General features: G+C 33.9%; 4 protein-coding genes across 4 annotated transcripts; all 4 read right to left on the reverse strand.

The window, feature by feature from the left end:
• Positions 1-4074: 4074 nt before the first annotated feature.
• Positions 4075-6846, reverse strand: LOC133778646 (bidirectional sugar transporter SWEET4-like). Its single transcript, XM_062218636.1, has 5 exons — positions 6669-6846; positions 6370-6406; positions 5720-6098; positions 5384-5503; positions 4075-4388 (listed from the first exon to the last, which is right to left on the reverse strand). Exons 1-5 carry the CDS (start codon positions 6709-6711, stop codon positions 4170-4172), a joined length of 798 nt encoding a protein of 265 aa, XP_062074620.1. The 5' UTR covers positions 6712-6846; the 3' UTR covers positions 4075-4169.
• Positions 6847-10164: 3318 nt separating this feature from the next.
• Positions 10165-13964, reverse strand: LOC133778648 (protein KINESIN LIGHT CHAIN-RELATED 1-like). Its single transcript, XM_062218637.1, has 3 exons — positions 13021-13964; positions 11115-12023; positions 10165-10688 (listed from the first exon to the last, which is right to left on the reverse strand). The coding sequence occupies exons 1-3, from the start codon at positions 13689-13691 to the stop codon at positions 10454-10456; spliced, it is 1815 nt and encodes a 604-aa protein (XP_062074621.1). The 5' UTR covers positions 13692-13964; the 3' UTR covers positions 10165-10453.
• A 5091-nt stretch (positions 13965-19055) lies between these two features.
• Positions 19056-19939, reverse strand: LOC133834120 (uncharacterized). Its single transcript, XM_062263623.1, has 3 exons — positions 19769-19939; positions 19569-19654; positions 19056-19441 (listed from the first exon to the last, which is right to left on the reverse strand). Exons 1-3 carry the CDS (start codon positions 19929-19931, stop codon positions 19340-19342), a joined length of 351 nt encoding a protein of 116 aa, XP_062119607.1. The 5' UTR covers positions 19932-19939; the 3' UTR covers positions 19056-19339.
• Positions 19940-35226: 15287 nt separating this feature from the next.
• On the reverse strand, positions 35227-39125 carry LOC133778649 (beta-amylase 3, chloroplastic-like). The gene is made up of 4 exons (XM_062218638.1): positions 38428-39125; positions 36703-36913; positions 36497-36613; positions 35227-36384 (listed from the first exon to the last, which is right to left on the reverse strand). Exons 1-4 carry the CDS (start codon positions 38973-38975, stop codon positions 35587-35589), a joined length of 1674 nt encoding a protein of 557 aa, XP_062074622.1. The 5' UTR covers positions 38976-39125; the 3' UTR covers positions 35227-35586.
• Between the last annotated feature and the right edge of the window lie 28726 nt (positions 39126-67851).

Raw genomic sequence — 67851 nt, forward strand, 5'->3', positions numbered from 1 at the left:
AATACTTGACTACTCAAATTTCTATCTCTTTAATCTCGTTAATAACATAAAATAATATTTTAAACACTATTTTTCCATTACTATTTCTTAAATTTGTAAACTTCTACATTTTATGTATTAAAACTCTGATTTATAATAAAAAATGTATTATAAAAATGTTGGATATTACAACCTGTGCCTAGGGCCCCCAAACAATAAGCTCCAAAATTTTGAAAAATATCATTTTTTATATATATAAAAATCTCTAAAATTTTGAAAAACATTATTTATATAGTTTTTTTAAAATAACATATTTTGTATAACGTCCTCAGAACTTAGCGTCGACCCTTAAATCCAACTTAGTATTTTTTTTTTCTTTCCTTTAACAATAACAACTTAACATGATTGATGGCCTTATCCATCTTAAAAAAAAAAAAAAAAAAACTTAACTTGATGTTTGAGTTAATATTTATATTTTTATATCTATGTTAATACAGAACAAAAGGTACCCAGATTATGGTATGCATGTATGTATTAAGAAAAAGACTGATATGTACAGATTTTTCGAAAAAATAATAATCTTATTAATAATTTATTGCAGCCGGGCCTAGCTACTTTTTTTTTTTCTTATTATGAAGTGTACATTTTATTTTCAGAAACATAATCCAAAATGTCACATTGAGAGTACCTTCTCATTTTATTTTTAGCAATGCTATCATCATAAAGTACATATACACTACTTTTTTTATTTATTTATATGTATCATTTTCATTCTTTGGTGATTGACTGGTGAATCAAATTATTCTTCAAATTTCTTTATATATAGTTCACACAACCCCATGACAATACCTCACAGTTGTCATGCAGTAAATATATTACGGCCATAAAATACTATTGAGAATTTATTCTGTGGGTCCGGCGGCTCACTTATACGTAACATATATAAATATTGTACACTTTAAGTTTTACCTATGAGATTTTTCAGTGTTATCGATCCGTGAGCAGTTTTCAGTGTGATTTTTTTATGACTGCATATATTGTAGTTGTTTAGAGCACCTTGTAAATTTTTAGAAACTTCTGAATAGTTTACAATACCGAAAACTAGGTTCAAACATGTTGCATTCCACGCGCATTAAAAAAATTAGTCACGTGTGCAACATGTTTGAACTTAGTTTTCGGTATTGTAAACTATTCAGAATTTTCTAAAAATCGCGCTAATACTCTAAACAACTACAATATACACAGTCATAAAAAAAAATCGCACCGAAAACTGTTTACGAGTCGAGAACACTGAGAGCTCTACTGGTAGGGCTTAAAGTGAAGCCCCTATATGAGAATTGTCGTATATATATTTTGAGGATTTTATAGTAGTTGCTAGAGCTGTAAATACGGGCCGGACTTTTGAGCACGGCACGAAACCTGCACGAGCCCGGGAGGCACGAGCACGACACGACATGAAAAAATATGGGCTTGGGCCGGCACGGCACGAAAAAATATGGGCTTGGCCAGGCACGACACGAAAAAATATGGGCTTGGGCCAGGCACGGCACGACACGGGCTTAGCACGGCACGACACGACAAGCCCGAAGGCACGACACGAAAGCACGAACAAACTAGCCCGAAAGCACGACACGATAAAAAACTCGATATTTTGACATTAATAATCATAATAAATTTTTATTTGTCAATAATTAATAAATTAAAATGATAATATGTCTTATTTTTCTCAATGTTTATATTTTTATAATTATATTAATTTATTTTAAGATTTGTTAGTTAAATTTTTAGCATTTATTAGTAGGTATTAAAATTCTAATAATTATCTTTGATATAATTTTGTGTAAAATATTGTTAAAAAGTATATAAAAATATCTAAAATTATAATTTAAACAAAAAAATGTATTTGGTTTGGTGGTAAGTCCATTGATGGTTAAAGATGAGGTGGAGGGTTCAATTCTCCATCCTCACATTTTTTAGCAAAAAAAAAGTGGGCCCAAATTTGGGCCCGAACAAGGAAAGTGGGCCGGCCCGACACCGCACGACATGGGCCGTGCTGGGCCTACTCTTTCAAAAATGGGCTGGCCCGGCCCGGCACGAATTTATTGGAGGCACGAAAATGTGGGCCGAGTCGGGCCGGCCCACATTTACAGCTCTAGTAGTTGCTTCAAAAGAGTTCAAAAAGAGTCTCACTGGTGGGATTTTTTTGTATTTCTTATTGTGAATAGTTTTCGGTGCGATTTTTTTATGAGAGTGTATATTGTAGTTATTTAGGGCATCCTACAAATTTTCAAAAAATTTCGAATAATTTATAGTGTCGAAAACTAGGTTCAAACATATTATTTTCCACGCGCATAAAAAAATTAGTCACGTGTGAAACAACCTGTTTTTAAACTAGTTTTTGGTACTGTAAATTATTTGGAATTTTATGAAAATTTGCAAGATGTTCTAAATAACTAAAATATACACGATCATAAAAAAAAAATCATACAAAAATCTGTTCACAAGTCAAAAACATAAAAGAAACCTACCGACAAGACTATTTTAGAAGTACCTACTGTAGAAATTTCCTAAATATATTAACATAATTTTTCCAACCAATTAATGATCATTAAATGACATTTAGATCAAAAATTTAAAGCCTTTAGTGCAATTTTTTTTTTGTTTTTTTTATATATTTGTGTCATGCAAATATGGGTAAAGTGCATTAAGACTTTTTATAAAGTATTATTGACTATAGCTTTGTAATTTGTTGCCACATAAGTTTAAAATTCAAAGAAAATCAACAACAACCAAAAACCTTTGCCAAAGAAATTAAATTTCCAATGATATTAAGCAATCGTGACAAATATAGGTGGTGAGATTTATAGGTATTTACCACGTAAGCATTAATATTTTGGTAAAAGTAATACTTGTGCACCATTTTTTTATTTTTTTATTTTGATTATCAATGAAAAAGGGTAGTTGAATTAAAGTCAGATTATAGATAGTTTGGGATTAAAGGCTAAACATTTTCATGAATAGAATGTATTTTTGTCCTCAAAATAAAATAAAAGAATTAGTACATAAGTTGCAACTTTTATCAAAATATTGATACTTATGGTGTAATTACTATATATATATATATAGGGTAATTCTATAGTGCATATCTTTTGTGACTTTTTGTGTTTTTTGGCTCGTAAACAGTTTTCGGTGCGATTTTTTTCTTATGTCTGTGTTTATTGTAATTATTTAGAGCATCTTGCAAATTTTAAGGAAATTCCGAATAATTTATAATGCTGAAAACTAGGTTCAAACATACTGTTTTCCACACGTATAAAAAAAATTAGTCAAGCGTACAACAGCTTGTTTGAACCTAGTTTTCGGCATTGTAAATTATTCAGAATTTCCTGAAAATTTGCAGGATGCTCTAAATAACTATAATAAACACAGACATAAAAAAAATCGCGCCAAAAACTCTTCACGAGCCGAAAAACACAAAAAGTCACAAAAGATATGCACCAGTGCATATTATTTTAGGTATGCACCATAGCAATACCCTTTATTTATATATATATATATATATATATGGGAGAATTTTATAGTAAGAGCACTACTTTTGCTCCAACCAGAAGGGGGTCTTTGTTTTCAGCACGTAGAGAAATTTAAATCAAATTTTTTATATGATAGTATATATTATAGTTATAATAGACATCCCAACATTTTTCGAGAAATTCTGAATAATTTACAGTGCCAAAAACATAGTTCAAACCATTAGTAGCACGCATGCTTGTTTTTTTTTTATCCGCGTGCAACGTACTATTTTGGACTCTATTTTTTCGACACTGTAAATTATTCGAAATTTTCAAAAAATTACTGTGATGTCTACTATAACTACAGAATACATCATCATATAAAAAAATTAGAGTTATAATTTACAGTATTTACGTATGAAACAAAGTAGTCACCATTACTGGTAGGGACAAAAATGGTGTCCCTATTGTAGACTTTATAAAAACAAAAATTAAATGATTATGATGAGCTTAAACAATTTTCTTTCATTAGTAGAAAATAGTGACACTTTTTATTGTATGGTGTACATTAATTCAGGTGAGATGCTTGTGTATTCAAACTATATCAACCCAACTCCAAATAGTGGGATCGATCTAGTTCATTATAATATAAGAATCAGACAGTGGAAAATTGATCATGTGTTATGGTTGATCCTTAGTAGAATCATCATGGCCATTCTGAGGAGCAATGACAGTTTTCTTGGGTTGAACTTCTTCAGCTACAACAGAAACTACAATTACATCAGACAAATTTACTTCTTTGCCCTTCCTCTCTGCCATAATTTTCTTTGTTGACTTGTAGTATACAGCATAAAGGATCAGCTGAGCCACTCCAAATAGTATGCCTAGTCCATTTGGTACCTGATATCATTATCATTATTAGATACAAAATTATCCCTAAGCTTATATTTGGTAGAGTGTATAGAAAATAGGATGGAGAGAAAAAGTACGAAGGAAAGAAAAGGTAAAGGAAAGAAAGTAAATGTATTTTCTCTCATGTATGTTTGGTAGAAAGAGTGGAAAGAAAATAGAAAAAAAATTATTTTATATATTTATTTATTATTGTAATTAAAATTGAGATAAGAGAATTATTTTTTACACTTTTACCCTTATATTGGTCAACTATATAATACCTTAAGTTTACTTAACTTTTCAATGTTATATTGGTCAATTAATTATTAATTATAAAGCATTTGTTTCCACTCGGTTTTCTCTTTGATTTGGAGAGAAAATATTTCAAATGGGTCTCACTAAATTTTTTCTTTCCAATTTTCTTTTCCTCTCCATCTTCTCTCTTACCAAACTACCCCACTTATTTACTTCTCCCCACTTTTCTCTCAAAAACTTTCTTTCCTTCTATTTTTCTACTTTAACAAACAAAGCATAAATGTTTGTGTTGTAGCTATATATATAGGAATTTTTTGAGACAAGAACATTACTTTTGCCCTACCCTACCACCGTAAGAGCATTTTCTATTTTAGATATTTAGAAAAATTATAACCTAATTTTTTTCATGATGGCGTACGAATAATATAGTTATAACAGACATCCTGCTAATTTTCGAGGAATTTGAATAATTTATTGTACTAAAATCGGAGTTCAGACAATCAATTATTTTTATACACGTGAAAAACAGACTATTTAAACTCTGATTTTGGCACTGTAAATTATTCAAAATTTTCTAAAACTTTGCAGAATTTCTACTATAACTATCATATATGAGGTCATATAAAAAAATTAGGTTATAGATCCAAGTACCGAAAATGAAAAACGTCCCTACTGTAAAAACAAAAGTAATTTCCATACCTAAAAAGTTACCTATATATGTGAGAGAGGTGATTAAGTTTGAGAATTACAAATACGAAAGGATCAAAGCGAATAAGAGCATAAGTGGACCAAACGAGGCAGTTCATGAATGAAGCAAGTGACAGTGAAAATGGCATAAACTCCACGCTTTTTGTTGAGATCACCAGCTTCTGTAAAAACCCATATAACAAAATCTTGTCATTATAATATTAATTACAATCATATCTCACTATAATAATTAATTGGAATTTGACTATAATGCTTGAAGAAAAAAACCCACTAAGTAGATATAATTGACCAACTTACTAATATAATTTTTTATGATGAATGTACTATATATATATTATATATATATATAGAAAAAATTAATGATTAAAGTTTAGTACCATGATAGACAAAGGCGAAGAGTACATGACGATGCTAACGAAAACACCGACGAGACCAACAACCAAGGACCTCTTCTTGTAGGAGTGAGCTAAGGTGAGAGACAAAGTAGCAAGAAGAGCTACGATTAAGAGCTCAAGAAAGAGCAATAGAACAAGTTTGAGCCTCTTTTTCTTGTCAGAAAAGATCAAGAAGACGATGACTAAGATCGCCTCGATCACAACCCCGGAGGCACTGATGGTGAACACCAAGGTGCTGCCGGGGTGCACTATAGGCAGCCCGTAGAGACTCCACACCATGCAGCTCATTAGGGTTGCTAGGTATGGCATTGCTGAGTAGTCCTCCACTGCCCCTTTTTTCCATATTCTTATAAATGTTGGCCTATATATACATGTATATATCTTTAAAATATATATATATATATTGTGGAAGTCTTTGGTAGAGTATACCAATCGAACACCGATAGGGTACAGATTCTGATCGATCAAAAATATCGATTAGCTAGCTAATCTTTGATGAATATGATCAGAATATGTACTCTATATCTCTATAAGTATATCGTACCTTAAACTTACTTAAAAATAACAAATTTGAGAAGAATTAATATTAATAATCAAAACTATTTAAATATTATTACATATAATAAGCTTACACTGGTGATAAAAAGAATAAAAGGCATATGATGTTTCCTGAAATAATTAAGCCAAATAATTGTAGGTAAGTTAGTTTTTTAATGCGGAGTATAATCGAGCAAATCGATATATTTGTAAAACTACTATTATTACTACAAAAATAGGATTTCTCATCACATTTTAAGGTGAATTTTTCTTGTTTTTCGAACAACGAGAAAAGTTTTATAAAAGTGACGAGAAAACCTAATTTTGTAGTACTAACTAGTATTATAAAAACATGACCATAATATATATATGACATGAAAAGAAATGGTCTTACCTATTATACCAACAACAGTTCGAAGAGCTTCATCAGAAATCATTGTGACTTGAGATATGAAGAGATCCTAGCAGTACTTAAAGACAATGAGAATAAAAGAGAGGTTAATATATGTATATATATATAGTAGTTTAGGTCTAGATGTCTCAAAATTTTGCTTTTACTTTTCGATATAATAATAATAATAATTATTATCATTATAATTATAATGTAAAAACTAGTCGTCAAGGGATGGATTGCTATACGTAGGTAATGATCGAGCAAAGAACAACATATATAAGGCAATGAGCTGGTGATGATGAATTGTGATGAAAGGCCTTTTCAAGAAAATGAAATATTAATTAGTGTGCTAATTCCTCTAATTTCATTGCTCCATTTCTACTCCAATAATATTTTAGCTAGAAGAAAAGTGGGCTTAATTGACTTGATTAATTAATTAAATCTCATGATGACGTCATCCAAGTTAATTTTTAGAGGCAAAATTCACAAAACTATGGTGATTTTCATACTAATATATAACAAGATTAGCATAATGCTATAATAAGTGTTATAATAAAGTAATGTAGGTTTTCCTTTTCCAAAATATATATTAAAATGAAGTAAACATGGGTTTTTTTTTTTTTTTGTACTTTTTTTTAAAATTTTTGTGAAAGAAAATTTTATTTTGGGGTATGTGTGTCCTTTCGGTTGATCTTGGTGTGTGTATCATCAAAAGGAATAAAAAATATTTAGGGGCAGATAGACAATAATAAATTTCATGTCCCTACTTAATGAATGAAGAATATATCATGATATAGCAAATTATATGATAAATAATATAAATATCTTAGTGTATATGAACATATTCCTCATGTTTTCCAACAAGAATAGTATGTACTAATTTAATGGTATTTGATTCTTAAGATTTTGAATCAAATTCTCATTTGGATTTTAACATATATGATTGAGAATATCTATAGTTCAAACAATAATAATCAAACTAGATATTCTGTTTTAATTAGATCTCCAATTTTCATTATTAAAAATAAAAAATATATAAACCTTTATTTTTGAGGGGCCATTTTTGTCTTCACCAACTCTATTATTATTTTTACTTGATATATGAAAGTGGAATGCCTAATCTTACAATCACTGACTTTTCATACAAAATGAGCTGATTAATTGGTTCATTATCTTGAACAAGCTTATTCTAGTTTCATTGATTATGGAACCATGAATGTGTGTGTTTATATATTTATTTTTATTTTTATAATGTTTGTAGTTGGTTTCCAGTCAACCCATTAGCCATGGTTGTTTAATATTTCATCTTATTCCTATTGTTTTCATTTAATTTAGAGTAAATGACGATTAAAATATTCAATGTTTTTTAAATATTGTACTTTTATACTTAATCTTTTTTTTGTGGTAAATATACTTAATGTCTTCAAAATGTTACGCTTTTATACTTAAATTATTATTATTTTTTTGCGATAAATATACTCAATATTTTTAAAATATTATACTTTTATATCTATTTTTTTACTATTTTGATAATAATAAGAAAGTGAAGGAAAAATATAAGATTTTAATCATTTTTTAAATTTTAAATTATTTTCTCTTTCTTATTCTTTCTCAAAATAACTATTTTAATTTAAACATTAATAAATGCTTATTAAAATTAATAAAAATTATTTAAAATAATTAAAAACTTATATATTTTCATCAATTTAAATTTAATTTTTTTTATAAAAAATAAGTAAAGGAAAAATATAAGTTTTAATTATTTTGATTAATTTCACTAATCTTTTTTTTTTATCATTTTGAAAGTGGAAATATTTTTAAAATTTTAAAAATAACTAAAATCCTATATTTTTCTTTCACTTTCTTATCATTTTTCAAAATAATTTTAAAAAATAAGTATAAAAATGTAACATTTTAAAAATATTAAGTATATTTATGGCAAAAAATTATTTAGGTATAAAAGTATAATATTTTGAAAAAATTAATTACATTTAGCGCAAAAATAAATTAAATATAAAAATATAATATTTAAAAAATATTAGTATTTTAGCCATTATTTACTCTTTTATTTATTTAGTTGGTGCACTCTATAGTAACTAATGATTATACTGAACTTTGAGCCAGCGGCTGGAAAATTATGGGGAATTAATTAGACTTATAGCATAATAGCATATTTAAGAGATGAGACAACTAACTATTTAATAGCATTATAAATATGCTACCAACATTGAAATAATAACTTCGAAATGTTTATGAATCATTATGATTATTTCTTCCTTATAAAAATTTCTGCTATTGTTATAAAAAAAAATAGAATATAATATATTCTGTCCTAAATTTGACACATAATATCTTCCTTTTTTTTAAAAGATATTAAGAATAAGATGATTATTATGTGTCATAAAATTAAATAAAAAAGTAAGTATTTATTCTATGCTAAATTTGACTCAACTTTTGTCACTCTACTAAAGTAACATATTTTGAAATGTGCTATATTAATATATTTTAACAATACATGAAAAAAAAAATTGGCATTCCATTGAAAATGGTCTAACATGACATAAATAATAATCATTTTTCCTACTTTGAATAGGATCAATATGGTAAATATTAGATGCAAAAGGGCCATCTGTGAGTGTAGATTTGAGAGAGACTAACCATCAGCAGTTGTAGACACCTGAAAAAAGATGTCTAAACCAATTGTAATAAATAAATAAATTTCAAAATCTTGGTACATTACTTATAATTCAAGCTATAAGATCCTACACAAAAGAAATTGAATTTTTTGTCACTATAGAGGACCACTGCTGCACTGTTAGTCATTCCAAATTTGGGATCACAGAGTCCAATCTCTACTTTAGAATAATTTCAACATCCAATTAAAAGTAGAACACAGTGAGATATATCAGACAATTATTCGCTTTCCTATATATAGGACAATTCTTCGCTTCCCTATTAAGCTTTACTAGTGGAACTCTCAGTTATTGCAAGCGTGATTAATTTTTTTTATACGTGTGGAAAACAACATGTTTGAACCTAAATTTTTTTTTATACTATAAACTATTTAAAATTTTCTAAAAATTTGCAAGATGCCCTAAACAACTACAATATACACAATCATAAAAAAAATCGGACCGAAAACTGTCCACGAGTCAAGAACAGTAAAAAACCCCACCGGTAAGCTTAAAGTAAAGCCCCACTAAAAAAATGGTCCAATATATAAATATATATAAAAACATATATATATATATATATGTATAGTTGTTGTAATGAAAGCTGGAAGTATATTCTCTTTGACCTACCACTTGGTCATGGATATGATGGAGAGGCTCAATGGTTAACATATACAGTCTGTCAATTGATTCTCTCAACTGTATAGAGAAAGGCATTTATGGAGAAAAAAATATAAACAGGAGCAAGTTCACTAAAGCTTCTCTACAAATAGTGATGAGGTGTTCAACTTCAAGCAATGTAACATATATGAATGACCGAAGAAGGCATACAAGAATTTTTTATTCACTCGGATTCATAACCTTTTTTTTTTTATCAGTGAACAACTTCAAGCTCACAACAGCAGACATTTCAATGAAATAATTAACCAGGAGAAAAATAAATGAGAGAGAATTCCAAAGCTCGAGAAACGGACGAAAAAACCTCGCGGAAATTTAAAAACTTCAACCCTATACATGATGATGATCTATGTTACAGAATGTGCATTTTGTAAGAAATCAGATGGATGTAGGAGGGTACTTAAGAATGTGGACCTTTCCTTTTTTTTTCTTGTTTTAAATTCTAAACCCCAGGCCAGGCCACCTCTTTGCCGCGTCTTTCTTCGTCTTCTTCGAGCTGGGATCAATGAGGTTTTCGAGTGATTTCGCTTTTCTGTCTCGAGTCTTGCCTGCTTCCTTCAGAAGCTCTTGTAGCCTTCTCTTCTCGTCTTCGAAATCAGGATTTGCAATTCCAAGCTTTTCTTCGCGCAATTTAAGAACATACTCCAGAATCTCAATTGCATCTTGAACTCTGAAATAATCCAATTTCAGTTCATCAAAATAAAGAAGGGAAGTAAATATCTAAATATTCAAGACAGACATATGCATAGAAAACAGAGCAAATTAGAGATGTGTTAGAAGAGCAGCCACAAAACCAAAAGTAAATAATAAACAGTGTTATATGCATAGAAAACAAGAGCAGCAAATTTTTTTACAGAAACAATAGTAAACAGAACTTTCTGTCTAAATCTTTCAAAATAATGAATATAGCGTGAAGAAGTATGACTTCAAAATCTTTTTAAAGATCGTAACAAGTATATAGAGAAAGTGGTGATGTAAAGTTTATATCTCAACAATGATTCTGTGAAATTCAGCAATATCAAGTCCTTTTAAGAGAATTAGTGAACCATAATTTTATTAATCAATATTAGTTGTAGAACGCATCATAGGTTTTTACCTCCCCATTGCATCATAGGTTGCTGCAAGATTGCTGTATACTCCAATGGTATCTTGATGACATGGGCCACATTCTTGTTCTAGTATCCCCCTTGCTTCTTCAAATAACTCAGCAGCTTCATCTATCTTAAACAGCTGCACACAAGCCAATCCCATCTGGTTCAACACAACCCCAAAGAAAGCCGACTTTCTTTCTCCACTAGCTCTAAGTTTTACTACAGCACTTTCGAAAGAGCTCCTTGCTTCTTCGTATCTCCCAAGCATATAAAACATCACTCCCATTCGTGCCTCTATTCCAGCAATTGTGCTTTGCTGTCCCGGCTTATCCTCCAACAACTTCATTGCCTTTTGCAAGAGCTTCAGTGCCTCCTCTGGTTCATCAACAGACTCATATATAGCAGAAATTTCAGTTAGCCCACCAGCAATCTCTTCTGCCGTAGTTCCAGGGACAGGTTTTGAATATATCCTCAGAGCATTTTCACAATATGACTTGGACTCACGAAGCTTTCCTGTTCGATGGTATAGGTCAGCAAGACGTACAAAGACAGAAGCAACCGATGGATGGCTGTCTCCCTTTGACGACTTGAAAACAGTAAGCGCTTTTTGGTAGGAGAAGATAGCCTCATCAAAGCGACAAAGAGACATGTAATTGTTGCCTATGCTTACATCAATAGCCGCAACTTCAGTATCTTGACCATTTGCAATCATTGCCATGCTGGCAAGGACAAGATGCTCAAGGGCTGATTCATAATCCCCCTTTGCTTCGCATACAAGGGCTATTAACCTACGGTCAGCTGCCTCTTCAAGAGATGCTGGTTCACTGTGAACACGATGAATTTCAAGAGTTTTCATGCACAATTCTTCTGCTCTATCAAACTGCATTGCTTGAACATGGGCCTCAGCTAAATACCTGCAATTTCATACTATTCCACTTTAATCTTCTTTTTAAGAAAGATATTATTTAAGATGCATTTTACAAAAGCACTAATCTCAAGTCTTAACAAATAATAATCCATTGTGCATAAATTTGTAAGGCAACAGTCTGATGGTAATCTTAAACAAAGGCACTGTCTATTGTGATCAGGAGGGATAAAAACTTTGCATTTAAACCATCTTTTGAAGGGCTCATTCACTTTATGTTCACTTGCACATGACCAGCTTAAAAAGGACAATAGTTATTTCCCTTTCCAAATTTGCTACATGTTCTAATGTTCTAAGTTTGCCTTATCTTCCTAAAGTAAATGCTCAAGTCATTCTCTTTCAGCAAAATAAAACATAAACTCTTTGACTTCGTTTTGTACTCTACCAATGATTATAAATAACGAGGCTATATAGCAACAAAAAAAAAATGTAGTCATGGGATGATCGCAATTTTTCTTTATTTAAGGTAAAAAGTGCATACTTTTTGAAGTTCTCCACAGAAATCTCACCTTAAACTAATAAAGAAAATGTCAACTCGGACTGCTTTTTATGGGGATGTATTAATGCAACTAACAAGTCATGAGAGGTATTTCGTTCTCATCTTAGAAACTGCCTATTCAGATCGCATTAGCATGAATGTAATGTAAATGATCATAATTCATTCCAGGAAATAAACCCAAGTACACTAATGATTATGAAAACAGAACCAAGTTCAATTATATTTAAATAAAGCAAAATCATTTCAAAATAATAATTACAAATTACTTAATAATAATCTACAGCTTAATATTATTGTGAAGAAACTTTTTTAAAGCCGTTGTCGTATAAGATTTCACCAATTGTCAACTATAATTACACTACACGTAAAAACAAATTTTGTAAAAAAAAACTCCAATTTTTACTCGAAAAATGAGAAACCCACATCAAGTATGTATCCAAAAATACTGAAAAACAAAAAATTTAAGTGAAAAAAACAAAATTCAGACCTGGAAGTTTCCCCAACTCTGGGATCAGTATCGCCCAATGCTTCGATCTGGATCTTCAATCCCTCCTCATAGCACAAAATGGAACGGTCTACCTGCCCCAGCATTGAGTACGTGTCTCCCAACTGCATATGCCCAGAGAAGGCAGCGAGCGCGTGATCCGCACCCCTCGGAACGTCAGGCACCTGAATCGCCCTCTCCAGAACCGGTACAGCCTCCTCAAACCTCCCCAAGCTACAGTATATAGCAGCGAGAACATGAAGACTCATAGCCAAGTCCAAACTAGGCTCTCCATCAACAGCGCATCGCTCAAACGACTTCGAAGCCCGAACAGCGAAGTCCAGAGCCTTAATTGGGCCTTCCCCGGAGGCGATCGTGTCTCTGGCCAATTTCAGTAAAAACGGCCCGAGATCCGGATTATCCAGTGAAGTCTCGGACAGGATCTGGTTCGGACTTTCCGGTTGCGGCTTCTTCGATCGTCGGTCCGGCGAGGGTTTAGACCGAGGAGCGGAGCCGGAGGCGGAAGGAGACGGCATCCTCTTGGGTAGTGGAGATGGGGTTTTGGGTATTCCGGGTTCGGATCTTTGGGCATGAGTGGGTGTTGGGGCTTCGGATACTGAGATCCGTAGCGGCGGCGCGTCCGGTGGGGTTTTGATTGATACTAATCCCGGCATCTTGGCCCAATTCAGACGAAGATAACAGTGAAGATCAAAACTTTGCGTGAACTGGTTCAAGCTTAAGATTGCTAAATAAGAAAGAAAGAAATGGAGAGAGAAAGAATGAGATATCAGAGGTTACAGAGTTAATTATGGATATGAACTCGCCACCATTCTCAACAAACACCTTAATTGTCTTTTCTAGAGAGAGAAGGTAGAGTTCTAGAGAGAGAAAGTAGAGGAGAGGTTCAATGGAGATGGAGTAGACTGGGCCGCCGATAGCAGATCAGATGTCTTTCTGTGCTGGCAAAAGTGTGAGGAAGGTCGAGGAGGAGGGGCAACATTGTCTTTTCACACCAACTGTTTGGGACACGTGTTGATTCTCCATTGGCTAGATTGCGGTGATCATTTTAACCGTCGGGAACGGCACACTGGTATACGCTATTACGATAGATAACGACGTTTGATCTCAATACGGCGCCGTTTTTGGTTTTTTTTCTTTATTTAATGTTTTCTGTAAAGGGAGCAGTGTTCGAACGGCGGTCCGTTAAATGCCGTTAGTTGTGGTAGTTAGTGGTTACTGTTACTCGCTTGCATAAATGAGGTAAGGGGCTATATGGTCTTTTTAACGTGATGAAATTAATTTCATTTGTGTTGATAATAAAACATTCGAACAACTGACCTAACTACAATTAATTGACTTAATTGAAGTTTGAAGACTTAATTTTGTCCTAATCAAATATCAAAAATTGAAATTAGTGTCCTTGAAAAAGAAACTGATTTGAAAATATTCTTTTTATCAAGGATTTCATCAATGTTTAGTTGTCGTTAAGAATATTTAGAATAGTTCTATGGTATCCTGTGTTTTTTGTATGTATAAAAAAATAAGTATTTATATAATAAAATGTTTGAATTATTTTTTTAATATTGTAAAATATTCAATTTTTTTTTAAAAATAGATAGAATATCTACTACAACTACAATATACACATTCATATAAAAAAAATTAAAATTATAACTATCCAAGTGCAAAAAAAATATGAAAAATATACTAGTATTCCTCTTTTCAAAAGGAATGCTAGAGAAACCCTAAATTTCATGGAAAAAAATTAAAGTATTGAATTAATGAAATTTTTAGCATGAATGTTACTATACTTTTTATTATTATTATTATTTGTCAATGTCTATCTTAGCTGTTTTTTTGCCTTCCCAATCAAGACTTCTGAGTTTTAAGAAACATCAACAAACACTTAATAATTTTTTTACTAAATGTTCTTTTTTTTTTTTTAATTTTTATATACATTCTAATATGTTTAAAGACTATATAGTTATAGAGAAAATCTCCGGTAGGGGCTCCAAAAAGAGCTCAATCGGTGGGCTTTTATGTACTCCTGACCTGTTAACATTTTTTGACGCGATTTTTTTTATGACCGTATATATTGTAGTTATTTAGATCATCTTACAAATTTTTCAGAAAATTCCAAATAATTTACAGTGCCGAAAATTAGATTCAAAACAGGTTGTTGCAGGTGTGTAACTAAATTTTTTTATGCATGTAGAATACAACATGCTTGAACCTAGTTTTCGGTACTGTAAATTATTCGAATTTTTTTGAAAAATTTGTAGAATGCTCTAAATAACTACAATATACACGGTTATAAAAAATCGCGTCGAAAACTATTTACAGATCGGAAATTCAAAAAAGTTACACCGATGGTGCTATTTTTAAAGTCTCTACAGTAAAATCCCCAATAGTTATATAAAACTATATATAGAGAGAGAGAAATACCAATCTTTTCTTTTATAGAGAAAAATACCTGTATTTTCTTTTATAAATTGAGTATTTTTCTACAAACAACAGCATAAATGATTTATTTATTAATATTTATTTCAAATTCAAGATTTAATTGTAAACAATTCTCATGAACTTATTTGCCACATCTAAAAAAATTTCAGGAAATAAATAATTTTCCCATTGTTTTTACTTGAAAATATAGAAACAAATAATTGTTCAAATTATTACACTACTAGAAAACAAATAAAAGAAAACTGTAAAAAAATCTACCTAAAATTTTGAACATCTGTTTTTATATACTAAAACTGACATAAATTGCTATACTTTAACGTTGGTATGGTACAAAAAAACAACGTTAAAGAGGATACATTTATTTTTAATTTTTAACCGAGCTAATTTTTTTTTTCACAAATTCTCAATTTCTTTTTGTATTATTGGTGATTATTATTCTAATAAATATGAAATAAATAGATGATAAAAGTAATAAATAAATAAAAATATAACTTAGATTATATGTAAATCATATGGCTTTTTAATAGTAGAACTCTCTAAGGTGAAAAAAATTGACAGACAACATCTTCCTAAAAATTACAGTGCTTTATTACAAAAATAGTAATTCGTGTTTATTTTTAAAAAATCATTAAAATAAAATGGTTATAAAATAAAGTCTTAAATAATATAAATTTTGTATCATTAGAATTTCATTAAACATTACTATATTTATATTATTAATTATACCGGTTATACTATTACAATTTTATTAAATAATATTATATTTATAATAAAATAAAATTAATTAATAATATGTAGTAAAAAAACTTCTACTAATTCTGATGCTTTACCCTACAACTAGGGGTGTACATTGGATTGTTTGGCCGAGTTATAGCATATTTATGTAACCCAATGTAAATATTGAGTTGCAAATATTCAACTGTAATCCGCCTAAATAAGAAAAAAATTTAACTCACCTAATAATTTTTGCGGTTTGGTTGGGTTAACCCGTTTAAACCGATCTTTAATATTTTTTTAGTTTTCAAACAATCAAATTCAATAATTTAAATGTATAGTATACATCTTTTAAGCTTAGAAATTTTATATTCTAAATTTATTATTAAAAATATAGAGTTTCATTCTTTTTATTTTTTAAAAAAGATAATTTATGTAATATAATATACTATATATGTATAAAAAAAAAACTTTTATTTTGGTTATTTGGGTGGGTTGGAATCCAATTATTAGATTGAGTGATTTGAATTTTCGTTGGGTTATCTTGGTAGCGTTTTTTTACTGATTTATTTGGTTTGGTTTGCGTGGGTTATTCGGTTTGGGCGTTTGCAAAAATTCTTGAACATCCTATCTACAACGCTTTGAAAAAATGGCTTAAATAAATCACCATGGAGATAGTATTGGCTCTACACTATTAATGGTATGCAACAAGTGACAACTATATATAGTGGCTTATTATGTGCCTATTTTAAGCTCATGTCACCTCACTCTATACCATCTCCATATGCTTAATTGGTACATTTTATGAAGACTATGGAATCTTCAGACCTAAAGTCTCAACCCAAAACATCCCATGCCTTAGTCCTCATCACAACCTCTTGAACCAACATCAACAAAGAAATCATTACAAGATTGAGCATATGGTTTAATTCCATGAAGGCAGTGTATGATGTTTTAATTAACACAAGACTTTAGATCTTGGTTGCGAGTGTGCTTTCGAGGAAGGTTGAGAGATGACGATGTGTTGGATAAACACAAATCTAGACTTGTAAACACGAGACACAGACTATATATATGTTGTTACTTTTAAGCCTCGATCTTTTGGATAGTTGGATTGGATTGGATAGGATTAGATAATTTTTATAATATAATTTTGTGGACCTTGTTGTGACTTGTAGTTGGGAAGTCAAGTACTTGGGTGTTAACAATGTTTTCCTAAATGGTACTTTTACATAAATTGTTGATATGCTTTGTAAGCTCAAAAAAGGTCTTTGTGGAGTAGTTAAGCAAAGCTCCAAGAGCTTGAAATGACAAACTTAGCAAATGATGGGATTTTACAACAGCTAGATTAGATAATTTATCTGATAAAAGTAGGCAAAAGTAATATGATGATAATATTTGAAAGAGAAAATTATATTTCTCTTTTCTTTTTTATTTTTCATTCAAAGTCTCTTCTTCTAAAATGTGTTTAATTAATGTGTAGATTAACTTGAATTGTTGTACACTCTTAAATGTGTTGAAAAGGGTAAAACTTTGTTCTTCTTCTTCTTCTTCTTCTTTTTTATCTTATTATTATTCAATTTCCAGGAGCAGATAATTTCTATTAGAAAAACTTTGATAAATATATATATATATATATATATTCACATGTGGATAAGAATGACATGTAATCTGACTCAGAAAATAATTTCATTCTATCCATCATGGCACTTTTGCAGATCTATATAAGTGATCGATCTCTCGAACTTCATATATATATATATATATATACATTTTTATATTTTTCTGTAAATAAAACTAAGTCTAAGTATATTAATCTACCTGATCAAAGATTCAAAAAAATTATTAGAAACATATATATTATGTATTTCTTTCATTCCTAACCCTAATTAATGATGGATCTCTTGATATTTTCATTCATTAATCAAATTAATATGTCAAGTAAAAGCTAATTAATTACTTAATTAGTACTAAGATCATGAGTGATCATAATATTGAGTACTAGTGAAAGAACTTAATTACTTAATAATGTGTCAAGACAGTAGGTTTAATTTTAAATGAAAGAACTTAATTATTATTAATTACAAAACTAAACTAGAGATCTCAAGGTCTCTTGATCTGTGTATACAAATTGGCTAATTAGCAAAAGATTAAAGTTGTGTAAATTTATATATATATATATACTTATAATTAGTCGCATGATTTTCAGTACAGTATAGTATATTTACAATAATATTATTGTCGAAACATTTCATATATAATAAGACACATACTGAAGAAAAAAAGGGCTAGAAAAAAAGAAACAGAAAGAAATAATAATAATAATAATAAATATGATAAATTCTCATATCCAAGCTATTAATTAAGTATATATATACATATACATATATATTGTTTGTATATCCATATTGATATTATATATGATGATCTTAACTAATTAATAACAAGCTTAGCATTATTATATATAGTAAGTTTGAAGTTTTTTTTCTTTCTGAATATAATTCTGGGATTGGTTAGGAGACGAAGAGAAACTGAGAAGACAGATCAAAATTGGATTAATTTCTTTTTTTTCTTTTTCTTTTTTGGTAACTAAAAGCTTTTGTTTTTCTCTTAATTTGGGAGTGCAATTTGCTCTGTTCAATAATCTTATTTAATTTTCTCCAAAAAAAAAAATCTTGTTTAAGAGAGTCTGTTCTGAAATGGATGTAGTACTACAAATCAATGAAACAAAATTCTATAAATAAACAAAAACAGATCGATCAATATTAATTCATTAATATAAACTATATATATAATTAAAGCAAAACATGATTATTATTATTATTATTATTATTAAGAGAGAAAATAATTTCACATCTCCATTTAATTAAACATGCATGTGATCTTATTAATAATCATATGTATACGTACAAGTGCAAAACATATATATACAGTACACAGATCCACACCAATCATATCATGAGGACTCACTCTCTTTCACACACACACTCACACTCACACTCTAATTACATAGAAAGCTAGTAATTGCACCAAAGTCATTATAAGTTCATATATAGACTTCATCAAAAGGAGAGCATTTTCTTGAACAAATAATTAAGATACTAATTAACACGTACATATATATAATTAAGATCACCATCGATGATTAGTGGCCTTTACGTGGATCATGACTAGGGTTTGGTCCTGGATCTTGATAATCTAACATTGCATCAACTTTGATCAGTAGTTTCCTTCCCTTCATCATCACCTGATCATCAACATATATATATATAAGATTAATACACTTAATCACCAGCTTAATCAATAATTAGTAGAGACTAAAACTAGTTTGAGATTAACCTAATATCTACATATATATATATATATAGTTTTACCTCTTGATTTGGTGTAGTGTTAGTGATCAGCTCCAAACCAGTAGTAATACTCTTGAAGTTGTGATGATCATGATCAGCTGATCCTTCTGAGGTCAATTAATTATATAATCAAATAATCAAAATCGAGAAAAGAAAAGGGTTTTGAAGACTTGTTAAGAACTATATAAACATGAGTTGTTTTTTCTTTGATCAAAACTTACCTGAAAAAGATGGGTTAATGAGTAGAAGCAGGTACATGAGAATGAAGATCTTGATGATGATCTGTTGAGAAACCATTATTGATGATCTTGAAGATATTTTTTCTTTCTTTCTTTTTTTCCCAACTTTTGTTTGGTGAATGAGATTATATTGAATGTAGTACATGGAGAGATGTGAGTTAGGTCTCTTTTTATTGTGAGTGGTAAGGGAATAGAGCCAAAACAGCTTATCATGATGACTCTCAAACCCCACACATGAAATTGCTTTTGTGGAATGATATTTTTCAAAATATATACATTGCTCATTATTCCTTCCTACTACTCTCCAAAGTCAACTATAAATATATATATATATATATATCAAATATTATTATTATTTATACTTTTTTTTTTCCAACATGTGTTTTTTCTTATTACCTGTTTGGACTATGTGTTTTGACAAATTATATTTTGGACCTTATGTTTTGTAAATGGTTCAAATAGAACCCTAAACCCGATTTTGGTCAATGTTTTCTCAACTAAAATTACAAATAATTTACCAAACTAACAATTCAGAATAAAAATAAAATCATTCTACTTAAAAATTGTGTTGTTATATTCAATTTTTTCTTTATCAAAATTGAGTTTAGGGTTCTATTTTAACCATTCTACAAAATATAGGGTCCAAAAAATAATTTGTCAAAATACAGGATAATGAGACAAAACACATAGTCCAAAAAAGTATAAACCCTAATAATAATAATAATAATAAAAATCTTTTAATTTCTTCTTTTTTCTGCCAAAGGCAATTAGTGTTTGTGTGGGACAATACAAAAAACTTGGTTTGTGGGTTTTGTTGCATCTTTTTGGAATTCTCTTCCCTTTTGATCAAACCCTATTCTAATATTACAACACCTAGCACACACTAATTAATTAACAAGGGCCATTTTCATACATGTTAGGTATCATTCCATTTATGGTTATGATCCCTACATATATATATATACCAATTAATTAACTAGAAGAGCTCTCAACTATATCTTTTGTAAAAAGGGGTTTCAACCCTAAATTAATTTCTATAAATAAAGTAATTAGTAAAAATAGATCATTTTACAACGTTATTAGATAGTTTTTTACAAAATAATCTTTATCTAGAATCCAGATAGAATATCAAAAATTCACCAGAAGATGGTATCGAAGAATGTCGAAGGGTCTAAAAAATTATCAAAACAAAACTATTTTACAAAGTGAATATATAAAAATATATATATTATTTTGTCAAACACTCTTTAAATTAATTAATAAAGCAAACACAAATTATTTAACTTAATTCCTTTAAAAATATATATATGATTCATTCAGGTGACCCTAATAACCTACTATATAGGACCTATAATTCTTAATTAATCACAGGGACATTCATATTCAGTAAATCTCCTTCATCTAATTGTGCTAATATATCCTGATAATCATCAATAATCATGATTAGTACTGTCCTAAAACTGTTTCAAATTATTAATTATCTAATCTAATTTCAAATTAATGACACGATTTTCGATGGCGCCATTGATTAATTCATAAACAAACACATGTATAGAAACTCACTAAAGGGGGTCATAGTTGAGTTGTTTATTGAATTAATCAGCTGTGATCATAAGGATTATTGGTTATTATTGATAATGGTGGCCCTAATAGCCCAATTAATTAAGTACTAAAAATGATTAAGATTCCAGTCGTCCTGTATTTTCTTGCACAACTTGAGGTTGTCGGTAGACATAATAACAAAACCCTACTCATCATAACAACAAGAAGCTTTGTCAGGTGAAAAACCATATTATATATTAATTTAGGCTCACATTAATTTTCTAGTTTTTTAATTAAGAAATATTTTCAGAACAATAACCCCTTTTGCTCTCTCACACCCATCTTTTATTTTTTTTTCTTCATCACATTATTATTATAATCTCATTATTTTGTGCATCTTTTCATAATTATTATTCTATTTATTTATTTTCTTAATTTTCATGCATCCAATAAGAAGTTGTCTTCTTCGTTTGCTTAATGCAACTAAGCCCTATATTTTTCTTATGCTTCATTATACAGAAGACACAATAAAAGATCACATTACACAAGACCAAAAATTTCATCTAATATATATGATTAACTTTTGTGTTTTTGCTTTGAAAAATATAAATATATAGGGTAGCACTTCGGTGCAGCCAACATTTTGGATGCACCGGTGCAGCCAAGGTACGGTTCGGGCATTTAGATAAAAAAAATTTCAATTTTTTTTTATGACAGTGTACATTATTGTCATTTAAAATATCCTACAAATTTTTAAAAAATTTCGAATAGTTTACAGTGCCGAAAACAAGGTTCAAACAGTTGAATTTTACACGAGCATACAAAAAACAAACACGAGTGCAACAACCTTGTTTTCGGCACCGTAAACTATTCAGAATTTTTTGAAAATTTGCAGGATGTCTTAAATGACAACAATATACACTGTCATAAAAAAAATTTGAAAAAAAATATTATCTAAATGCCCGAACCGTGCCTTGGCTGCACTGGTGCAGCCAAAATGTTGGTTTCACCGAAGTCTCCCCTAAATATATATATATATATATATGAATGTTTTTAATATGAAACTAGCCTAATCAGAAAGGTTGATTATAACTAAAAATCTCTTTATAATTTGGTACTTCTAGAACTCTGTATAAACAGTCGGACCAACAATCATAATTTTGTTCTTTTACTTGGCTAGTTTCAAATTTGTCAAATGGTTAAAATTATATAAATAAATATAGGGAAATTTTATTGTAGAGGCTTCTAAAAGAGCCCCATCGGTTGGACTCTTGTTTATTCCCGACCTGTGAATAGTTTTCTGTGTGATTTTTTTTATATAAACGTGTATTTTGTTTGTTATTTAGAGTATTCTGCAAATTTTTAAAAAATTCCGAATAATTTATAGTGCTGAAAATTAGGTTCAAGCATGTTTTTTTCCATGTGCATACAAAAATTAGTCACGCGTGCAACAACCTGTTTTGAACTTAGTTTTCAGCACTGTAAATTATTCTGAATTTTCTGAAAATTTGCAGGATGCTCTAAACAACTACAAAAATATATTGTCATAAAAAAAATCGTGCCGGAGACTGTTCACTAGTCCAGAATAGCCCCACCGGTGGATTTCTTTTTGAAGCTCCTACAATAGAATCTCCCAATATATTTATGGGTCCGTTAGCAAAATGTCATATTTTTTTAAGTAATTTTGCACTATAGTCGAGTTTTAATAATTATTTGTAAAATAGTCTCTCGTAACTTAGACAACTAGTCGAAAATTTAAACAGGTGGATCGAGAAATTCAAACAGCCGGTCGAAAATTTTAGATAGTTGGTCAAAAAATTTAGACAACTAATTGAATTTTAGACAGAGGCTATTTTGCAAAAAAATATCAAAAGTAAGCCAAAGTGCAAAATCACTTAAAAAAAAAGTTATTTTCAACAATTTCTCTATATTTATTTATATATTATCATGGGATTCTTCATATAATAATGTTAATAAGCATATGTAAAAACTCATGTAATTTCCTTCATTGTGCTTAATAGCTAACAAGTCACCATATTATTTCCCGGAAGTTTCTCACATATAATAAGTTGACTTTCTAACTCTGCCAGCTATATTATTGGAAGAAAAACTCCTCTTCTCCTTTAGTGCCAAATTTGCAAACAAGGGTCACTATTTTTCTTAATTATTTTCCACTCCACAGTTCCATTTTGTTCCAACTATTTCATAAATTGACATATTGTGGGAGCCAAATTTATCATTTAGTGCATAAATAATGTGCCATTTCATTTAGAATACGTCATCAGACTCGAAGATAATGAATATGTTCTTGTTGATGTAACACCAAGAGAGTCTATCAAAGTCCAACCCTAATTGTAAAAGCTTGCAAATCTAGACCATTTTCAAAGATTCAACTACTTATTTATGTCGTGTTTGGAAACAACTGTGTAATTTTTTTGCCGTGTAATTACTAAGGTAAAAATTACATATTTGAGTAATTACATTATATTTTAAGTGAGCCTACTCATCATATCTGAGTAATTTCTTGGTCGTGTTTGGAAACAATGTGTGTTTGGATGTCAAGTGATAATTACTTATGAGTCATGTTTGACAAAACAATTAGTAATTACACAGAAAAATAATTTTATGTAATAAATACTATTTAAAATTGATAGTAATTAGTAATTACACAGTGTAATTATACTCAATTCTCATGGGGGCTAAGAGAATTGAAGAGTGTAATTGAGATCCCTTAATTACCTCCAATTACATAGTTACCATGTAATTACATGGTCAGACAAACACACAAAATTAAGTAATTAATCTGAATTACACCTAATTCCAATTATAGAGTGGCTTTCCAAAATGATCGGTGATGTGAACCATTCAAAATAAGTTTAGTCTAACTTAACTAACTCTTTATAATTTTATCAATAACACTAAAAAAGACCTAAAAATGGACTTTGAATTATTTAGTTACACACTTTACTATACTAATTATTATTAGATTATTTTGGAGAATCCTTTAACATTGGAATGATTTTGTGTAGGTAATCTCAAGAGGTTTCTTTCATTCTTTTTACTTGAAAATCTCATTCCATCAATCTTTGGAGTTTACTATTTTGATTAGTATTTGGCAATTCATTCAATAGAAAACCCCTAATAACTTAAATATGAAATGAAATCACTTGTGAACTTTTTCATTCAAACTATATCTATTACTATATATATATATAAAATGTAAATATATTATTTCTTTTTCTTTCATATTCCTTAAATCTTTTCCACAATTAACACATATCTTTATTACATGTACAAGAAAGTCAGATAAATTAGAGTAATGATTTTATTCCTTCTTTATTATAGCATAAAATACAAGATAGTAATTATAGTAAGTTTTTCCTATTTTCTTTTCTTTTTAGAGGAAAAAAGTAGTGTAATCACTCACACAAGACATAAATGGTTTTGGTTTAGTATCACCAAAATAGAACCTTTATCAATTAATGAGCACTAATCATCATCATAATTCATAGTACATTAAAAAGTTTTATAGCTAAATTTATATATAAATCAGTGGCAGACATAATGCTCTATTGCAATGGAACAATGTCTCCTTATATGATATGAAAATAAGTTTGGTCATTTTGATTTTAAAAAAGGGACATAATTTATCAATGTCATCTTTCAGACCATACACGTGGTCTCTTTCACCTATTCATTATTTATACTAATCAATACATATAAAACCCATTTTTGTATTCAATTCAGCTAACCCTACTATTTATACATATAGTCTTTAAAATCAATATATATATATATAATTGTTATATCTCATATACCATTATATTCCAACACGTACTATATTATGTTTGGTAGTTAGGCAGATAATGTGTTACACTTATTGACACTTTGGAATAAACAATCATATCTTTCACAACCATATATTAATATATATAATTAATTAATATATGTATAATTATGATCAAGGGTATGTCTCTAAAATATGTACGGCACAAAAATCAGAAAATTGCTTCCCAAAATATGTATACTACTACAAAATAAATCTTTTGCATCACTTTTTTGTATATGTAGGTGGTTAAGGAAACCGAGGAAAAAATTCCAACATTCTGTGTCAGTATTTTTCTTATTTTTTAGATCGGTTTAACAGACGTGAAAGAATATTTTACATTAGTTTAAAACCGACGTAAAAATGTTGAAATGTTACATCATCTTATTTTTACATCAATTTTCAATCAACGTAAAATTATTTTTTCTGTAGTATAGCGTCCACAAGTAACTTTTAGACATCCCAATAAGGCGCTATATATATAGAGAGAATAATTTTATGTTGCATATATTTTGTGTTTCTTGGTTCGTGAACAGTTTTCGGTGTGATTTTTTTTTGTGACTGTATATATTGTAATTATTCAGAGCATCCTATAAAATTTCAAGAAATTCTAAATAATTTACAGTGTCGAAAACTAAATTAAAACATGTTACTTTCCACGCGCATAAAAAAAAATTAGTCACGAGTATAATAACATCTTTGAATTTAGTTTTCGGCACTGTAAATTATTCAGAATTTCCTGAAAATTTGCAGTATGCTCTAAATAACTACAATAAACATGGTCATAAAAAAAATCGCGCCGAAAACTGTTCACGAACTGAAAACCCAAAAAGTATACACACTGGTATATATATGCATGATATATATAGCATCTCATATACCAAACAAGGTTAACATCTCATTAATATATATATACAAATATATAAACTACAATATATTTTTCTTCAAAGCCAAGCAGAGTAATGCAAGTTTGTTCATATGTTTTATTTATGAATAACTTTGTTTAGCATCAAATAAAGTGGGTACATATATATTGGCTATATATGCCTTATAAAACTTGATAAATCTATAATTATTTTAATAATCTTTGAGTTTAAGGCTAAAACTGACTTCTTTCCTAGAACTAGAAGTAGAAATAGCATTATTTATTGCTACATACCCTAAAAATACAATATATTTTGAACTGTGAAGGGAGGAACACTAGTAGGGCTTTTATATAAATATATATATAATTAAGCTTTGATGATGATCAACGTTTATAACCACCACCAGGCTTCCTTTCATGCTTGGGATTTGGCCCTGGCTTATCATAATCCAATATTGCATCAAGAGTTATAAGCTTTCTCATCTTCATCTTCTTTTGATGAACAATGCCCTAATAATTTTACATAAACAATAAAAACAAAGTTAAAAAATTGTTACTATTAATTCGAATATTAGTAATTCGAACAAGTTTTTCTTTTTTTTTTCACCTTATTTTTTGGGATGTATAGTGGCTTCCCTACTCCATTGCCGAAACCTTCCACTTTGCCTACATGAAAAGGAAAAGTATTACTTAATAAATATTGTAGAGGAATACATTAACAATTAAACTCTGTCAACCAAGAATAATATAGGTGTAAATCTTATCAACCGAGAATCGTAAAGATTTGTACACGAGTCTTATAATATATACAAGATGTTATTATTATTATTATTGCCCCTAAAGAGAAAGAATAAGCAAAATTTTTGCCTGCTTACCTGAAGACATGTCCAAAAAGAGTAAGAGAAAAATGAGAAGAAAAACTTTGATCAGAGAAGCCATTATGATATAACTCTATAATATAATAAAATGAGTGTTTTGGAAATAGAAGACAAGGAAAGATGCTTTGATGGAGTGAGAGGGTTGTGCCTTTTATATCAAGTGGTTGGGGTGTAAAAAATAAAAACATTTTTTACTCTTTTTTTTTTTTATGGAGCAATGTATTCAAAAGTGGTGAAGAAAATGGTGTAGCCAATAAAAATAACCATGGCCACCACTAAGTCAAACCACACTAACTCTCTATGACATGAACATAGTGTTACATCATAGATCAATACCCATTCAAAACTTAGTGAACTATGGTACACAACTTTTCTAAATGTACAAAAATTAATAAAGTATCTAACAGTCATATTGCATGGCTCTCAAAGCTCAATATACTATTTCCTTTGTTTTTATTGGGTTTTTACCCACATTTTTCAGGTAATCATGACTCGAGTTGGCTACAAGACAAACTAGAGTTATTATTATTGTACATAAAATATGTACCGAAATATTAGATGCTGCGTGATAATTTTTTGTAACCAATCACATCATATATCTTAGTTGAAACTCGTTATATTAACAATAAGTATTTTGATGCATAATTCGTGTGCATATTGTTATTCATATAACAAATATTATTTCATACTTATTTTAGGATAACTTAAAAAATGAAAGAAAAAAAAAAGTTGTGTATTATAGTTGTTCAAATAATAATAATTTTTGTATTAAAATCCAATTAGTTTTGATAAAATATATTATGTTACCCTCATCACATTACTTATATATTAGTACCTTTTCCCTTATTTGATTAGAAAAAAAATCAAAGATTAATCAATATTGTATAAATTATAACAAAATGATTTATTTTATATAAATTTATATATTATGTATGATCATCATTTTTTTAATTACTACTCTAAGTCATTGTTTAGGCTTATTATTTTCCTCCAATTCCCTTAATAGCATAAGAGCACAAGGTTGTTTTATCATAAAGTAAATATAGCCATTCGGATCAATATTATTGGTCATGCTTATTAGACTATACATATATACATTTATATATATTTATATATATATATAACGATTTTGTGGTGGCTAGGTAGCTCAAAATACATCTCTTTTCTTCTGACCATCTATAAATCTTCAGTGCCCATTTGAAGCACTATATTGCTTTCACTACTACATGCCAAGTCTTTATCACCATCATGAGGACTTTGACAAAAATACAAAATGTGTCATTTCTCAATTTCAAATTCATCTACGTACCATTAATTACTGCTCTCAAGTGATTTTGAACTGTGGCCTACTTTTGATAATTTTTTGCAAAATGGTATCTGTCTAAAATTGACCAGTTGTCTAAATTTTTCGACCAGCTGTTTGAATTTTTCGACTAACTATCTAAATTATGAGAGGTCATTTTGTAAAAAATTATTAAAATTAAGTTAGAGTGCAGAATAACTTTAAAAAATAAATTATTTTTTTAACTCATTCTGAGAATTAATTAGGGTCAACTTATGAGATGGAATTAACAATCGTTTTCAGAGCTTTTGAAAGGCTAATGTTTGTGCCATTACCATAAGCATATTCTCAAGACATCATAATATCAAACTATGTACTAAATTTTTGGTGGAGTACATAATGATGGTGAAGATGGTGTTTGTTTTTACCTAGGTGAATTAATTCAAAGAACCAAAATGGTTGATGTTGTTTGGTGTTTGTTTTTGTCAAGATGCATTCAAGGAAGTGACTCACTAAAACACAAATCTCTCCACACCTTTTCTCTTCACAATTAGGGAGGAGACTAGTAAAACTTAATATTTGACACCATCATTATGCACTCTTAATCTTTTTTTTTCTTATTAAAATTTGAATTTTTTTGTGTACCAAAAAGAGTAGACAACATATATATACATGTTCATGAGAACAAAAAATGGCCGGATGTGTTAGGTTAACCTTACAGTATCCTCTATTTATATAAGATAAAGATTTTGTTTAGTTAACTACACCATGTATTTAATAATCTTAACTGATGAAATGAGATCGATCGAGCAGATGAGATTTAATTGCACAAATTTTCTATCAAAGATTTAATGGTTCTAACAACCGAGTCTTTCTCCAGGTTTTCTTTGATGCGCTCCTTGAGTGGAGTGTTCCCCACGCTAGCCAACAAAATATATATATATAATATTATAGAAGAATAATAAGATTTTGGATCAAATAGGAGAGTGGAGGACTTTTTGAAATCTGCTCATAAAAAGTGTAACTATTCATTTTGGATGCTTGCTTCATCAATATAGCCTATCATCTTCATATATTCTATAACCCTTTTAGCTTTCATTAATGTCATATTGTATGGTAATGAACAAATCGAACTCAAAATTAATATTCTCAAGGAGGACCCTATATATGTATATTCAATAAGAGAAAGCCATGCATCCACCTCTAGCTCTTTGCTTTGTTAATTTGGACTACAATCACAAATATATGAGGAGGAGAAGGATGAGTAGTGGTAGTGGTGGTAGTCATATCAGAAAATGTCATTGCCTTGCTATATTTAAAGTTGACCCCTCTAATAATTTTCTGCCCTTTTTTTCCTAAGAAACAAACACTAATTATAACCTTGTCGGCATCATTTATTTGTGCCAACTTTTAAGTATCCAATAGTATTTCTTATATCCTAATGATAATATCAAGGCCAAAATACCTAACCCTATTTTTAACTAGTTATTTCTCTCTACATATATATTTTGTTTTATAAATTCACATGAATATTTTTTTATAAGTAATAAAATTATACTTTTTTCATATTCTCGTAACCCCTTTTTTAATAAATTAAAAAAAAACACTAATGGAAATTTTATCAATGGTAAATCGAAGTTCATTACCGGTCGAAATTGCTCTAGAACAAATTTCTTAAAAGAAATAACCAATATAAGTATATCAAGTGCTAATGAGGTATTAAAAAACTCTTAAAAGAAATATTACAAACTCTCCAAAAATAATATAGAAAAATCTTTGCTTTCCTTCATATAAGAGCTTTCACAAATATACCGAGAAATAGTAAAAAAATCAAAAATTCATCAATAAATTAGGAGTGATTAAAATAACATTATTAATGCTAAGATAAAACTTACAAAGCATATTTAAAGTTAAAAAATACATAAAAATAAAAACACAACACAACTTCAAGCAAGGTACCGCAACAAAACAACACGAGGCAAATATGGAGGATATACAAACACAATATTGTCTATCACTATAGTCAACTACAGTCGATCCTCCAATCACTACATGTGTCGTCACTACAATCATCAACTACTACGCTGTCTTGCTACCACAAAACGTTGAACACCACCAAACAACGACACAAGAGGCATGAATTTTAGATACCCTACCATATTGTCAAACACCACCAAAAAACAACGCAAGAAGCATAAATTTGGGACACCCCACTACACTTCCGAACTCGATCAACACTAATTAGCTAACGAGATAGGATGTTGAAGTTCTAGCCGACGACTAGGGGACTAAAAGCTGGCGACTAGTTTTAAAGAAAAAAGAAAGGAAAAAATGGCTTTAGAGAGAAAAATGGTAACTAGGTTTCAATTGTTTTTTAATCGATCCTAACACAACATTCACTACATTACCAATATACAATAAACTTATAAATCAATATTAAACAAATATATTTTATTAATTCTTACAAATATGAAAGTTGAGCATATTATAATTTTTTACTACTAATTTTATTTGTAATGAGAATGTTTTTAAAATTTAATATTGCATACATTTATTAATTCTTTCCTTGTTTTTAAGATAAAAAAAAATTGAGTTTTGTTTTAAAAAAAATTGTTAACATATCAAAAACATATTTATTTTTTAGTATAATAAAATATAGGGGTATAGAAGATTTTTTAATTTATTTTTATTGAATATTTTTATACCAAAAAAAATAAAGAAGCATATAAATATTTATATCATATAAAAATCATGAATCTTAACACATACTTCACCTATGCTAAACCTTTAACAATTTCGCTATATCTTGTGAATTTGAGCTAATGGGATTTATTTTTGGATTCTACCTAAAAAAAATTCATACCGATGGCGATGTATTTTATAGTTATTATTAATCTTATTTCTTCTCCACTTTGAATCCATATGGGTTTTTGTTTGAATTCCCAATAAAAATGGGATTTATTGGAAGTGTTTGTTTCTTCTTTTTTTGCGCATTATCTATTTTTAGCTTGGGATTTCTCTTGCATTATATCAAGAAAGAAAGAAAAAGTTTCTATATACATGACTGATATCTAACAAAGGATAACTAGAAATCTTCTTAGGTACAATTGCAAACTCTCACACATTATTCAAAACTCATCATAATAAAACCGGTCAAAATCTCACACAAGACTACAAGTGTATAATTTCTAACATTTTGGTCCACCTCCAAAGGACTCGAGCTTTTGACATAATAAGTAATAATAATGTATATGATCATTTATATAAGTCTCTATAGGACAAAGTTTTCTCTGTTATCAAATTCAAAAGTCATTGAGAAATTATTAGAGTGTTGTGTAGTGTATGACCAATTACATCATCATCATCATGTGGTAATGTATTATAACAAGAGTAAACGACTAAATTCATGTTATTCTTAAATTTTCATACTGTGCCATAGGGACTGGCCCTAGACTTGTATAAAAGAATAAAAGATAGAATAATTATTTTGATAAGGACAATGCAAAGACCATAAATGAAATGCCCTTTTTCCCTCTATGGCTGAAAATGAAGAAAAAATGATCTTTTATATATGTAATATAACAAAAGTTACAAAACAACACCAATAATTATACACACAGGGAACGTCTACAACGCATTCTTCTTTTTGCAATACCGGTGTATCATTTTTTCTATTTCGGCACCTGGATAGGTATAATTCAAAAAAAAAATTATATGACTGTGTACATTGTAGGTATATAGAATATCTTGCAAATTTTCAAGAAATTCTAAATAGTTTATGAAGCCGAAAACAGAGTTCAAACTGTCAAATTTTACACTCGTACACAAAAAAACAGGCACGCGTGCAACAGACAGTTTAGACTCTATTTCGGTATCATAATTTATTCAGAATTTCTTAAAAATTTATAGGATGTTCTAGATAGCTATAATATATATCATCATATAAAAAAAATTTATGATTATAACTATTCAGGTGCCGAAATAGAAAAAGAACGCACCGGTGTTGCAAAAAAAAGATATGCATTGTAGTCGCTCCCATTATACAAAATGTGACACTTAAAAAATGGACCAAAGAAGAAGATAAAAGAAAAGGTGATAGATATAACCATTATATATATATATATATGAACTTGGAATCTTGTGGACAAAGCAACATGATTTCATTCAAAGGATGGGCCAGTCACAGGATTGGTTATGAGGCAAAAGAAGTGCCTTAGGGCATTATTAGCTTAAAAGAATTGTATTGTAGTGTCAATAATCAGCTGGAATAACTCTATTAATTCTCAAGGCTCTCATTGCTTTTGCATGTAGAGTCAACTAAGAAGTGATGTTGTTATAGTCTACTAAAAGTGATGCTAATGACACTCACTATCTCACATGTTAAACTTTAAAGGAATATAGGATTAGCACTGAGTTTATTCCAATAAATATATATGGACCGAAGTTTATCCTGACAGAAGATACATTATGTTCACCTCACAGACTGTCAGATTAATAGTTGAATTGATCGGATAGTTATTAATTATTAGAAGCCTAAGTACATAATATTGGACCGAAGTTTATCCTGACAGAAGATACATTATGTTCACCTCACAGACTGTCAGATTAATAGTTGAATTGATCGGATAGTTATTAATTATTAGAAACCTAAGTACATAAAATAAAGTTTGCAGTATATAATAAGTTGCATTCCGTTTATTTTTCACGAAAATAGATAAAATTCAAAGCATAAATATTTGCGCGTTATTGATGTATGCAAGACCGAAGCCAAAAGATTTAATAAATAAATGAGGTGGACAAAAATATAATTTTTTTGAATGAAACTATAAAATTATCATTCTATGTGTTGGTCCATCTTTTGGATGTAGATCATTTTAATCAAACATGGGATGATTATGTTTTTATAAATGAAAGAAGTACATAAATACATTATTGTTATTTGTTAACATGACAAAATTTAAGGCTTACACAATATAGTATTATTAATTTCAATTACTAATATTTTTATGTAGAATTGTATTATTTAAAATCGTCTGTTTGAAATTAATGCATTGACATTTTTTTTTTTTTTTTTTGTATAATTTGTAAGTTGACAACAATAAAGAAAGAAAAAATGCATTTATATGCATGTTTTTGGCTAGATAATAAATTTATTTGGATGGAAGAAATTCATTTTTATTTTGTTATATTTTTCTATTCAATCATAATTAAATTGCAATTTTAAAAATAGAAAGCTTGTCAACAAAAGACTTCTATTTTTTTTTTTTTGGAACAAAAAAAGACTTCTTTTTCATTTACATAAAATGTGCTCTTAAAAATATAAGAGAGCAGACATAAAATTTGAATTGCTATTGTAAAACTATTTTCATTAGATTGTTTTCAAATTATGAGCCTCTCATTCAAGAAAAAATTTAAAATATATAAGTGGGAAATGAAAACTACATTAGTAAATAGTTAATTTAGGGAGTTTATTGTCACTTGCTATGGTTATGTTTGGTAAAATTTTTGTTTTTGAATTTTTTAAATACAAAAATGAAAATATTTTTTATTTTGTTTTTTGATTTTTAAAAAATAAAAATATGTTTGATAATTATTTTTGTTTTTTTGTTTTTAAAAACAAAAAATAATAAATGCATTTGATAACTTTTATTTTTATTTTTTGTTTAATAATATAAAATGAGATGCTGATTTGAATAAAAAAATAAAAAAAACTAAAAGTCGAAAACGGTTTAAAAAATTTTGAAAGTGAAAATTTTATATTTTCAAAATTTAATAAATTTTGTTTAAAATTTAAAAAAAAATAATAAATAAAAACAGAGTTAGCAAACACTATTTTATGTTTAATTTTCAAAATTTTAATTAATTAAATAAAAAACAAATTTTTTAATTGTTACCAAACAACACCTATCTAATTCTGAAAAACTCAAAATATTGTTTGAAAAAAAGTATGGATGTAGTTCTTAACTTGGTATAAATTTAAGTATGCTGTTTTATGAAATTCACCAACCATATTATAGAACCTTACCCCTAATATCAAAATTATAGTATACTTTTGCTATGGCAAAGTAGGAATTTCGATATAGGTCTTTATATTGGGAAAGAAAGCATTGTATGGTACTTAAGGTGGCATGTCATGAGTAGTTTATTTATTTATTTATTTAATCTATTAAGAAGTGGTTGAATCATATTAAGATTGAAAAGATAAACTTAGTGCATGAGATTTCATTCATTTAAGAAGTTTATTATCTAATCTAAGGACATCTCAAGACAATGTATAAATAAACCACTAAATATAAAAGAGATATCTCCAAAAATTTAGACAACTAACTTTTACTACAAAACACTCAATCATAGAGTTTGAGAAGTTAAGTCGGAAAATCCTACCAAAAGTAAGAATCTCTAATTGATTGACCTAAATACCACCTGAAAATCAAATAAATTGTATTAATATTTTAAATTAGAGTTCAGCAACTCAAGTGAAACCTTAAACCTTGTAGCATTAATCGTCACGATTATTATCACAACACTTTATTATAAGAGAAATGTTAAAGGGCGCTAATGGTGCCCAACACCACCATAAGTTGTACTATTATTAGTACAATTTAATATCGAGTCTCACATATTTTATAAATATTATAAAAAATTATTAACCACTCATGAAGCGCCACCTCGTGGTGGTGTGGAGCACTATTGGTGCCTAATAAGCAATGCTCTTATTATGAGTAACATCATGGGACTCACAATAGTACCTACCCTAATAAACAAGAGCTTGGTCAACACTAGCAGCCTGTTCACCTCAATACAAGATAATAAACAATCAGTCTTAGGTGCTTACCTTCCATTATTACCATGGTCTAATAATAATGATCACTTTATAATCTCCAAAACAAAGTCAAGGATTTGCAACCTATTCAATTAGGTTAGTAGGCATAGTATAGGGCAGATTCAAAAATGAAATTTTCAGAGTCAAATTACTTGAATATGACAGCCAATCATTCTTAGTACTTAGCAAAGGTCTTCTTCTTCTTTTGTTATGGCAAGGTTCAATGCTATAATTAAATGATTTGTTTAGAATTGGATTGGATCAACAAGAACAATTGTCAAATTTATACAATTCAAGATCAGAGAAATAAAAAAGAGAAAGATCAATAGATATAACAAGCCAACCATTTTTAAAATATTAGGAAGGCGATGTATTACAATACACATAAATAAACTTTCGAATTAAGAAAAAAATAAAGATCAATGCGTAGTAGGAGATTCTTTAGGGGAAAAAATGAGGCCATTACCACACTTATCAAAATAGTAAGATCTGAGGTGATCATACTATCCCTATATTCACAGCAATGGATGTGTTTAAATTAACATTTGCTTAGTGGTGCAAATGAAATGCGGCTGCTATTTTCTCTAACAATAAGCAAAAGCAATTCCAAACTTTGCATCTGATCTAGATGTTAGGAACTGATGGATATCGCCCCCGAAACCTAGCTTGGCTCGAAAAATATTTGCATTCGACATTTGCCTCACAAAACGAGTAAAGCGAACCCAGTTTTGATATTCGAACATGTTCTTGTCCATCCTCACGAAGTTGAATGAGAAGGAGGGCTTCTCCAGACCATCGGAGTAAAACTTGGACATCTTCACCACCTGTTGGAATGATCCGTCATCCAAATTCGACGCAGCATTTTCTCCTTCGAGTGGTACGTCACACATCCTAGCGGCCAATAGCAACTGCTTGAGATATCCCTCGGGACTGCTCACGGGATTCATCTGTTTCTCGTCTTTGTCTTGCATTTCGAAGCACGAGCAGCACAAAGTGAAACCGTACTTGCCAAACATGCGAACAATTGGTAGGTATCCATCCCTAGTTAAAGTATTGTAGTAGCCAGCAGTCAACTCCGATGGATGAGACTGTGTGCTGTAATGCCAGTGGATTCCAGCCACTTTCGCTGATGTATTAACTTCTGTGCCCCGGAAAATAGTCTCGGCTTCCTTACAAATCCTCTCTCCATGCAGAAGCAGCATTCCAGAGTACCATTCAAGAAAAAATTGTCCATAAGGTGTATTCCAAGATCCGCTATCACTTTTGAAAAACTCTGTCTGCTCAGGATTCTGCATCAAATTGCCAGCGCCAATAGGGCCCCCATCTCCCCATCCACGCATCCCAACCTCCCTTGCACAAGCATTCAATGATGCAAGCATATACTAGCAACAGCATTTGTAAAAAAAAAAAAAATGACACAAAAATCAGCATTGAGGCTAAGTATCCATACCAGACTAAGAGACGAATGTTCATCACAAAACAGAGTCCCCTAACCTTATCATAGCATTGAAACTCTCCAAGTTCACGAGAGCGCCAACCCCATGTTAGCTTTTGGGTAGGGCATGAAGGATACCTTAGCTCACCAGCAGGACCCATCCCAACCTGAATTCCCTACAAATCAAAAGCAACTAATTTAAAGATCAAGGCATTGTCATCATGGTTAAGCCCTCAATGTGAAAAATTATGACGCATCATCTTACTGTAATAATAGCACCAAGAAAAGGTCTAAAAGCATCTCTGAAGTTCCTCATAAAATCTGTGTATGCTTGGATTGGTGAACGACCACACAGAACAGGGAGGACATCACATCCAAGGGAAATGTATTCCATATTCCTTCGACCAAATCTATCAGAATATACTAAATCTGGATCTTTATCAATTTCTTCAAGAACCCAGAGGGGAAGAGGAATCCTTACATACACAAAAGAACTAGATTCAGATTCAGCGTCCTATAATTAACCATGAAGAAAACACTATCAAGATATAGTCGACATCCCAAGTAAATATACCACAAAGTTAATAATAATATATTATGCTCTATACCTCAAGTTTCAAGAGGGGGAAAAAAACTTTCAGGAGAAATTATCCACTTCGAACAATGGTGATAGAACTCTCACATTGTCAAATAAAAATAAATAAATAAAACAGTACTTTTTTATGTATGACAGGCAAATACCAACATACATAATTTGCCTCTTATTACATGGACATAACTGAAACATTACAATTAACAACACTCACCAACCATGTATGTATTTATTTGAATACCAAGGAAAAATGCAAACAGATTGACTAAAAGAATCAAGAAATTAAATCTGAATACCAAGGAAAAATGCAACTGGATTGACTGAAGAATCAAGAAATTAAATGACACGTATCTTTTCTGAACAACTTAAGAATAATCTATGCTTATTAGAAAATACTATCAGTCGCAGATTGTAGGCACTGGGAAAGCCACAAACCACCAAAAGAAACCGAGTGCTACAAATATAATGCAACTGAAAACTATTTTGAAAATACATAAAATTTTCATCACGAATGGATCAATGTAAAATAAAATGTCTAAAAGGCAGCAAGGAGAATTTTATGGTAGAACTGCAGAAGTCAGAGTTACTAGTTAAGATCAGATGAACTGCTATGTGGATTAGCTACATAAGCCTCATCCTAAAACAAACATATTGGAAAATCAGTTAAGCAACACGAGAAAGATATTCTATCACGACAGACCAATATGGCAAGACACGTATGTTATATCACAGACTTGTATATTTGAAACATGCTCAGAAAAATAAAATGGAAGGACAAAGGAGACCCAAATAAAGACATTTGAATTATATATTTTCAATAAGAAAGTCAACAGCCCAACCATCTATTTGTCCGACTTTTGTTGGTCATAAATCGTGTCATTTTTGTTAATATTCTTTATAATGAAGTTGTCTGTACAGAGGTCAGCCTAGCCCTTCAGCAGTAGTCCAAAATAGCAACCTAATCAACTTAAAACACCACTGAGGATAAGCACCAAATTATGGTTTTGTCAGTAAAAGGAACTCCCACATAAACAAGGTTTACTAATCCGTTATTTGGGGAATAAAATAAACATAAGAATGAACCATATAGTGTTATATAATAGGGATCACCAAAATTTGTTCATAATTGTGTAAGTAAATACATGAATAGATACAAAAGGCAACAATTTGACTAATTCCCTTTTTTCCCATTTCCATTTCTCGCATTACGGATTAGCATACGCATGCCAAGGTAACATAATTCAAATAACTAACACCAAAAGCAAACATTTCAACAAGCTAATCCAATAATACCATAAAATTGTTCCAATACCAAATGGTGCATAATTCATAGAACCAATCAGTAAATGGGTAAGGCAAGCGAACCGAAATGAAGAAACGAAATGAAATTATACTGACCAATGAGGGTCCCCGGGACCAGTGCCACATTGATGAAAAGCCATAATGGCTCGAACTTTCAGTCCACATCTTCGGGCCAAAGCAATAATTTCCAAATACCCTTGCCAATTATAAACCCTAGGCCGATCCCTCTCCACCAGACCCCACCAAACCTCCATGACCACGCCCTCGACACCGGCCGCAGCTAGCGCCCTAAACGACTGAGCCATCGCTTTCCGGCGCCTGACTTGCCCGGCGGTGCCCACGGCATCCACCGGAAGAGTGACGAAAACCGGCGATCCTCTTCTCCGGCGTTGAGGCGAAAATCCATGGAACAGCTCGTACTGTAGATCTCCGTTGTCTGGGGAAACGGAGCCACCGGCGCCGGACGGCGTCGACGAGTTGAAACGGGAGGACACGGCGAGTCGACGAGTTAATTGGTGAGTTCGATTCCGCTGGGAGTGAGTTAGCGCAATGGAAGGGAATCGTAAGAGGCCGGCCGGCGACTCCGTGCGTGTGCAGCAGAAGGAAGTTGAGAAGGTTGGAGCAGATGGAGATGCGATCGCCATTGATGGAGTTAGGGTTTGATGGAAAAATAAATAAAAATAGAAAATAAATAAAAATTTAAAAATAAAAAATAAAACATAAAAATTTGGCGTTATTTCTGCGCAGAAATGAGAGAGTGAGAGTGAGTCACGAATTAGTGTACAGTAGAGTCTGTAACAGGTGAATATGATTCATTCACGATCACAGGGACAACGGAAAAATCACTTTCGTGGGCCTACTTTTAAGGTTGGGCTTGTGGTTGGCCCATATCATGAATATACAATAATTGGAAGAAAAAGTAGGGTAGTTTTTCAGAATTACCCTTGATTTTCCATTGTTGGGCCCAACTTACAATGTTATGGTGGCCCATATCAAGGAATGTTATTTTGCAAATACGCAAAGATTTATGCTTTTTTTGCAAACATATTGTTTAAACAAATCATATAGGCTCATATTCCTCACCATTTTGGTGATGAGCTACCAAAAAAGGCCAAAAGAAACTTTTGGTGATTTTATGTAACTTTTAATATTAATATATTTATAAATATATATAATAATTGTTATGATTCAATAAAATAATATAATTTTTTGTGTAACTTTCAGTGTAATGGTTGAAATTAAAAAAAATATGATGCTAAAATTGATTATGTCTTGGTGTTGAACCAACACCAAATTAACTTTTGTGGTTAGAGTTTTCCTTATTGAAGAGTTTAATGGAGATGTATGCTACACCCAGCCTAAAGAAAAAAACTCATTTTAAATTTTATTTTTCCTCATTTTATGGTCTTTGAAAATATTTATTTCAAAAATACAACTTCTCAAAAAAAATCATTTAAAAAATACAGCCTCGATATTTGATATCAAACATATGAATTTACATTATATACCTAAAAAAAGGATAATTTTATGGACTACAACTCATTCGCTTTCTTCTTTCTTTCTCTCTTTTTTCTCTCTTGCTCTTTCATGCAAAGTTGATGTAATGCCCTGAATTCTTCGATATGGTTTAATGGCGGGGTTAGTAGGTCGAGAGGGTCATACCTGTTTAATTATGTCATTAAATGATATTATGCATGTATATGGGAATTATATTATAATATGATATTGAATGCATGCATGTGGGTCCACATTTTAGTTACAGGGGTGTGATGGTAATTTGGCCCGTTGAGGGTATAATTGTGTAATTGTATGCATGTCGATGATATGTGTTGAGACCACATTATAATGTGGGTTTGTTCGAGCTATTCGGCATGAGATGATCTTGGAATATTGATTAGCGGTTTAGTCACAACAGGTTTAAGTGCGAGGCTCGGGTTGAGTCTCGAGGTGATTTTAATGATTAGAGCGTTACCGGGTATTAAAGGGTAACGAGATATGAATTATTGGTGTTTGAAATTATCGAGAATAGCAGGAATTGGAGAGCGTTAATTATGATTAACGAGATAGGAGAAAAATATCAATTTTGCCCTTGGGAGCCTTTAGAAACTTTAAATTGACCTAGGGGTAAAATGGACATTTCACCCCTAGGATAGATATAAACCATTGATAGTTGAAAGAAGGAAGTAAAAAAGAGTAAGATTTTGAGTTCTCCCGTACCTTTTTCTCTTCACCTTTCTTTGTGGTTTTTGAACCATTCTTGAGGATTCAAGCTTGGGAAGCAAGCCTTGGGAGTTTGGGAGTGTGTTTCTCCATTGAAGAGCATCATAAGTTGAACTTTGGGTAAGTTTCTAACCATAGAATTCTCTGGTTTGCCCTGTTTTGGTTTTGTTTTGCAGCTGAGATTTCTAGGGTGAAAACTTGGTTTTGTTAGGAGTTTTGGCTAGGGTTCCCATGCTTGTGATGTTTGGGATGTGTTAGGATGGTTTTTGGGTTCATTTGGCATCAAGAATGGGATTTGGAAGCTTGGGAATCAGGTTAGAATCGAAGGAGTTGAAGAAGGTCGGTTCAGGGGAGTGCTGGTCTGGAGGTAGCGCTATAGCGCCCACCCTAGGGCGCTACAGCGCTCCTCAGGAGGCTTTTTGGCATGTTGGTGGTTTTGAGTATAGCGCTGGGGCGCTAGGGGTTGAGCACTGCAGCGCTACCCTTTTTGACTTGGGGTTTCAATCCTTAAGGCCCGGGATTGAATCTACTCACCGTGTGGGCATGTTTCGAGGTCCCGAGAGTGGTGCCTAGGTTAAGACCCTATTATTGTGGATTCTCATTAATGGAGGTTATAATTGGTTGTGCTTAGGTAACCGCTAAGGAACTAAAATATCGATCATTCTCAGGGGTCGTCCTTATAATATTTCTCGATCGAACTTGAGGTAAGAAGACTGCACCCTATGTATATATGACATGCGTGATTGTTAATGAGGCATGTTGGTTGATATATGTGGACATGGATTGCATATTAAATGCTAGTGAATGTTGGTTACTTGTATATGGCACTGACTAGTCAGGGACACTGACCTAAGAGTCAGTAACGGCATAAGCGTCCTGATCGCAGGGCCGAATGAAGATTAGATCTAATCGATATCAGTGTTGAATGGCTCTAAGGCATTAACACTGGACCGACCCTAAGGTCGATGAACTTATAAGCGCTTGGCTAGTCTAAGACTAGTTATTCAGAGCCAGGGCATATGGCCCCGGTGACTGTTTGTCACATGGCTAGGGAATGTTGTTCGATGGTTATGACTCTAGAGTCATGAGGAAGGTTATGTTGGTGACTAATCACCATGCACCTATCCTGTTAAAGCTAGTGAAATGCTCACTTATCTGTTAAGCCCTGGTGATCCTATCGTCACGTGGCTAAAGGGTGTTGTCCCCATATTAGTGACTTTTGCGACTGTCACCTATTTGTTTGGACTGTTGGTCCTGAATGATTATTATGATCATTGTTGATATTATATCTTATTTTATTATGCTTTTCTTGTTGGGCCTTGGCTCATGGGTGCTGTGTGGTGTAGGTAAAGGGAAAGAAAAGCTCACCCAGCCTTGAGTGGAGAGCTTAGGTGGTGATGTGTACATATGCGGCCGCTCGACCACCACGGCCAAGGCGTTCTCAAAGGAACTAGGGGGTTTACCCTATTTTTGCCACTTAGGTCGGTGGAATTGTAAATTTGAAACAGTAATGACAGTTTTGTACTGAGAACAACTTGTAAATGTTCTTATTAGCTCTGCAGAGCAGGTTGTAATGAAAAATATCCTTTCCTTTTTGTTGATTTTCCACCTTAACCTGTTAATTACACTTAGAGCACGTTTTTAACCAAAGGACTCGGGTAGCAGGTCAAATTTCCGGTTCACCGATCACCGTAACTGTTCTGGGGTAACCAGGGCATTACAGTTGCTACCATGTGCTGAACACCGACCAGCAGACCTCCACCCTATCACACACACCGGCTGTTGTGAAAAAGGATCCACCAACGACCTCACCGCCCAAAGTGTGTCGCCAAACTATTCGAGCTCACGCTTCAATCAAAACCTCTGAAGGAGTGACTTTGACTACATTTTCTAGGCAGTTCTGGCCACTCCAACATCAGGAGTGGTACCATTGAAGCGAGCATTTCAAGAAGAACAAAACTTAACCACCCATTCCCCATTATTGTCATCGTTTTCTGGAAAGTTTATGGGTATATCAACCACTTTAGAAGTGTTCTCCAATAACACCAAACGATCAATTGGGCACAAAGGGTAGTACCAATGCGACCTATTCTTTGAGGGGATCATTTTGGTATATGACCAAGTATAGATGTACTGTCGTTGTCGGATAAAATAATTTGAAGGGGTTGAATTTGTAATTTTAATCAAATGAAAATTTAATGATTTGCAAGAAAAAAAAGTTAATTTTGAGTTTACATTTGAACGTTACTATAATTTTTAAATGAAGTTTGTTTATGATGTTATTTGGTTTACATTTTTAGTTTAAATAACAAAACGCATTTTGGTAACTAATTTAGTTGGTTGCTTTAAAATTGTGCTAACTTAAGTCATCTTTTAAAAAGTAACCAAAATGTATCTTAACTGGTTTTTAAGGCAACCAAAAAATAAACCTACATTTATATGATTATTTTTAGGACTGAGCATCGGTCGATTTGGGCGGTTTTTTCAAATTATTAAATCCAGAATTCAGTTTTTAGTCCGGATTGGTGCGATCAAAAAATGACCAACCAAACCAATTAAAGAAAAAAACTGACCATTTTGGACCGCGATTTGGTCAGTTTAACCGAACAAACCGAAGTTCTTTTTTTTCCATAATTTTCGAGAAAGTTTTAGTTAAAAAAAATATAAAAAAATGGATTGATGGAATCAATTTTTGTGTTTTTTTTTAAACATAAATACATAGAACATAGTTACATTCACAAATTTGAAAGTTTGAAACATAATTAAAAGTCCATAAGCACAACATAACCTACATACATTTATAATTTCAGTCGGTTTCGATTCAAACCGATTGGTTCACTGTGATGACTCAACTATTTCTAAGACCTTGGACCATTAGATCTACTATACATAGCTACTATTTTGGAAAAGATACATAAGAAATAATATAACTTTATTAAATCTCAAAATATTGTATCAAATACATAATAATAGATAATATGGCATGGGTACCCATTGTTTAAAACATAAAACATAATTTTAAACTAAAGAAAATTGTTTTCAAAACTAAATGCGAAAAAACATGATTTAAAAGACTAAAAATAAATAACTTCATCCTCGATCGACACGCAATCCACACATTCCATCCATCATCAACACACAAGCCAAGCTACCAAGCATATTTCTGCCTTCGTATCTAGTTTACTGCATCACACTAAAAATAAATAGAGGAATGAGCCTAATGCCCAGCAAGGAAAAACTACTAACACCATAAACATACACATAAAATCATATCATAACATATACTATGAACATATCATAGCATATACTAAAAACATATTAGAACATATACTATAAACATATTATAACATATTCCATATAAGACTATACTAATAATGATAAACCATCTACATCCCCTGTCTAATATTTGAGGTAGGTTAGATCACGTGTAGTGTATGATAACCCATCTACGTCCTCTGTCTAGTATTTGAGGTAGGGTAAATCATAACATAACATATTAAAACATAAACTTATCATGATATATTATACATAACATAACATAAAAGCATAACATATCATTCAAACATACAAGATCTAGCCTATTTTCCTTATCAAAACCGGGATATTTGAGAAAAAATGCGGGACTTGGAACACTCCTAAAACCAACAATAGAATGGTGAGTATTTCTAAAGAGTAAATAATAAATGTGGAAACTAAACCATCAAGACGAAACTTACCAAAAAAGATCTTTAAGTTTCAAGAGCCTAATCAAAACCAATATCACAAGTTAGGATCTGAATAAAAGAAACTAAGAAAACTAAAGAGTTTTAAAGGATTGAACTTAAATAATAAGGGTACCTTAGTTGACCTTATGGATTGGTCTAACTCCAATATCGAAATATACTAAACCTCACTTCCCAAGTATTTTATAAAGCTTAAGAATGGCAAACCTTTTTTCCTTTCCCACCCAAGTGTATCACTCTTATGTTCTCACTAACACCTTGGAGTATGATCACAGCTAAAGAGTGAGGAGAATGGCTGGGTTCTAAATCCTATTTATAGAGTTCTAAGAATAAAAATATTCTTTTTGGCTTTGAATAAAAATAATGAATTTAATTGAAAATATTTGAATATTCTTCAGTCAAAGGCTTAGGACTTGGTCAAATTGTTCAGAGAGAGGTTGAAGGAGTCAAATCTTGATTTTTAAAATAATAAAAACAAATAGAATCCTAACTTCTAACTCCATAAATCTCGTAACTCTAAACTCACCTGTAGTAAAATCAACATAACTAGAGCTATGGGACTCCGATTGAGACCATATTTATACAGTTAGAAAGCTAATTCAATTATCTACAACTTTTTAGAAATACTATTTTTCAAAATTCATAACATAATTGGGTCAAAAATAGGTCGGAATTTACATTACCCTAAAGTTACGGGAAAATCTATTTAATTATCTAAATAACAACATAATCCACAAATTAACAAGATTGTGACAAATGTCATGCTCCTAATGGTCTTGGAAGATTCTAGAGCTTTCTTGAACTTTCTTTTATTTAAACTATAATTAAATCCTTAAATAAACATGCACACGACAAGTGTCATATTCTTACTTGCTCTATCTAAACCTTGGGTTATAATAATTATCATATTAATATCCAGCAATATTAATCAAACCTTATGTTATAATTAATATTCTTAAACTATAGGTTAAACTTATAAAATCCATAACTATTGCTAAGAGTTTCCAACTAAGTCCCACGAAATCTAACATACTACAAATTAATACTAGATATTGTTACTACTACTACTATCTAACTAGCCAAGTAAAATTCTGGGACTCTATATTCACACGGATTTTTCAAACCGACCGAATAGTGGCGGTTTACGCCGTTAACGGTTTTTTTGGTGTTCGGTTTAATTGGTTTTGGTTTTTTCAGTGTTCAGAAGGTCGTTGTACTCGATTTTTTCAGTTTTTCGGATTTTATGCTCAACCCTAGTTATTTTGCTACCAAAAGTCATGTTTAAATGGTAACCAAATGGTAATTTCGATATTTTTGTAATTACTTTTTAAAATTTTGATGATTGTGTAGTTATATTAGTTTTTCCAACAGAGTTATGAACAGTGGATTTACCATGGGGAAGTCGAGGAAGATGTTGATGATGAAGGGATGGATGAGAATGAGCCCGTAGATGAGATGTGAGATGTCGTTCACAATTTCCTTTTACCGAACAATGTTGAAGAGGCTAACAGTGGAATGGGTCAGTACTATGACAAGTTATTCAACGAGATTGAAGCTAAGTTGTATCCGGGTTGTGATTGGATATCATCGCTGAACTTTTTAGCTAAGTTGATGCACTTGAAAGTGAGGGGGAAGATGTCGAACAACACATTTGATGAATTGTTGAAGTTATTAAAGTTTGCATTTCCTAAGGAAAACAAAATTTCAACATCCCACTATGAGGCCTAAAAAAAAACTTAGTAAATTAAAGTTGGGATACCAATCAATACATGTGTGTAGATAAGATTGTTGTTTATTTTTTAATGAGCATATTGTTATCCAAAAAACAGGTATGGATGACATGGCAAACGTTTAATACACGTGGCTGACATCTGGCAGGAGTCTTGTTCGACCATCGACCAGAGAGATGTCTATGGCGCAACGCTCAATCTTTATATACGACCAGCCTGGTCGTATACTCGCTATATTTGGAGAAAATCTTATGCATTTATAATCATATCCGGAATTATCTCCCATGGTTTCCTGAGTATCCGATTATTTAACAAATTAATGTAATCTTCCTTGAGCCTATAAATAGAGAAAGATAGCTCAAGGAAGGAACTTTTGGCTTTCTAATTATCAGAGATTAGAGTTTTACAAGTGTATTAGAGCTATCACATTCGATATATTGTTTTTGTTCTTCAGAGATTGGTGAAACTCATTGAACCCTAGTTCTTTGATCACTCCTTTGAATCCTATATCAATAATAGCTCAAGTGGACGTAGGTCATTACCAGATTCTGGGGCCGAACCACTATAAATTCTTGTGTTCTTTACTGTTTTTGTCATCACTTTCATTTCAACATATTTGTCCACATCAAACATTTTTGACTCCGTGTCTGTTGACTAAAATCAGGGTCAACATTCTGGTGCTTTCACTGAGAGCTTGATATAACATTGTTGAAGTATCAATGGCGAAAACCACAAAGAAAACTGGACAGGCGGCTGGTGCAGTGCCATCTCAACCGCCTCCTTCTCCTCCCAGCGTGGCTAAGAATGAGCCACATCTGGAATTTGATGAGGAAGAATTGGATTCTGAGACGCTGAGAAATACCCTGGGGGTACTGCAAGATGAACTGGCCAATCTGAGGGCCAGTCAGGAAAATGCTGCTGAGATCATGGCGCAGCAGCAATAAGAGATCGAGAGACAGCGTCTAGAATTAAGTGAAAGACAGGCGGAGATGGACCGTCGCCAGAGGGAGGCCATGACAGCCCTCGAAGCAGCCTTACAGTTGGCTAGGAGTCAAGCTGCACCTGCGTCACAGCCTGATCAACCTATAAATGGCCCACCCCAAAGGGGTCCCAATCCTAGCCCGCCTATCCACCCCGCAGAGGCCCGAGCAGCCAACAATGCCTCAGGATGATCTCCCACCAAGGGATCCTGAAGCACAGCCATCCTGAGGCACAGCCTCCCTCCCAGGCTGGTCGCGACAATCCCCTGCAATCAAGGCAGAATAGGGTCGGGCAGCAGCCCTACAGTCCTAGACGCCGCAGGGACGAAGAGCCAAACCTACCGAGCAGAGGGCAGCATTCTTCTGGTAACAGAAGGAACTCGGAGATAGGCTCTGCGGTCCGGGGCCCCCCACGACATGACAATGCACGGGGACCCACCGACCAACGCATGCCACCCTCTAACACTCGGGACATTCCAGCCCGAGGAGGCAACCGAGGAAACAGTCAGTCCCACCATAGCCAGTCACAATTTAGAGATGGTCATGGTTATAATGAGGCCGACTCAAGCAGAGGAAATGCCGGTCGGAGAAATGGAGAAAGAGGTGGAGGCAGATGCCCACTACCTAGGGATGACCAACCCAATAGACGTGACGCTGAGGGGCAGCCCAGGCAAAATAACGTCTTCAACCGGCTCGGAACTAGCAAGCAGCGGAGAAGGGACGAAGATCTAAGATATGTACTCAACGATCGCAAGGAACGTCACGATGAGTACATTCCTCCAGCAGCAGAAGCCCCCGCAGTTCCTAACGCCGTGCAAGCCCAGATAGATGCCCTCAACCAGGCAGTGCAACAGCTGGTCGGGGAAAGATTATCTTATATTGATCACGATAGGAGAAAGGGCACTCATTTCGTTCAAAGGATTGCTATGGCAGAAACTCCTAACAAGTTTAAGATGCCTACGCTTCCAAATTTTGACGGGTATGGTGACCAAGTATCTCATGTCAACAAGTTTAAGATACAAATGGACATTCAAAAAGTGTTCGAATACGCTCGGTGCAGAATCTTTCCTGCAACACTTTCTGATGCTGCGCAGGAGTGGTTTTTCAAATTCCCTCCTGCAAGTATTGTTTCTTGGGAGATGCTCGTAAATGAATTTTACGGACAATTCTATGCGGGTTGTGTGCACCGAACTGAGGCAAATTAGCTAGTCGAAATACGCCAACAGGACGGAGAACCACTGAAGGATTACGTCCAGTGTTTTATGCGAGCAGCTGCTGGAGCCAAAATAGTGGGAGACGAAGGCAAGATGATGGCCATAACTGCAGGAGTTAAGCGCCGCACACCTCTTTGGAACAGCCTCAGAAAGCATGGGGTCAGGACTACCCAGGAATTTTTGGATCGAGCTGATCACTACATCAAGCTTGAAGATGCCATAGCCAGTGAAGGAAAGCCCCCAGGCAAGGATAAGGGGACTGCCGAGCCCACCAAAGCCGCCAATGGGTCAAAACCCAACGGCAACGGCAAAGGCAACGGGAACGGCAATGGCAATGGCAAGAATGGGGGGAAACGGCCGCATAATGAGCCTTCCACCTCTGACAATAAACGAGCCAAGGGTAATCGTTATGAACCTCGGTTCACTAACTACACTGCCCTTATTGAATCTCGGGGAGAGGTGTATCAAGCCACGAGTACTAGTGTGCCTTACAAAAAGCCTGCTCCCATTCGAAAAGATATTTCGAAGAGAGACACTACCAAGTTCTGTCGTTATCATAACGACTACGGACATGATACAAATGAATGCAACCAGCTGAAGGACGAAATCGAGTTCCTTATTAGACAAGGACACTTGAGAAGATATGTACGGGCCTTGGGAAATTCCCAACGAGAAGCTCTAGGTGGCAACGAGCATGCGCCCACACGCCAACGCTCGCCACCTTTGCAGCATGACCCCGTAGCTGTCACTTTACTCACCATCTGCGGAGGCCCGCACCTCGCGGGAAGCAGTGGAAAGGCGAGGGAACGATATGCTCGAACCCTATGTCACGACCAGGACATCGAGATGATGACTGTGGAGGATAGGGTGTCAAAGAAGGCTCGGTCAGAAGAGGGTGAAATAACCTTGTTTGATGGCGACGCCCAGCATGTCCAGTTCCCACATTCCGATCCGCTGGTCGTGGACGTTCAGATCGCCAATATGATGGTGAAAAGAGTACTAGTTGATACAGGAAGTTCAGCGAACATCCTGTACAAATCTTCGCTGGAACGCATGAAGTTGTCCGTTAAAGACTTGGAACCCTGCAACCAGAAAATTTACGGATTCTCAGGCGAGGGACTCACCCCAGCAGGGTCAATCAGACTTCCAATGACAGCAGGTATAGCACCCGCTACCAGGACTGTAACGCCCTAAACTCTAGGGATCGTTACGGTGTGCCTTGTAAACAATGCTAAACTCGCTAATCGAGTCATTTGGCCAAAATCGTGTACTAAGTATGATTAGCGATTTAGGGATTAAAATTTTTGGTTAAGATGTAACGTTTCATTAGAACGTTTAATATATATGTGGGGATCCCAAAATTATAATTTCAGAGTCTACTACAAGAAAATATTTACAACAGGCCGTTCTATGCGGCAAAACAGGGTTTAACCCTAGTTCCTCTCAACCTCGGCCGTGGTGGACGAGCAACTGCATATGTACACCTCATCACCTAAGCTCTCCAACTCAAGGATGATCCAGCTTTCTTTTGAGTTTACCTGCACCACATAGCACCCGTGAGCCGAAGCCCAGCAAGAAAACTTAATATGCTAATGAACAGTTATAATATGTCATCGGGTCATAAGGCACACGCCCTACTCTAACAGGCAACAGGTCCACATAATGTTGAGTATAACACATCAACCAATGATCATAATAATCATCCAGGACTCTTAGCCCCAATAAATAGGTGACAGTCGCAACAGTCACAAACGTGGGTACAGCCCCCTCTAGCCATGTGACGTTAGGGTCACTGTGGCTTAACTGATAAGAGAACCTTTCATAAGTTTGAACAAGATAGGTGTATGGTGAATAGTCACCAACATAACCTTCCCCATGACCATAGAGTCATAACCTTGGAACAGCGTTCCCTAGCCATGTGACAAACAGTCACCGGGCCATATGCCCTGGCTCTTAATAACTAGTCTCAGACTAGCCAAGCGCTTATAAGTTCATCGACCTTAGGGTCGGTCCAGCGTTAATACCCCATATGAGTCATTCTTGCTGATATCGATTAGATCTAATCTTCATTTGGCTCGGCGTTCATGACGCTATACCATTTTTGACTCTTAGGTCAGTAAAGCACGACCAGTGTTTAACCCATGGTGGACTTGACTAGTAAATCACAGCTTCACAGATGGATCTAACACCATTGTCGATTCTGACTAGTAAGTCAGTGCCACACACAAGTAATCCATGCCACCAAACATATACCACATATCCATTATCCATAAACAAGGTATTCAACATGCTTACTTAACATGTACTAGTACAATTAGGACTATGCACGAACACAGAGGCTCAAGCTCTGAACAATATCATACTCAGTATATAAAGCATGTCCTAATCACATGTTTCTCGTGCATCGTATTTAACAATCCAACATGCACCAATAATAGCCATGCATGTCACATATACACAGGGTGCAGTTTTCTTACCTTGGGTTCGAGCAAGAATTAGTAAAAGAACGACCCTTGAGAACGATTAACCCTTTGATCCTTTAGCGGTCACCTAGTCATAACCAAATATGGAATCCCATCAATAAAATAAATCATAAAAAGGTTTATAATCTAAAACCACACTCCCGGGATCCATCCCGCACTCTCGGGAATCTTAATATACTCAAACGGGGCAAAGGAACTAAACCCCAATCCTTAAAAGTCACTCCGAGCCCTAAATTAGGCTTGCTAAAAAATGGACCAGCGCTGCAGCCCTATTAAATGGTACTGCTGCTCTATTTCCAAGTCAGAGAGCCCTGCTCTCTGCCCTGCCTAGCGCTGCTGTGCCTTGAATGGCGCTGCTGCGCCAATTACAGACCAGAAACTTTCTGGTTCTTCTTCCTTGCGATTTCTCTTAAAACCAACCCTCCAAATCAATCCCAAACATCACCCAAACATCCAATTCAACCCCAAATCATCATCTATATCACACCCTCATCAAAACCCACTCAAACTTACACAAAAACTTCCATGAATTCCCACCACTAACACCTCAAATTCTCAACTGAAAACCATAAGGAAAAACAGAGTATTGCTTATATTCAAGGATGAAATCTTACCTTAAGCTGGTTTTGGGTCCTCTTCAATGGACGAACTAAGTTCCTAAGCTCCCATCTTTGATCTCCTAGCTTGGTTCTTCAATTTGAGGTCAAAAATCAGAGAAGGAAAAGAAGAGAATGAGAGGTACGGGAAAGAAAGAGATGAGGATGATGATGCTCTGTTTTTATTACACTTTCTACAGCTTTCTAAGCCTTAATGGCTGAAACAAATCCTTAAGGTCAAAAGACCATAATGCCCCTAGGCCAATTAAATCCCTCTAAAGACTTCCAAGGGTAAAACCATAATTTCCCACCAATCTCGTTAATTATAATTAACACCCTCTAATTCTCGCTACTCTCAATATTATCAAATACAATAATTCATATCCCATTACCCTTTAATTCCCGGCAATGTTCTAATCACCAATTTACCTCGAGAGCCACTCCGAGCCCTGAACTTAAACCCGTTATGACTAGACCGAAAACTTGCATTTCCATGATCGTCTCATGCCGAATGGCTCGAACCAATCCACATATAATGTGGTACTATTTATAATTCACCCACATGAATGCATTTACCATCATATAATAATACAATTCACATAAACATGCATATAATCATTAATTGTCATAATAAATCAATTATGGCCCTCCCGACCTCCTAATCAAGGTCCTAAACCTTATTAGGAAATTTTGGGCATTACAAGGACATTACTCGCTACTTTTATAGTAGTCGATTGTCCTTCGGCGTACAATGCTGTCATTGGAAGGCCCATACTGGTTGATCTTCGGGCCGTCACCTCAGTATGGCACTTGGCCATGAAATTCCCGACAGACGCAGGGGTAGGACGCGTGTTGGGAAATCAGAGGGATGCCAGGGAGTGCTACAACGCCTCAGTCACAAAGGCGAAGAAGGGAACGTCGAAGAGCACTCCCAGAGATGGGTTGTAGATGGCTATGGATACACAAGCCCAATCCGGTGATGTAGTCACTAAATAGAGTGTTGCCCAAAGTAAGGATAGGGATTTAGATCATCGCTTTGGGGATTTTGAGGAAAATGTTGGACCCGTCGAGGACCTGGAAGAGGTCCAACTTGACGAAAAAGACCCGACCAGAGTTGTGAAGGTCGGGAAAAACTTAGAAGTAATAACGAAGCACGCTCTGGTGGAATTTTTGAGAAAGAACCAGGAAATTTTTGCCTGGTCACACAACGACATGGCTGGGATAGATCCTGCAGTTATCAGCCATGTCCTGAACATTGACAAGATTTTTCTACCAATGCAACAGAAAAGAAGGTTGCTCGATAAAGATAGATCGAAAGCCTTAGAAGAAGAAGTCGAAAGACTAAAGGAGAATGGGTTCATCACGATGGCGTTTTATCCATCGTGGGTCTCTAATCCGATACTGGTTCCCAAGCCTAATGGCAAATGGCGAACCTATGTGGATTTCACAGACCTCAATAAAGCCTGCCCAAAGGATTGTTTCCCACTCCCAAGGATTGACCAGTTGGTCGATGCAACTGCAGGACATGAGATCCTCTCCTTCATGGACGCATACTCAGGGTACAATCAAATCAGTATGCGTCCTCCTAACGAGGATCACACTAGCTTTCGGACCGATACAGGGTTATACTGTTATAAAGTGATGCCCTTCTGTAATGCCCCGGATTCCCTATTATGGTTAATGGCTGGATTAGTAAGCCGGGAGGGCCATAACTGCTTAATTATGCCATTTAAATGTGCTTATGCATGTTTATGAGAATTATATTATCATATGATGTTAAATGCATGCATGTGAGTCCACATTTGTTTACATGGGTATTCTGGTAATTTGGCCCATTGAGGGTATAATTGAATATTTGTTTGTATGATAATGATATACTGTGAGACCACATTATAATGTGGATTGGTTCGAGTATTTCGACATGAGACGATCTTAGAACATGATTTATCGGTTTGGTCATAACAGGTTTGAGCTCGGGGCTCAGGGTGAGTCTCGGGGTGATATTAAAGGTTATAGCGTTACAGGGGATTTTAGGGTAACGGGTTATAAAATATTGGTGTTTGAGGATATTGAGATTAGCGGGAATTGGGAAGCGTTAATTATGATTAACGGGTTAAGCTAGAAGTACCAATTTTGCCCTTGGGTTGATTTAAGAGGCTTTGGATGGTATAAGAGCATTTTGGTCATTTTAGGGGTGGATATACTTGTTTTAAATGGCTGAAGGCTGTAGAATAAAACAGAACAAAACAGAGGCACTCTTATCTTCCTTTCCCGTACATCACCCTCTTCATTTCTCCTTTGAGGTTTTGAGCTTTAGGTGTGGATTCAAGCTAGGGAAAACTTCAAGGCTGAGTTGGTAGACTTGGTTCTGCTTGTAAGGGAGGTTCAAACAGGTTTTAAGGTAAGTTTTGATCATTGAACTTAAGCTATGCTCTGTTTTCGTTTTAACTTTTCAGTCATGGGTTTTGTTGTGGAAAGTGTGAATCCAAGGGGGTTTCGGTGTTAGTTTGATTGGGGTTTGGTGTGAGTGAGATAAGGATATTGTTTGGGGGTTCAATTATATGTTTGGAAGAGGTTTAGAGAGGGTTTGAAGGTCTGGTTTGAGAGGGGAACCGCAGGGTTGAAAATCTGGTTCGTGCGTGAGGCTTAGGCTGAACTGGGCTGGGTGCCGCGGCACAGCTTTTGCGTGCCGCGGCCCATGCGCGTCTGGCAGATGGGGGCCTCTTTGTTTGGGGGCGTGCCGCGGCACAGCTTTTGGGGGTCGCGGCCCTTAAGGCCAAATTTGCTAAAAAGTGGTTTTTAGCTTAGGGATTCAAACCATAGGCCTCGGGGTTGGACCTAGTACCCGGTTGGGTAGTATTTGAGGTCTCGGGGGCTGGGATTTGGTTTGGGAACCCTCAGTTATCATTTTTATTGATGAATCCTATATTTTGGTTATGACCAGGTGACCGTCGAGGAATTTAAAGGTTGATCGTTCTCAGGGGTCGTTCATATAATTATTCTCACTCGAACCAGAGGTAAGAAAACGGTGTTTGAGTACAGTTGCACCCTGTATAGGTATATGACATGCGTGGTTTGATACTTGAGGCATGTTGGTTGATATATGTGGACATGGATTGCATAATAAATGTTGTTGAACGTTGTTTACCTGTTTGAGACACTGACTAGTCAGGGACCGACTCTAAAGTCGAGAATCATGCATTGAATGGCTCTATAGCATTAATGCCAGACCGACCCTAGGGTCGAGGAACTTATAAGCGCTTGCCTGGCTTACAACCAGATGAATATAGCCAAGGTATATGACCCCGGTGACTATTTGTCACATGCTAAGGGACGTTGTCCATAGTTTCGACTCCAGAGTCGTGAGGAAGGTTATGTTGCTGACTAATCACCATACACCTGTCCTAAACAACTTATGAAAGATTCATTTCTCAGTTAAGCCCTGATGACCCTATCGTCACATGGCTAGAGGGAGCGATGCTCATTATTGTGACTTTTGGCTATTGTCACCTATTTGTTGGACTGATAGTCCTGAATGGTTATTGTGATCGTTGTTGATATTATATCATGTTTTCTTGCTGGGCCTTGGCTGATGGGTGCTATGTGGTGCAGGTAAAGGAAAGGAAAAGCTTGGCCAACCTTGAGTGGAGAGCTTGGGCGGTGTGATGTACATACAGGGCCGCTTGATCGCCACGGTCAAGGAGTTCTCAGGGGGACTAGGGGTTTACCCTATTTTTGCCGCTTAGGCCGGCGGGGATTGTATATTTGGAACTGTAGCAACTCTTTTGTAACATGAACTACTTGTAAACATTTTAAAAAGGCTCATGAGCAGTTTGTTTACTTAATAAAATGTACCCTTTCCTTTTTATTGGTTTTTCACCTTAACCTGATATTAACACTTAGATCACGTTTTTAACCAAAGGACTCGGGTAGCGGGTCAAATTTCCGGTTCACCATTCTCCGTAACTGTTCTGGGGTAACCAGGGCGTTACACCTTCGGACTGAAAAACGCTGGTGTGACTTACCAGCGACTGGTCAACCACATGTTTAAGGAGTTGATCGGAGTAAACATGGAGGTATACGTGGACGACATGCTGGTAAAGTCGAAAAAAGCAGAAGGACATGTGAAGGATTTACAAAAGTGTTTCAACGTTCTGAACAAGTACCAAATAAAATTAAATCCTCTCAAATGTTCCTTTGGAGTCGGATCAGGGAAATTTTTGGGGTTCATTGTTAATTCAAGAGGAATCAAGGCCAACCCCGACAAGATAAAAGCCCTGATCGACACGAAATCGCCAGTGAAAATCAAGGATGTGCAAAGTTTAATTGGAAGAATTGACGCACTAAGTAGATTCATTTCCAAGTCGACGGACAAATGCGTCCCTTTCTTCAATCTACTTAGAGGCAACAAGAAATTCGAATGGACAGGAGATTGCGAGCAGGCTTCCCAAGCCCTAAAAGCCCATATGGTACAACCTCTTATTTTATCAAAGCCTATCGAAGGAGAAACTTTGTTCATCTACCTGGCGATCACTGAAGTTGCTGCTAGTGCGGTCCTGGTACGAGAAGAAGAAGGCGTACAAAAGGCGGTTTACTATGTAAGCAAAAGGCTAATCGGAGCAGAGTTGAGGTATCCCCCAATCGAAAGATTATCCTATTGCTTGATTTTGGCCTCAAGGAAACTACGTCCTTACTTCCAAGCCCATCCCATTACAATCTTAACTGACCAGCCCCTTCGGCAAGTCCTGCAAAAACCAGAGGCGGCTGGGCGCTTATTAAAATGGGCGGTCGAACTCGGGCAGTTCGATATTACATATTCACCGCGAGTAGAAGTAAAAGGGCAAGTCTTGGCTGATCTTATTGCTGAGTTCACCGAGCTCCCAGACGATGAACAATGCGAAGAGCCTAGTGCACCTGAGCCACAATTCAAGGCTCCTTCGTGGAAGTTATTCACGGACGGATCGTCCAACGAATCTCACGCAGGAGTAGGAGTGATATTGATAATGCCAGAAGGGCATCGATTTCACTACGCTATTAGGTTCGACTTCACTGCATCAAATAATGAAGTCAAATATGAAGCACTCCTTGCTGGGTTAAGATTGGAAAAAGACATGAGTATAAAGGTACTGGATATTTACAGTGATTCACAGCTGGTAGTGAATCAGGTCCTAGGGGAATATCAAGCACGGGCCTCAAAATGGTGGCCTACTTAAATAAGACTAAAGATCTGTTGGCCCAGTTTGAGAAGTATACCCTCCAGCAAATACCTCGGGATCAGAATTCGAACGCAGATGCCTTAGCCAAACTCGCAAGTACGAAAGACGCTGACACTTTGAATATTGTGCCAGTAGAAAGATTATGCGAGTCGAGCATACGAGCAGATGAAACTAATATGGAAATACAGATGGAGGATACATGGATGGCACCATACTTGGAGTATCTCACAAATGGTGTACTACTAGCAGATAGAAATAAAGCCAGAACCCTCCAAAGGCAGGCTGCTAGGTATGTACTGGTCGATAGTGTCCTTTACCGAAGAGGATACTCCATGCCACTGCTCAGATGCATTACACCAGAAAGGGCTAAAGAACTAATGAGGGAAGTACATGAAGGCTTTTGTGGGGACCACGCTGGGGGGCAGAGCTTGTCAAAAAAGATTCTGAGGCAGGGTTATTTCTGGTCGACTATGAACGAGGACTCAATGGAGTTTGTGCGAAAATGCGATAAGTGTCAGAGGTTTTCCAAGATTCCGTGCGCAGCTCCCAACGAGTTAAAGCAGATGCAGAGTCCTTGGCCTTTCGCAGTATGGGGTATAGACTTGATTGGATCCCTGCCAACAGGGAAGGGTGGAGTAAAATATGCAGTCGTAGCAGTTGACTACTTCACCAAATGGGCCGAAGCTGAGCCGCTCGCTACCATAACGACCAAGAAAGTTCTTGACTTTGTCATCAAGAACATTGTTTGCCGATGTGGTTTGCCTCGAAAAGTTGTCTCAGACAACGACATCCAGTTTTACAGCGACTTATTCACGGACTTCTGCGAAAGACATGGAATCATCAAAAGCTTTTCTTCAGTTGCGCATCAAAGAACAAATGGGCAAGTCGAAGCGGTAAATAAAACACTTAAAGATACCCCGAAGAAAAGACTTGAAGACGCTAAAGGAGCATGGCCAGAAAATTTTCCTGAAGTCCTCTGGTCGTATAGAACTTCCCACCGAACAGCAACAGGTCATACCCTGTTCTCCTTAGCGTACGGGTATGAAGCTATGTTGCCGTCGAGTTAGATCCGCCCTATGATCGATGAATTACATACGACCAAGATCAGAATATCCAACTAATGATGGAGTCCCTAGACTCACTTGAAGAGAAACGGGAAAAAGCCAAACTCCGAGTAGCTTCATATCAGCAAAAAGTCGCCCGGTACTTTAATTCAAAAGTAAAAGAAAGAAAATTCAACATCGGAGATCTGATACTTCGACGAGTTTTCTTAAACACCCGCGACCTAACTACTGGAGTACTCGGACCAAACAGGGAAGGACCTTACCAGATTGAAGAAGTCTTTCACCCAGACACTTACAAACTTGCAAGCTTAAATGGAGATCTCGTTCCACGCTATTGGAATGGAGAACACCTGCGCAAGTATTATCAATGAACAGTCCTTCTTAAAGGACTGGCTTGTATTAATTTTTACTTTTTACAAGTTTCGAAAAAGGGTTAGTCACGTTGTATGGCTAATCGCTTATAAGTGTAAGATCTTTTAAGATCACACGTAAAGACATGTTTAGTCCATTTTTAATACGAGATTATAAGGGACTGTGAGCAGCTAGTCATTCTTGCCAACCTTTGTAAATTTATTTTTACAAGTATTTGTTCATTACGTGTGTTGTTTTGCTGTATTATAAGTGTTGAATTTCCTAACGAGCATTAATATTCGCACAGGTCGTGGTCAAGGCAAGTGACCAAGGACCTAAAGCTCCTCGATCACTTGGGGGGCATATAAGGTACATCGATAGCAAAACATACCAAGAGGTATGTAAACACATGAACAAAATGAGTGAAAGCATGCTATGGTACTTAGAATATTTTTCAAAATTTGTATTTTGTTAAATCAAGCCAAAGTACTATGCTAAGTTCGGTCATGCGAACAGATGTTATAATAGACAAAAATATTATAATATCAAAAGACATTCTTTTACACCGCGAGCAGCACTGCTCGGATGTAATTGTTTAATTAAAAGTAAAAAGCTGCCCTTGCAGCAATAAAAACAAATTGTCTTTACAAAATGACTCGTGGACCATGAGAATGAAATAAAAAGAAAAAAAATACTTTTAAGGAGCAGGAGGGTCCTGAGGATTGGGAGGAGTGCCTTGGTCAGTGGAAGGACCAGCTTCAGCATTAGCGGCAGGCACTTTGGCCTTTTCCTCTTCTTCTAGCCGAATGGCACACTGCGCCATCAGAGTCCTCTTCAATCGCTCAGACAAGTAGTTGAACTTGGCCTCCCGGTTGTGCTTCCAGAACTCATAGAAGCAAAGGTGAGTGGCTTCCTTATACTTCTTCAAATTCTTGGCCCCGTCCTCCTCGAGCTCCTGCACTCGCTTTTCAAGCTCCTTCGTCTCCTGCCTGCTGGCGATCAGATCAAGCTCAAGCTGCTTACATTCTTGAGTGATGAGCTTGGCACTCTCCCTGAATTTTTCTCTGGATTCGTTGGCTTTCTTCAGGGCATCTTGGGCGTCCAAAAGCTCTTTGGTGAGAGTATCTTTTTCCTCGCGCAGTTGTTCCTACTGTTTGGACAGCTCCTTATTATCCTTGAGCAGCTTGTTGTTGTCAGCCTCAAGTGCTTGGTTAGTCTGGGCAAGCCTGGAGTCGAAGTTATTTCCCCGAAAAACCAACGCCCCAACACGGCGCCAGCCAGCAGTTAAAGTTAGCAGCCCCTGAAGACAAAGAATGAGATAAAGTAAGGAAAAGAAATCAGACATAAATGATAAAGTAGCAGGAGATAACTTACGCTAACTATCTCGTTCAACCCTCTGTTGACGACTTGATCAACCTTCATTGAGGCAGTTTCAGTAATGGCGGCCTGGCTGCGTCTGTGCTTCGAGAGCTTATATATCCTCTCCCTGGCTGAGCCAACTACAAGGCTGGGCAGGGAGCCTTCGGGCAAGTTGTCCAAAGCCTCCTTGTCAGCAGCCTTAGAAGAAGGCTGTGGATTAACAAGAGTGGGAGTCGTCTGCTTGGAAGGGGGCAGAGGTGGTGAGTTCCCCTTGGAAGGGGCGGTGGCTGGAGCATCGTCTGTTCGAACCTTCTTCGAGGGGGTCTTGCTACTTTCCCCCCGAGCCCTCTTGCTATCCTTCTTTGGGACAAAAGAGGTAGCGGCAGCCTGATAGTGCTAAAAGACGTCGTCGGAGTCCATACATGCACCAAAGGAAGCAACACAAGCAGTAAGACTAAATGGTCATGCAGGATAAAAGAAGAAAAGTAAAAGGATTACAAGTAAAGTACCCGAGCTACAACTACTGGTCGTAACATTATTTACTGAACTACCTAGTTCCTGGAAGAAATCTGAATTTAAGGAGGGAGCATTCCTAAAGTTTCCATCCCCATCAAATAGATGAGAGGGAATTGGCAAATGATTTAAAAGCGAGATTATTATACCGTTTTCATCCGACGAGTCATCAAAAAGTTCAGTAGGCTCGGCAGCCTTTTGTTTTCCTTTGCCCTCGGGGGCCAAGGGTTTCTCTGTTCGACGAGGGACGGCAGGTTCCCTGATCGTAACCCCAGTTGGTCTCCTCCGCGGAGGAGACGCTTGGGGTTGCTGCTCGGGTTCCACTTCAGCTTGGGCGTTCCCCGCTGAAGGTTCGCTCGTCGCTGGTTGAGGATTCCAAAGGCCGACCAGCCTAAGGTTAGCCTCAATAACTAAATTTTTGACATTCTTATCAGGATTCGGCGTGCTGGCTAAGAGTGCTGCCCTTGACTCCATCCCTAGAGTTGGGATTGGGCGTGACCATGGGCCTGGAACACAGTGGAATGTCAAGACATTGTGACAGAAGAACACTAAGTGAAGAAGCTAGTGACATAGAATTTTTACCTCCTCGGGTGAAGGCCAGGTTGTCTGCGGCTAAGTCGGGAGTAAGGAAGTATTCATGGTGATACCTCCCCACATTGGAAATGTGAGTAGTATCGGCCAGGAAAGTGCGCACAGTTTCCTGGTGGCAAAAATGGAAAAACCCCGTACCTTCTTGGTTAGGGTTGGACTTAAGGTCAAAGAGAAAGTTGACCTTGTGGGGAGTTGGCACTGGCCATTTTTTGAGTTTATAAAGGTTATAGAGTGCGGCCATCATTCTATATCTATTTGGGGTGATTTTAAAGGGGGCTACTCCAAAGTAATTTGCCACCCCCTAAAAGAACGGGCACGCCTCAATGTGAAGAGGCAAAGTGGCACCTGCCTCAATGTGAAACCGTGACCAGGCGCTGTAGGCCCCGCCTGGCAGGTTGGCCCTCTGGTCGATAGAAGGTCTGATCAGGGTCACCCCTGTCAGTTTATACTTATTTAAGTAGTTGGCGATCATCCTGATCGTCACCCTACTCTGGGGAACAACATGCCACTTGACATCCGGCTGAGCAGCGTGTCGAAGACGGGCACGCCTTTGAACATTGGTGTCGGGAACGTTTTCGCTTCGACCACGAGTCGATGGGACATCAGCAGTAGGCTGGCACGAGGAGTTAGGGATTTTCCTTTTTTGAGCTTTTGTTTTTGTTCGAGCCATTCTTTAGGTTGGAACTGGAGAAGGATTTGGGCTAGGGCAAGAAAAAGGGATATCTGGTATCAGAGTAGAGGGGTTTTCTTCGCCTTCAAGCAGCTGAGCTAGGAGGTCGTCTTCGATGGGTCATTCTCCTCCCCAAGGGTCTTGCATATGAACTACAAACAGACAATGGAGGAGATAAGACACATAGCCTGCAGAGTTATGTGGGGGACTAGGATAACGTTGCTCGCGTCTATTGACCAGCAGCATCCTACCCATACACTAAGTTTGGTGCTAGCAGTTTGAAAAACGGATCAAAAAAAGGAAACAAAATGTTTTCTGAAAATAAACTTTTTCTACTCCTAAAGGGCGGGAAAAAACCCATTTTTTTCAACTAGCTTAAAGATTGAATTTTTACGTCGATCTTACGCCCTAAACCTATGATCCTTACTATCGAACTAGCTCCTAACTTGTATAAAGCAGAAATACACTCTCTTACCAAGCATCAGATGGTTTATACAAAAATCCTCATGATTTCTACTCAAGAACGCAGGAAATCACAGAGCACAGTAACAACATGCATGGCATAATGAAGAGTTTAAAAGACAAAGTGAATACTTGGGCAAAGCGTGGAGATTCAGAAAAGATGAGAAATTTCGAGTCGGAAAGACCTTCGGCAGAGCGTCTGAATGGTTTCAAAATTCTGGGCTATGAAGCAAAGTTCTTGAGGTTCTTGATTGGAAAGGTGAGTAAAAAATTATAAGAAAGATAAAGAGGTTACTTATAGAGGCTGAAGTATAGCAAAAAGTGGCAATCATGACTTTCCCATTTTCAAAACGTGGGGGAGTGTATAAGCCGTCAAATTGATTTCTTGAAAGCCGAAAGGGCTTGATTAGACATAATTATGTCACAGTTTTAAAAAACGCACGAGGATTCTGACAGATTTCGTGGGGCATATGAGCGGTTGTTTCCCTAAAGTTTCTTTATTGCTGATTGCACTAAACAAACTTGGGGGGAAAATGTTATCCAAAAAACAGGTATGGATGACATGGCAAACGTTTAATACACGTGGCTGACATCTGCCATGAGTCTTGTTCGACCATCGACCAGAGAGATGTCTGTGGCGCAACGCTCAATCTTTATATACGACCAGCCTGGTCGTAAACTCGCTATATTTGGAGAAAATCTTATGCATTTATAATCATATCCGGAATTATCTCCCATGATTTCCTGACTATACGATTATTTAGGAAAGTATATCTGTAACAAATTAATGTAATCTTCCTTGAGCCTATAAATAGAGAAAGATAGCTCAAGGAAGGGACTTTTGACTTTCTAATTATCAGAGATTAAAGTTTTACAAGTGTATTAGAGCTATCACATTCGATATATTGTTTTTGTTCTTCAGAGGTTGGTGAAACTCATTGAACCCTAGTTCTTTGATCACTCCTTTGAATCCTATATCAATAACAGCTCAAGTAGACGTAGGTCATTACTAGATTCTAGGGCCGAACCACTATAAATTCTTGTGTTCTTTACTGTTTTTGTCATCATTTTCATTTCAACATATTTGTCCACATCAAGCATTTTTGACTCCGTGTCAGTTGACTAAAATCAGGGTCAACACATACATCTAAAGATCCATGTCCGGTGAGCCGGAGTTTTTTAGGAGTCCAGAGTTTATTGCGCGCTCCGTGAAGAACAAAATAAACTGAGACCAAATGAAGTACTCTACAACACAAGACACGAAATCATTAACGACCACTCGTCACGAAAAAGTAAGTGAAAAAATTAACTTAATTAAGTTGTATGAATTTATAAGTTTTCTAACATTCTAATTTTCTTTAATAGTTGAACTCGAACCTAATTGAGGAATGGAATGAGTATCACTGAACAAAGAAGAACAAGAATTTTGTCAACGAGGATGCTGAACGACATTATGTAAGTTTAACTTTATTATCAATTCAAATGATTATATTTTTCTTTTGTATTATAATTAAAAAAAAACAGGATAAGTTAAAGTCAACTCTTGAAGCTGAGACTCAGCACACAGTTGAATTTGATACCGATGATTCTTCCTTGGTCGATCAAACGAAGATACTAAGTCAGGTTCTTTGTGAAAGGCGGTGCCACCAGCGAGGAGTTGGCCGCAAATTAAAGGGAAAAACGTTCACTCGTCCCTCTCAAAACACTCAGTCTCAGGCACCACCTCAACAATCGACTGAGGAAAAACGTGAATTGATTAACATTGTGGAGGTCATGAATGAACAACTTCAATATGTGTATCCACAGCTTCCACATGAAAAACGTCCAGTAACAAACGTGGAGATGCAGAATACATATCAGCGTTTTTTCGAGAAGTATGTAGGCTCGTCTTCTCAAACTCAGACACAACACACGTCTGAAGCTTCTCAGCCTTCACTAGGCCATCCCGATATAGCTGCACGAATTTTGCCATCTCAACCTTCAGGGCAGACATATATGTATCAATGGCTGATGCCTCCATACCCTTAGACTTATCATCCTCATATGAGCAGACCTGCATCCCAACCCCCGCCTCCTCATATGAGTGGGTCATTGTCTCAACCTCTGCCCTATCTGTATCCATACATGTATAGACATGGATGATCATCGTTACCTCCACAGTATCCATGGGTGATGCCTCCACTCACACCATAGGCACCAGAAGAATCAGACAATACAGAGGACATTGAGGGTTTAGATGTTTTTATATATTATTGTATTAAACAATAACTTTTATTTAATAAATTATTGTATAGATATTTAATTTGGATAATGTTATATTATTTGATTGTTTTTTTCAATAAATTATTAATTTTATTATTATTATTTTTATGTGTATTTAATATTGATATTATAAATTAAAATATATTATTTAAATATTTTAATTTAATAATTTTTTATTTATTTTTAAATTACATAAAAGTATTAGGGGCGACAAACCTAATAATATCAACGTCGTCGCTAATATTATATTATTAGGGGCGAAATATGATATGGGAATCACGATTATTAAGGGCGACATTCATTTTATTAGGGGCAGAGATGTCTCTGCTAATAATCGCCTTTATCGTCGAAATATTTGCAGTGACACGTCAGCAGCCATGTCGCCGCTAATGACTAGTAGCGGCGACTTTGGGTATTATTAGGGGCGACATCTGTTACCTGTAAATACCATTTTTGTTGTAGTGTTATACTATTATGCCTTTAGGAAAATTTTCATTAGTTAATTTTTAAATATTATATTTATATTTTGTTTATTTATATATACATTTATATTATTCAATCATTCACATTTTTTACTAATACATAAATTTTGTAGGAAATTTATATTGTAGAGGCTTCAAAAAGAGCCCTACTAGTGGGACACTTTTGTGTTCATAATGCGTGAATAATTTTCGGTTTGATTTTTTTATGACCATGTATATTGTAGTTATTTAGAGCATCTTGTAAATTTTTAGAAAATTCCGAATAATTTACAGTGTCGAAGCACTGTAAATTATTAAGAATTTTATGAATTTTTTAAATAACTATAATATACACTATCATAAAAAAAAATTGTGTTGAAAATTATTAGAGGCCCACTAGTAGGACTCTTTTTGAAGCTGATCATAGAATCCTCCAATTTTGTATATTTAATATAATAATTTTGTAAGATTTTCTTAATTTTTATTTTATTTTTATAGTTAAACCAATAAGAAGATGATGTATGACAATATTGACGCTGGTGGCATTACTTATTAAAGATATACTAACAGATGCAATTAAATATAAATTATTAAATTTATTATCATGATGAAAATAAAATTGAACTATTATAGAAGTGCAACCATTTAGAAATATTAGATATTATTGCCACAAATAAATCTCGGACATGATTAATTAATATTGGCAGCCACATGACCATTGAGCAGAGATATACTAAAATGTACAACTAATGAAGATTGCATTTTTTATTAAAAAAATGTATTAATTCTATATATATATAAAATTGATATAAATGTGCAATCATTGTTAAAAAAAATGAGTATTATTCTCACAAATATTTTTTAATAAAATAATAGAAAGAAAATAACAAAATAATACACAAGATTTAAATAACAAATAAACAAAATGTGATTGATATCATGTCAAATACCAACACTTGTTTCCTAGAGCACTTATTTTTCAATTAGGATGTTTGGGGCAAAACTTCATATTCTTTTATAAAAGTTGCGATAAACTTCTCAATAAAAAAATTTAGTGGCAAAACTCCATTCCGTTTGTTGTAAATTACATATTTTAGGTATTAAATGTCATGTAAGCAAATTAAGTGTCAATTAAGATACATGTGACAATACTTTATTAAGAGATATGTCAAAAAATAATTAATTATTACTTTAAACAATAAATTTAGTTAATAATAAAAAAATAGAAGAAAAAAATTTAATTTTTTTCAATTTAATTTTAATTATGTATTATTATTTTAAAACATTAAAATGTTTGCAAAAATAATTAAAACACTAAAACAATTTAAAATAATAAAAAAAAAAGAACTTTTTTCAAATAAATTTAAATTTTGAAGAGAATAAATTCAATAAAATTTTCTAATAAATTTAAGTTTTTATTTTTTTTTAAATTTATATTTTGTATTTTAAGTTTTGTTTTAGTGTTTTAATTATTTTTTCTATTATTTTAATGTTTTAAAATAAGAATAATACACATTTAAAATTAAACTTTTAAGTTTTGTTTTAGTGTTTTAATTAATTTTTTCTATTAATTTAATGGTTTAAAATAATAATAATAATACATAATTAAAATTAAACAAAACTTACAATTGAAAAAAGTTTTTAAATTTATTTTTTATATTTTTTATTAATTAAATTTATTATTTCAAAAATAATAATTAATTATTTTTTGACATGTGACCCTATAAAGTGTTATCATGTGTATCTTAGTTGACACTCAACTTGCTTGCATGACATTTTCCACCTAAAATGAGTAACTTACAACAAATCATTAACGGAATGAGGTTTTGCCACCAAAATTTTTGATTGGGGGTTTTTCACAACTTTTGTAAAAAAATATGGAGTTTTACCGCAAATAACTCTTTTCAATTAAATTAACGGGGAGAACTATGTATGTATATATTTTGTTAATCGTGTACCATCCTTACTCTTGAAAACAAGTCAACTTTTGAAATTTTATATTAAAAACCTGTTAGTTATATACATTTAGGTCATATTTGTATGGTGAGATTAGATAAGATTGGATTGAATTAAAAATATGCGAAAAAAATGTAAAACAATGAATGAGTTGATAATTTGCCAACACTAAATTATAAGAAAATAGGTTAAATGTAAAGTAACAATTCTTTTTTCTTACCGAGAAAATACATGAAGGTAGGGATTGAATAGGAAAAAATATTTTAAGTTTTTCAATAGGATTAAGTTATCCTAAATTAGGGGCATTATTTAGGTTGTTGGATTAAATTTTGTAACATCTTCTCTACTTTGATAACAAAATTACATCATAAAAATTATCCAATCCTATCTCACAATCCAAACGAAGCCTTAAGCGTCTTTGAATGTTTATGCCATCCATAAACTCTTCTGAGTTCTAGGAATGAGTTTTTATTCCAAATCCAAGGCATGCATATTTCTTGGATATCCTCATTATGAAAGAAATCATACAAACTCCTGGATCTTGAGTTTGATATTATCCTTATATCACACGACGTTCAATTCCATGAAACTACATTTCTTCTAGTTCACAGGGCTTATTCCAACTGTGAAAAATTAAAGGGTTTATACATTTTTAGACATTGTATTTTGTTTCATTACTTGTTTGGACTCGGTGTTTTGACAAATTACTTTTTAGACCCTATGTTTTCTAAAATAGTTCAAATAGATCCCTAAACCCGATTTTGATCAAAGTTTTTTGAACTAAAAACACAAATAATTCATCAAACTAACAACTCAGAATAAAAAGTCATTCTGCCTAAGAACTATGTTGTTATATTCAATTTTTTGTTCATCAAAATTATGTTTAGGGGTCTATTTGAACCATTTTACAAAACACAATGTCCAAAAACTAATTTGTCAAAACACAGAGTTCAAATATGTAATGAGGAAAAATTCAGGGTTTAAAAATGTATAAACCCAAATTAAATTGATTTAACTAAACTATCATTCCGAAACCAATAGTTGAATTTTCATGTCTCAATCCAAACTCCAATTCTCCAATACACCAATTCATATGTCCAAGTCTTATCTAGAGTCATCAAGCCACCTTAGATCATCATTATGGATCTTCGTCTTATGTATCATCTATAAATCATTTCTATCTCGACTCATTGGTTATGACAAATTATCTCCTAGTTTCAAATATATAGTCAGGTTCATTAGGTGTCAAAATTGTGTTGATTTGGTATAATTTGCATTTTAGTTAAATACGACGGTGTAGTGCGCTGTACGATTTGGTAGTGTGAGATTTTGATTATAATCGCATTGCACTGCATACTTAAATATATGTCAAAATATTTTTAAACATTATCTGACAATCCAATTTGTAAACTTAAAATATCTTTATAGCTTAAAACGAGTCTCAAAACAATCGTACACAACTGTTTTGATTGAATAAGGATTCAAATAATCAACTATTGATCATTCCCTATTTATTTAGCACTCAAAATATGTTTGTATGACGTTGTTGTTAGGTTATGTTGATGGAATGATAATTACAAGTAATAACTTGTGGGTTGTAGAGTTGTTGAAAAGGAAGATAAATGACAAATTTAAGCTCAAAGACTTAGGAAACCTAAGGTATTTTCATG

Source organism: Humulus lupulus, chromosome 5 (assembly GCF_963169125.1).
Source record: "Humulus lupulus chromosome 5, drHumLupu1.1, whole genome shotgun sequence".
Taxonomy (NCBI): Eukaryota; Viridiplantae; Streptophyta; class Magnoliopsida; order Rosales; family Cannabaceae; genus Humulus; species Humulus lupulus.

What these genes read in the sequence shown, in the direction of transcription:
- LOC133778646 (XM_062218636.1), bottom strand. Translation starts at nt 6,711, where the DNA reads ATGATTTCTGATGAAGCTCTTCGAACTGTTGTTGGTATAATAG. An exon ending in AACTGTTGTTGGTATAATAG is followed by an intron (nt 6,407 to 6,668) that starts GTAAGACCATTT and finishes TAATTATTTCAG; the next exon opens with GAAACATCATATGCCTTTTA. An exon ending in CTTCGCCTTTGTCTATCATG is followed by an intron (nt 5,504 to 5,719) that starts GTACTAAACTTT and finishes GGGTTTTTACAG; the next exon opens with AAGCTGGTGATCTCAACAAA.
- LOC133778648 (XM_062218637.1), bottom strand. Translation starts at nt 13,691, where the DNA reads ATGCCGGGATTAGTATCAATCAAAACCCCACCGGACGCGCCGCCGCTA. An exon ending in AGAGTTGGGGAAACTTCCAG is followed by an intron (nt 12,024 to 13,020) that starts GTCTGAATTTTG and finishes ATGAAATTGCAG; the next exon opens with GTATTTAGCTGAGGCCCATG. An exon ending in ACCTATGATGCAATGGGGAG is followed by an intron (nt 10,689 to 11,114) that starts GTAAAAACCTAT and finishes GGATTATTTCAG; the next exon opens with AGTTCAAGATGCAATTGAGA.
- LOC133834120 (XM_062263623.1), bottom strand. Translation starts at nt 19,931, where the DNA reads ATGTACTACATTCAATATAATCTCATTCACCAAACAAAAGTTGGGAAA. An exon ending in CATTAACCCATCTTTTTCAG is followed by an intron (nt 19,655 to 19,768) that starts GTAAGTTTTGAT and finishes AATTGACCTCAG; the next exon opens with AAGGATCAGCTGATCATGAT. An exon ending in ACACTACACCAAATCAAGAG is followed by an intron (nt 19,442 to 19,568) that starts GTAAAACTATAT and finishes GTTGATGATCAG; the next exon opens with GTGATGATGAAGGGAAGGAA.
- LOC133778649 (XM_062218638.1), bottom strand. Translation starts at nt 38,975, where the DNA reads ATGGCGATCGCATCTCCATCTGCTCCAACCTTCTCAACTTCCTTCTGC. An exon ending in GGTCCCGGGGACCCTCATTG is followed by an intron (nt 36,914 to 38,427) that starts GTCAGTATAATT and finishes TGTGTATGTAAG; the next exon opens with GATTCCTCTTCCCCTCTGGG. An exon ending in TTCTTGGTGCTATTATTACA is followed by an intron (nt 36,614 to 36,702) that starts GTAAGATGATGC and finishes TTTGATTTGTAG; the next exon opens with GGAATTCAGGTTGGGATGGG.